The sequence below is a fragment of the Phascolarctos cinereus genome, unplaced genomic scaffold (assembly GCF_003287225.1).
Source record: "Phascolarctos cinereus isolate Bilbo 61053 unplaced genomic scaffold, phaCin_HiC Scaffold_726;HRSCAF=1367, whole genome shotgun sequence".
In the NCBI taxonomy this organism is placed as follows: domain Eukaryota; kingdom Metazoa; phylum Chordata; class Mammalia; order Diprotodontia; family Phascolarctidae; genus Phascolarctos; species Phascolarctos cinereus.
The window spans coordinates 380785111-380857199 of record NW_027556098.1 but is presented as its reverse complement, the minus strand read 5'-3'; the positions used below and the strand labels follow the sequence as shown (position 1 = coordinate 380857199).

The 72089-nt window shown below is 39.4% G+C and overlaps 2 protein-coding genes and 2 pseudogenes across 2 annotated transcripts; 2 read left to right on the top strand and 2 right to left on the bottom strand.

The window, feature by feature from the left end:
• Positions 1 to 23599: 23599 nt before the first annotated feature.
• On the bottom strand, positions 23600 to 27187 carry LOC110198736 (acidic phospholipase A2 PLA-1-like). The gene is made up of 4 exons (XM_078146221.1): positions 27166 to 27187; positions 24615 to 24759; positions 24010 to 24116; positions 23600 to 23742 (listed from the first exon to the last, which is right to left on the bottom strand). Exons 1-4 carry the CDS (start codon positions 27185 to 27187, stop codon positions 23600 to 23602), a joined length of 417 nt encoding a protein of 138 aa, XP_078002347.1.
• A 288-nt stretch (positions 27188 to 27475) lies between these two features.
• On the top strand, positions 27476 to 34383 carry LOC110198743 (26S proteasome regulatory subunit 4 pseudogene; annotated as a pseudogene).
• Positions 34384 to 38055: 3672 nt separating this feature from the next.
• LOC110198735 (acidic phospholipase A2 PLA-1-like) lies at positions 38056 to 39612 on the bottom strand. The gene is made up of 3 exons (XM_020973195.2): positions 39473 to 39612; positions 38868 to 38974; positions 38056 to 38600 (listed from the first exon to the last, which is right to left on the bottom strand). The coding sequence occupies exons 1-3, from the start codon at positions 39574 to 39576 to the stop codon at positions 38458 to 38460; spliced, it is 354 nt and encodes a 117-aa protein (XP_020828854.2). The 5' UTR covers positions 39577 to 39612; the 3' UTR covers positions 38056 to 38457.
• Positions 39613 to 42463: 2851 nt separating this feature from the next.
• On the top strand, positions 42464 to 46746 carry LOC110198742 (26S proteasome regulatory subunit 4 pseudogene; annotated as a pseudogene).
• The last annotated feature ends 25343 nt before the right edge of the window (positions 46747 to 72089 follow it).

Here is a 72089-nt window from a genome sequence, read left to right as displayed (position 1 = left end):
AAAATATTTATGGCAGCTATTTTTGTGACGGCAAAGAATTGGAAACTGAGGGGATGCCTATCAATTGGCAATGGCTAAACACATTATGGTATATAAATGTGACAGAATATTATCATGCTATAAGAAGTGATGAAGTAAAGTGAAGGAATTAGAATAGGCAAAGAAGAAACAAAGCTATCACTCTTTGTAGATGATATGATGGTATACTTAGAGAATCAAGTAAAAATTATTTGAAATAATAAACAAATTTATCAAAGTTGCAGGATATAAAACAAACCCACACAAATCAACAGCATTTCTATGTGTTACTAACAAAATCCAACAGCAAGAGATAGAAAGAGAAATTCCATTTAAAATTACTGTAGACATTATAAAATATTTGGGAGTCTACTTGTAAAAATGAAACCAGGAACTATAGGAACACAATTACAAAACACTTTTCACAAAAATAAAGTCAGATCAAAGTAATTGGAAAAATATCAGTTGCTCATGGGTAGGCTGAGCTAATATAGTAAAAATGACAATTCTATCTAAATTAATTGACTTATTTAGCACCATGCCAATCACACTACCAAAAAATTATTTTATAGAGCTAGAAAAAACAATAACAAAACTTATCTGAAAGAACAAAAGGTCAAGAATATCGAGGTAACTAATAAAAAGGAAATGCAAAGGAAATTGGCCTAGCTGTACCAGATCTTAAAGTGTATTATAAAGTAGCAATCATCAAAACTACTTGGTACTGACTAAGAAATAGAGTGGTGGATCAGTGGAATAACCTAGATATGCAAGACACAACAGTCAATGAGTATACTAATCTACTATTTCATAAATCCAAAGACTCCAGCTTCTGAGATAAGAAATCATTATTTAACAAGAACTGCTGGGAAAACTGGAAAGTAGTGTGGCAGAAATGAGGCATAGATCAACATCTTATACCCTATACCAAGATAAAGTAAAAATGGGTACTTGGTTTAGATATAAAGACTGATAATATAAGCAAACTAGGAGAGTAAGGAATAGTTTACTTATCAGATCTACGGAGAAGGGAAGAATTTATAACCAAACAAGTGATTAGAGAACATTCTGAAATGCAAAATGGATGACTTTAATTACATTAAATTGAAAAGTTTTTGCACAAATCCAATGCAACCAAGATTAGAAGGGAAGCAGAAAGCTGGGAAACAATTTTTACAACTAGTGTCTCTGATAAAGGCCTCATTTCTAACATATATGGAGAACTGAGTCAAAATTATAAGAATACAAGTCATTTCCCAATTGAGAAATGGTCAAAGGATGTGAACAGGAATTTTTCAGTGGACGAAATTAAACCTATCTATAATCATGTGAAAAAATGTTCTAAAGCACTATTGATCAGAGAAATGCAAATCAAAACAACTCTGAAGTACCATATCACACCTATCAGATTGGCTAACATGACAAAAAAGGGACAATGATAAATGTTGGAGAAGATGTGGGAAAATTTGAACACTAAGGCATTATCGTTGTGTACTAATCCAACCATTTTGGAGAGCAATTTGGAACTATCCCCAAAGGGCTATAAAATTGTGCATACCCTTTGATCCAGCAATACTACTTCTAGGTCTCTATCCCAAAGAGATCATTAAAAATGGGAAAAGACCCACATGTACAAAACTGTTTATAGAAGCCCTTATGTGGTGGCAAAGAACTGGAAATCGAGGAGATGCCCATCAGTTGGGGAATGGCTGAACAAGTTGTGGTATATGAATATAATGGAATACTATTGTGCTATAAGAAATGATGAGCAGGCTGACTTCAGAAAAAGCTGGAAAGACTTACATGAACTGATGTCAAGTGAAGTGAGCCAAACCAGGAGAACATTGTACACAGTAACAACCACACTGTGTGATGACTGACTTTGATAGACTTAACTCTTTTCAGCAATGCAAGGATCTAAGACAACTCCAAAAGACTCATGATGGAAAAAGCCATCCACATCCAGAGGAAGAACTATGGAGTCTGAATGCAGATTGAAGCACAATATTTGCTCTTTGTTTTCATCTATTTTGTTTCTTCTTTCTTGTGAGTCCTCATATTAGTTATAGTTCTTCCTTACAACATGACTAATGTAAAAATATGTTTAATAGGAATGTATATGTAGAGGCTATATCAAATTGCATGCTGTCTGGGGGAGGAAGGTGGGAAGGGAAGGGGAGAAAATTTGAAACTCAAAAGCTTATGGAAGTGAATGTTGAAAATTAAAATGAATAGATAAATTAAAAAATAAAATCAAAACAGATAAGCAAATAGCAAATTCAATTAAGATAAAGAAGAAAACCAAATTACCAGAATCAACAGTAAAAAAAGATGAATTCACAACCAATGAAGAAGAAATAAAAGCAGTTATTAGGAGCTATTTCACCCAACTATATTCTAATAAAAGGGATCATCTAAATGAAATGGATGAATATTTATAAAAAATATAAATTGCCCAGAGTAACAGAACAAAAAATTGAATACTTAACCCCATCTTTTAAGAAGAAATTGAACAAGCCATAAATGAACCACCAAAGGAGGGAAAAACACGGGACCAAATGTATTTAGAAGTGAATTCTACCAAATTTTTAAAGAACAAGTAAATCCAATAATACATGAACTGTTTGAAAAAATGAATAAAGAAAATATCCTACCAAATTCCTTCTAAGACACATCTATAGTCTTGACACCTAAACCAGGGAGAGTCAAAACAGAGTAGTATCTATCTAAAATCAAGAGCAAGTAAGATCAGAAGTGAAGCAAGATTGTACGTTATCACCATTATTAACTAATATTATGCTAGAAATAGAAATAATACCAAGTTAAGAAAAAGAAATGGGAAGATTAAGTATAGGCAAAGAGAAAACATAACTATCACTCTTTGCAGATAATATGCTAAAAAACTAAATAAAAAATGAACATCTTGAGCCAAGTTACAGGATAGAAAATAAACCCATAGAAATTATCAACATTTCTGTATGTTATCAACAAAACCCAACAGGAAGAGATAGAGAAATTCCATTTAAAATAACTATGGGAAGGCAGAATCCCAGCAGCTGGTTAATGATGACTTGCACTTGAGAACCAAGGAGTCCAAAAGGCCAAGAGAAGATTTATCTCTGGAGGGAATAGTCATAGAGGATGTGAAAATGGAGGATCTTTGCTACTCTTAATTTGGGAGATGCCAGAGAATGTGAGAGCCAGAGCCAGATGCAGGAGGGAAACCGGAAGAGATATTTGAGGGAAGTGGCTAATCTTCAAATAATTCTGACTGAAAAAAAAAAGCCTCTGGAATGTACTGAATGTGGGAAAGACTTTAGTTACCCCTCACATCTTAGTATACATCAGAGAGTTCACACTGGAGAGAAACCTTTCACATGCAATGACTGTAAGAAATCCTTCAATCACAAATTGAACTTCACAGCACACCTGAGGATTCATACTTGAGAGAAACCTTTCAGATGCAATGACTATGGGAAATCCTTCAGCCAGAGACCCTCCCTCCCCTTTCCTACCTCTTTTTGTGTGTTGTCTCTCCCTTTAGATTGTAAGCTCTTTGAGGGCAGAGACTATCTTCCTTTTTTTTTTTTAATTAATTGTATCCTCAGAGCTTAGCACAGTGCCTGCCACATAGTAGGTAGTTAATAAATGTATATTGGACCTCATGGGAAAGAGGCGGAGCCAAGATGGCGGAGTGAAAGCAGTGACTTGCTTGAGCTCTCCTCCAAACCCCTCCACATACTCATAAAAAATGGCTCTAAACAAATTCTGAAGCAGCAGAACCCACAAAAAGACACAGTGAAACAAATTTCCAGCCCAAGACAACCTGGATGATTGATCAGAAAGGTGTATCGCGCCAGGCTGGGAGCACAGCACGGTGCAGCGTGGGCGCGCAGGCCGCAGCAAACCTGGAGCAGGCCTCAGAGGACTGAATCTCGGGCAGCTGTGGAGGTTTCCAGACTCCTCAATCCATCAATGCCAAAGACAAATTAGAAGGTCAGTGGGAAAAGTCTGTTTCTGTGGGTGCCTGAGAAAGGAAAGCGGGGTTTCAGCTCCATTCCCCAAGAGCGTGGCCCTGTGGGGGGGCAGCTGCTTCCCAAGCTTCCGGCCCACAGACTGAGGGGGAATCCAGTGGCTGATCAGAGAGGGATTGGAGGGATCTCTTTGCCAGTGCTGAGGCAGGAATCTCTTGCTTTGCCCATGTTTGGATCTGGGCCACAGTTCTGGGCAGCGGTGCTGGGGTGAGGAGGAGCGCTGGCTTGGTGGAGCTTGCAGTGGCTGTGGAGAGAAACCCCTCCTCACAGTTACGGGACAGAAAGGAGTACTTGTGGTCACAGGCCAGGAAAGGAGTGAACACCTCGCCCCTTATCATACCACCTTGGAAGAACTGAAAATTTACAGGTCCCTACAAGTATCTCTGAAAACAGCTGTACAAACCTCCAAAGCTTGGAACAGTACATTCTCCACATTAGAAGCAGATTCATACCTTAACAAAGAGTTTAAAACTCAAGTAATTGGCTGGGATCAGTGCAAAAAGAGTCAGACTGTATTATCTTACTTTGGTGAAAAAGAAGACCAAAATATACAACCAGAAGAAGACAACAAAGTCAAAGCCCCTACATCCAAAGCCTCCAAGAAAAATAGGAATTGGTCCCAGGCCATGGAAGAGCTCAAAAACGATTTTGAGAAGCAAGTTAGAGAAGCAGAGGAAAAACTGAGAGTGATGCTAATGGACTGCATGGGAAAGAGTAAAATGATCCAGATATACGAAAACATGTATGGCAACTATTTTTGTGATGGCCAAGAATTGGAAACTGAGGGGATGCCTATTGATTATGAATGGCTGAACACATCATGGTATATGAATGTGATGGAAAAAAATTATGCTATATGAAGTGATGAAGTAAATGACTTCAGAAAAACCTGGGAAGACTTGTATGAACTGATGAAAACTGAGGCAGGGAGAACAATTCATACAATAACAGCACTATTGTAAAGACATTGTGATTTGAAAGGCTTAGTAACTGATGAACACAATGGCCAACCCCAATTCTAAAGGACTCATGATGAAATATGCTGTCTGCCTCCAGCTAGAGAACTGATGGAGTCATAATACAAACTGACCCATAGCTTCTTCTTTTTATTTCTTTTTCTTCATATTTTTAAAGACATAGCTAGCTAATGAGGAAATTTTTAAAAGTGACTATACTTTGTTTTTCATGCCTTTCCAATGGGTGGGGGAGAAGGTGATGAGGGAAATAAGTGAACATTGAAAATGAATTGAAGTAAATGTAATGAATAAATTAAATGGCCCAGAATGATTATATGATTGTGATAGCTGAGGTAGGGTGGAGGTGAAATCATGGAGACTGAGGAGTCCTTGTGTATGAGATATTGATTTTTACTGAGGTGTGATTTGAAGGAATTCAGGGATTCTAAGAGGTTGAGGTGGGGAGGCATAAAAAAGGCTCCAGCAGAAGAACTTGGCCTTTTTTTCTCTGGATGATTTTTGAGTGAGGAAGAGGAGGAACTGCCGTGGCCTCTGGATGGGGAGGGGCCTCAGGCTTTTTCTCCCACCTGGTTGCCTGCTAGGTTGTAAAAACTTGGTGCTGGTGTTTTTCTCGTTGTGCTTAATTGTTCATTATTCATAGGTGAATGAATAGTGGAAGCAGAATGGGATAGATTATGACCTTGTAAGATTTGCAAGGTCAGAAGTGCGTAGGTCCAGGAAGTGGGGTCCTTAGTAGAGTTTGCTGGCAGCCAAGCCAAGTGAGGTACCAACCCTGAGGAGCTGTCCAGCAAGGAATTGTTCTGGCTTCCAAGACACTGTGCCCAGCAAGGAAGGAAGCAATTCATCCACTGGCTGCTCCTGAAAAAGGCTGTCTACAAATATGCCTCCACTTTTCTCCTATCATTCTCTTCTTAACCTTTTACAGTCAGGCCTCCAACCTTATCATTCCAGCAAAACCACTCTCTTCAACATCACAACAGCCTTTTTTCAATCTTCATTCTCCCTGCAGCATTTGACTTTGCTGGTCACTCTCTCTTTGATCCTCTCTTCTCTCTAGTTTTTTTGGATGCTATGTTCTCCTGGTTCTCCTCCTACTTATGTGACTACTCCTTCTCAGTCTACTTTGCTGGATCCTCCTCCAGATCATGCCGTCTAACCATTGGTGCCCATCAAGATTCTGTCCTGGACCCTCTTCTCTTTTTCCTCAATACTACTTTACTTGCTGATCTCATTAGCTCCCATAGATTTACTTACTATCTCTATGCTGATGATTCTCAAACTTACCTTTCCTGTCCCATTTTCTCCACTGACCTCCAATCTCAACTCTCCAACTGCCTTACAGGCATTTCAAAATGAATGTCCAGTAGATATCTTAAAGTCAACATGCCCAAAATTGTATTCATTATCTTTCCCTCTAAACCTTCTCCCACTTCCTTCCTTCACTATCATTGTAGCAGACAACATCATCCTTCTACACTCTCAGGCTCACAAACTAGTAGTCATCCTGGACATATTTATATCTATATCTACATCTATATCTATATCTATATCTATACCTATATCTATATCTATATCTATATCTATATCTATATCTATATCTATATCTATATCTATATCTATATCTATCTATATCTATCTGTCTGTCTATCTGTCTATCTATGATTTCACCTTTTCAACATCTCTTGAATGTGCCCTATTCTCTCCTCTGACATTGCCACTACTTTAGTGTTAGCCCTTATTTCCTCACACCTTAATTACTGCTATAGTCTGCTGAGGAGTTTGCCTGCCTCAAGTCTTTTCCCACTCCAGTCCATCCTCCATTCAGCCACTAATGTGATTTTCCTAAAACACACATCTGATCATGTTGCCCTTCTACTCATTAAACTCTGGTGGCTTCCTATGGCCTCCAAGAACAAATGGAAAATGCTCTGTTTGGCATTCAAATCCCTTCATAACCCAACTCCCTCCTACCTTTCTAATCTTCTTACACCTTACTCTCTGACACATACTTTTTGATCCAATGACACTGGCCTTCTGGCTGTTCTGTGAACTAGACACCCTGTCTCTTGTCTCCTGGCATTTATTCTGGCTTTCCTCCATGCCTAACATGCTCTCCCTCCTCCACTCTAGCTCCTGACCTCCATGGTTTCCTTTAAGTGCCAACTAAAATCCCAACTTCTACAGGAAGCTTTCTTTAACTTCTGTTAGTTCCAGTGCCTTCCCTATGTTAATGATTTGCTATTTCTCCCATATATAGCTTGCTTTATATAGATTTGTTCACCTGTTGTCTTCCTCATTAAATTGTAAGCTCCCTGAGGGCAGAGACTTTTTTTTCACCTCTTTTGTGTCCCTAGCGCTTAGCACAATGCCTGGCACATAGCAGATAGTTAATAAATATTTATTGATTGATTTTTGATTGAACTTGTGAGGTGAATGGTTTGTAGCAAGCTGAGGAGCTGTCCAGCAGTGAATGGAGCTGCTGCCAAGACCCCGTGGCCTACAAGCAGAGGAATAATCTCTTTCCTGGCTGTGATCTTGGTGGGAAGAATATTTTATAGCAACCACTTTAAGTTTGAGCTCACTCTCCCCTGGGGGCCAGTTAGAGAGGGGAAAGCTTGTTCAGGTTCAGAGAGATGTTGTATTTCGATTCTTGCTATATATTTTGAGTAAATACACATTTATAAAAAAGCAAAGAAGCTCAAGGTAAGAAGGTGAGAAGTCAGGTTAAAACAGGTTGAGAAGCAAAAGCTTAGAAGAACTACTATAGATGCCCCTTTCTTGGAGTTTTGCCATGAAAAGGAGAAGAAATAAAAGATGATAGCTTGAGAGGATAGCATGGTCAAGTGAAGGTTTCTCAGAGTTTGAATCTTCAATGTTTGCTCTGAAACTCCATTTCACCATTTCTTATGGCATAACAATATTCTATTCTATTAATATATCATAACTTCATTAGTGTTTCCCTAATAAGTGGGCACTCTTTCTGTTTCTAGTTTTTTTCTAATAGGAAAAGAACCACTACAACTATTTTTGGATATATGGGTTCTTTTCCTCTTTTTCTGATCTCTTTGGGATATATGCTTAGTAGTGGTATTGCTGGGACAAAGCGTATGCAGAATTTGGGACAACAGCTATTTTTGTAGATTACGGGGAAGAAGCCAGTAGATAAAAAGAGAATGATCATGAGAAAAAGAGGGGCTGATTGGGGAGACTAGCTCTGAGAAGAGATGAGAGGGAGAACAATTAAGAACATAGATAGAAAGGCTGACTTTGGCAATGAAAAGGGCCACCTTTTCCTCAGAGACTGGAGTATATGTGAGTTCTGTTTTGGATACATTTACACAAAGTTTGTTGTCAAGGTCATTTAAGCCCTAAATAAGCACCAAAGCCTTTAAGGATGAAACAAGTATTAGTACATGGTTCTAAGCAGAAGTTGATCAGGTGACCTCCAGTACCTGGCAACTCACATATGCCTACTTTCCTATCTTTCCAAAACCTTGATAAGATAATTTACACCTGTAATGTGGGTTTCCTTGATGAAAATATGAGAAGTGAATATAGTCAAGTTTTCACAAGTGATAGTCTATTCTTGGCCAAAGCACCACCTGCTGGTTACATATGTAATCCTATTTCAACTGAGTTCTCAGTGTTTCATCCTCTGCACAGTGACTGTAGCAAACCTCTTGTCACCCACTTCTCCCCTCTTCTCAGCAGAGGATTTGAACTCTTATTTTAGTGGTAAAATAGAAGTGCTTTTCCCCCTCTCCTTTTATATACATTGAATGCCCTCTGCATTACCTGTCCTTTCCTTTGCTTCGGAATGAGGAGGTTTTTGACACTGTAACAGTGATTACACAGGTTTCTAGTGCCTGAAGGCCAAACGTATTATGTTTTACTTCTTCCCAGGGTCCCCTTGTACTCTTAAGAGGGTTAGTGGCATCTCTTAGTGGCACCCCCTTTCTATTCCCTCAGTTTTAGGGATCCCCTGGACTCCAATTCCATTTAAGTTCTTATCAGTCAAATTAACTCTTACAGAGGAATATTAACTTCAAAGCTGGAGCAAAACCAAACATACTGACACAGCTTATTTCTGTTCCTACATATCAGAGTGTCATCAAGTTCTGAGTCCACAGTCTCCCTGGGTTTGAATCCTAGTACCCTGGCTTCTCAGGGATTTTCTGCTGGGCTGACAGCAGCATCTGGCCTGGAATCTTGCCTGAAAGGTTGCTATGGTTCAGGTTCCCAGGTCCAAGGACTCAATTGCTTGTGCTTAGAACTGAAAAGGACAAATGAAATAGACCAAAACCCCAACTCTGATTATTTGGGCCCCAGGACCTAAAAGGGAGAGGGGAAAAGTAGCTCTTCCCCCCAACCTAGCTCAGTTCATAGCCACCTTAGCTGTGGGTGAACAGGACCTTCAACCCTCTGGACAAAGCCGGAAAAAGAGCACAATCTCCCCAGTCTTATAGTTTTTAAAGACATTCCTTATTCTGATTATGTAGTCAATGGAAAAGGCTGCTCTCACTTTCATGCAATGGATACCCAGAATGTGTTTTCTCAGAAGCATGTCCCTGACACTTCCCACATAGTTACCTCCATGTTAGGTTATCTGGACATGCATCAAAGCCCTATTGCTTCACTAAGGCAAACCCCTCTACCTTTATCTTTGATCCTCTCCTTTCCTGTCTCCTCTAATAGCTTGTTCCTTTGATCATCCTCTCCCTATATGTAATCTTAAATCTCCTCTATCTGTTGGCTCCTTTCCTGATGGTGACAGACATGCTCACAGCTTCCCTATTCTTTTTTTGTTTCCATGATAGATTTGATTTTTCTCTCTCCCATTCTCTTCTGCTTTGAACAACAAAAAGGACACTTATAGCAAATTTTGTTGTTTAGTCATTTTCAATTATGTCTGACTCTTTGTGACCCCCATTTGGGGTTTTCTCAGCAAAGATATTTATCTTTGGTTGATTTTGATTCCAATATTTGGACTTATATTTTGTCTTTCCATTGATCAGAGTTCTAAAGTGTTTAAAATTTTTTAAGTAAGTTTTGCCATTGTATAAATTATTTTCCTGCTTCTACTCTCTTCACTATGTTTTAGTTCATTTAGGTCTTCAATGTTTGCTCTGAAACTGTCCATTTCACCATTTCTTATGACATAATAATATCCTATTCTATTAGTATGTCAGACTAAAGGTCTTTGCCCAATAGGTGGACACTCTTTCTGTTTCCAGTTTTGTTTTTTTTTGCTAATATGAAAAGAACCACTACTAATGTTTTTGGACATATGGGTTCTTTTCCTCTTTCTCTGATCTCTTTGTGATATATGCTTAGTAGTGGTATTGCTGGGACAAAGTGTATGCACAATTTGGAACCCCAGGTGTGCACAATTTAGTGACATTTTGAACATAGTTCCAAACTGCTTTCCAGAATGGCTGAATCAATTCATAGCTCCATTGCTGTTACTGTTGTTGTTTGTCCTTTGTCCTTGAAGAGGACCAAAATGGTGTCATTATGTTGAGTCAACATGCAGCTGTTGCTTATCATATCAACATGAACTCTGAAGACTTTCATTTTAAATTAAAATAGGTAATGGTTTATCTGTTTTGTTGTTGTTATTTTTTAAAGTAGTTCTGCATTTTATTTATTCAGTTTTTTTGCTTTCAATTTTGTTCATCTCTCTTTGAGTTTTCAGAATTTGTATTTTAGTATTTAATTGAAAGCTTTTAATTTGTTAGTTTTCTATTCTTTTTGGTTACATGACCAAGTTATTGATGGACTTTTTCTCTTTTATTAATAGAAGTGTTTAAAAATATAAATTTTCTCCTAAGTAGTACTTTAACTGCATCCCAAAATTTTGATATGCCTTTAATAAAAAAATTAATAGTTTCTATAATATGCTTTCAACCCACCCATTCTTTTTTTTTTTTTTGCGAGGCAATGGAGGTTCAGTGATATGTCCAGGGTCACACAGCTAGTAAGTGTCAAGTGTCTACTCTGAGACTGGATTTGAACTCAGCTCTTCCTGACTCCAGGGCCAGTGCTCTATCCACTGTGCTACCTATCTACCTCAAGACCCACCCATTCTTTAGAATTAAATTGATTGCTCTCCAATTAATTTTTAATCTTTGTTTCAAAGTACATTTGTTGAATAACTTTTTTGTATTATGGTCCATAAAATACATTTGATATTTATGTTTTTCTGCATTTGTTTGTGGAGTTTTATACCCTAACAATTTATTAATATCTGTGAAGATGTTATCCACAGATAAGAAATGTACATGCTTCTTTATATTTCCATTCAATAGTCACCAGAGGATTTTTATATCTAACTTATCTGAAATTCTGTTCAGTTCTTTCTTTTCTGTTTTTTGTTTTGTTGTATGTTTATTCTTCGAATTTATCTAAATCTGAGAAGGACAAATGAAGATCCCCATATTATAGTTTTATTGTTTATTTCTCCCTGTAATTCATTTAAATTTTCCTTTAGGAATTTGAATCTCCTACCATTTGGTGCATACATTTTAGTATTGGTATTAATTCATTTTCTATGGTAATTTTCAGCAAAATATAATTTTTCTGTTTATCTCTTTTAATTAAGTCTGTTTTTGTTGTTGTTTTGTCAGAGATAATGATTTCTACCCCTGACTTTTTCCACTTTGGATGAAGCATAATAGATTTTATTCCAGTGTATATCTTTCTATTTCAAGTGTGTTTCTTTAATTTATTTCTTTAATTATTTTTACTTTTCAGCATTCACTTTTATAAATTTTGAGCTCTAAATTTCCCCCCTTCCTTCCCTCTCCCCTCCCCAACATGGCATGTAATCTGATATAGGCTACTCATGTACCATCATATTAAACATATTTCCACATTAGTCATGTTATGAAAGAAGAATCAGGACAAAAGGGGAAAACCATGAGAAACAAAAGAAACAGAGAGAAAATAGTATCCTTCAATCTGTATTCAGACTCCATAGTTTTTACTCTGGATGTGTATAGCATTTTCCATCATGAATCTTTTGGAATTGTTTTAGATTATTCCATTGCTCAGAAGAACTAATTCTAAAGTTACATGATGTTGCTGTTATTGTGTACAATGTTCTCCTGGTTCTGCTCACTTCATTCAGCATCAATTAATGCAAGTCTTTCCAGGTTTTTCTGAAGTCTGCCTGTTCATCATTTCTTATGAAACAACAGTAGTCCATTACATTCATATACCACAACTTGTTCAGTCATTAAACTCAAGATGTAGAGAAAAAAATTTTCATAAAATGGAAACAAAGTTAAAATTCACAAAGAATTAAAATTCTTTAAGTACAGGTATATTAAATGCATGCACCAACAATTCAAGAAACTTCTTTAAAAGAAGTAAAATGAAGAATTATAATAGTATTTAAGCTTTCAAGCAGAAAAAAACCCTCAAATATAAAAAACCACAGAAATCACAGGATGAGATTCTCATTTGCAACCAGCAGATGTCACTGTGGAATGCAGTTTGACTGAAATGGGAGATGATTCCTCTTTATTCCTAGTGGACTCACTCTGGGGCTTGCCCTTCCTTTTGATCGCTGTTCTTACATTGCTTTCTTCCTGTTGAATGCTGCAGGTTTTGCCTAAGCCTTCTACCTTGCACAGCGAACTACGTGCTCAAGGTTTTTGCCTAGGGCTTTTGTTTTGGGGTCCTTTTAGTCATGTCCAACTCTTCCTGACCCCATTTGGTATTTTCTTGATAAAGGTACTGGAGTGGTTTGCCATTCCTCCTCCAGCTCATTTTACAGATGAGGAAACTGAGGTAAATATGGTTAAGTGACTTGCCCAGGATCACACAGCTACAAAGCATCTGAGACCATATGAGTGTTCCTGACTCCAGGCCTGGTGCTGTATGCACTATGGCGCCCCCTACTGGCTCAAGGTAGGGGCCTAGAACATATGCCTGTGGATCACCTCCTGCTAAGGCTGGATCCAGATTGCCTATGGTGGAATGAGTCTATGGACACTCACCCTGGAGAGAAACAGTTTTTAGCCTAGGGATTATGGCCCTTAGTTCTGTGGAGATTCCTTTCTTTGGGCTTTTCAGAGTTTAAGAATTGAGGTTTTAAATAATCCTCACCATAGCATCCTGTCCTATCCATGTAGCTCATCCAGCCCTCAGGGAAGTTCCTAACATTTGGCCAGGGAAGTATTTCTTTGACCATTTAAATTGTGCATATTCAGACTAGCCCCTCATGTCCCTCTCCATTTCTACTCACTAGGTGCAATTAAAGACATTCATGTCTCAAAAAATTAAGCTTGATCTTATGTTTAGTTTAGAAATAGACAGTTTTAAAGTACTGTTGAAGACAGCAAGTACCCAGCTGAAATAGCATGCATAGAATATTAAAAGAAGTTCTGATTTCTGACAAAGGCAGAAGGAGGAAAGAGAAGAGAGTTTCTTCACCACCAGCTATTGGAACAAAGTTTGCAGGTGATGTGGCCCCTCTGTTCAACGCTGTCCTGACCACCTCCAGGGCATGAATGTGCTCCCTGTGCTAGTGGAGCCTGGGCACACTCACCACCATTCTTTTCCATCTTTGCCCTCTTCCTTTGTGTGTCATGACAGCAATTCTAAGACTCCTGCTGTGGAGATACAGGGTGTGTTCAGGGAAGAGTAGTACCTATGGGGTGAGGGCTGCTTTCCACCTTTGGCGATCACTTGTTTCACCTAACTCTCAGCTGTGGTTCTAAGAAGCTGTAGCATGCACAACTTGTTCCAACAGCCATGAAAGCAGCTGAATCATCCACTGCATCTCGAGCTATCACTAGATATCTTGACCATGTCCTGCACCTGGACTGTGATGACTCTGGAAGAGGGAGTGAGGCCAACAACTTCATGAAATTCTGCCTCATTTAAATCCAACTTGTGCATGAATCAAAAGACATCACCCATGCCATTTTCCCATTTTTACTTACCTCAAAGTCCCATGGGGACAGGAAGGTGACCAAGGTGTGGCTAGACTGGGAGCTATACTCACAGCTCTGCACACAGGTGGCCCAGGCCATAGGGTTTTCTTCTCATTGGAAGCAGCAAGATATGGCAGAACTGTGGGTGTCTGAGCAGTCTTTTCAAGATTGCACTGCTCACCTCCTGGTATGAGGAAGGGGCTAGAAAAGGTGCCCTAAAAATTGTCTGCTTACACAACCCTGGCCTGATTATCATGGTAGGTTGGGATCCCACCCTGTGGTCAAAACAGAAAAAAATGTACAAAAGGTTCTGCAAAGATGATTCTACTCACCATCAGTACATGGAGTATGTGCATACTTATACACAACACAAAATCCAGTAGACCTGAAAGATGAACAGCTCTTATTGGGACAGAACTCAGCAGGTATCACATCCAAATACCAGCCCTGGGTGAAATAAGACTGGCAAATGAAGGCTGGCTCAAAAAAGTTGGAGCTGGGTACTTTTTTTCTGAAGTGGCCACAGTGAAGGGGAGCACCCTGAAACTGGTGAAGGTTTTGCAATCTAAACGAATCTAGTCAAGAAGCTTGTATGCTTACCAAAAGAAGTGAATGAGAGATCCATGACAATTCAATTGCCACTTGCAGGAAAGCACCACACCACCATCATCACTGCCAATGCTCCCACCGTGAAGAACCCTGATGAGGAGAAAGAAAAATTTTATGAACACCTGAAAACCCTTATCATCAATGTGCCAAAAGAGGACAAGCTTATAAATTTGGGTGACTTTAATGTTAAAATAGGCTCAGACTACCAGACTTGGCAGGGAGTCGTAGGGAGGAATGGAGTTGGAAACTGCAACAGCAATGGTCACTTACTGCTGAAGACTTGTCCATTGCATGACCTTCTCATCACCAACATGGTCTTCCATTTATCTAAACACAATGAAAATTCATGGATGTAGCCTTTCATCAAACATTGGTATTTAATATACTATGTGATTGTAAAAAGACGAGAGAGACAGGATGTGAGAGTAATGAAGGCAATGTATGGTACAGAGTGCTGGACTGATCATAGACTTATCCTGTCCAACCTAAATATTTGTATTCAACAAAAGCTGTGGTCCCAAGGCAAAAAAGACTACCAGAAGAATTAAGGTCAATAGATTAGAGCACTTCTCTGAGAGGGAACAATTTGTTGCTAACTTGGAGGGAAGATTGAGCCAATACAGAGTTGTCAACAGTGGAACAGAAAAGGAGGTGACAGCTTTCAGAGATTTGGTGTATAGCATTGCATTTGCTCATCTGGGTCAGAAGACTCGCAAACGTCATGATTGGTTTGATAAAAGTGATGGGGAAATTCAGAAGCTGGTAAATGAAAAATGAGAAATCCACAAGGTTTATCAGCAGTTCATCCATCTCTAAGAAGGCAGCATTCAATTCCATCAAAAGTAAAGTACAAGCAAACCTTAGAGAGATGCAAGATTTTTGGCTCAGTAGGAAGGCAGATGAAATTCAGTTTTATGCTGATTGTAACAGTCCAAAGCACTTTTATGTTGCCTGGAAGGCTATTTATGGGCCAAAGACCTATGGTTCATCTCAACTACTTAGTACTGATGGAGCCACATTGATTAGTGATAAGGACATGCTCCTAGAGAGATGGACTGAACACTTTCATAGTGTTCTCAGCAGACTGTCATCAATCAATGCTGAAGCCACTGACCATTTACCTCAGGTTGAAGTCAATCCCTCTGTGACTGAAGTTCCAACTGAAGAAGAGGTTTTGAGTGCCATTAGGCTCCTTTCATGTGGCAAAGCACCTGGTGCTGATTCAATTCTAGCTGAGATTTACAAAGTGGGGGTTTCATTGCTCATACAAATGCTGACTGAAATTTTTCATGTTATGTGGCAAGAATAGATTATCCTCCAGGAGTTCAAGGACGCCTCCACTGTCCATCTCTGTAAAGGTAAAGGAAAGAGATTGCCGTGTAACAATCACAGAGGGCTCTCTCTCTTAGTCATTGCTGGCAAGATTCTTGCCACAGTCCTCCTTAATAGGCTGATCCTTCACCTGGAAGATGGTCATTTACCTGAGAGGAAATGTGGTTTCAGAAAGGGGCAGGGAATGGTTGATATGGTGTTTGTTACCTGACAATTCCAGGAGAAATGCCAAGGTTAGAACAGAGTTCTATCCATAACATGTGTAGATCTGACCAAGGCCTTTGGTGCTGTCAGCAGTGAGGGCTTATGGAAAATGATGTCAAAATTTGGTTTCCTGGAGAAGTTTATCAGCATTGAATGTCAATTTCACTATGGCCTGCTTGTCCAGGTTCTGGATAATGGGTGATGCTCTCAAGAATTCCCAGTGACCAATGGAGTGAAGCAAGACTGTGTGCTTGCTCCCATGCTTTTTAGCATGATGTTTTCACCCATGATGTCAAATGCTTTTAATGAAGATGAACATGGCATAAAGATTAGCTACCTAACTAATGGTAAATTCTCCCACTTGAAAAGACTAGAAGCTGAGATAAAAGTGGAGGAAGTGTTGGCACATGAGTTTTTGTTTGGAGATAATTGTGCACTCAATGCAGCCTCTGAAACTGAGATGCGACAAAGTATGGATCAATTCTCTGCTGCTTGTGCTAATTTTGGCCTAACGATTAACATCAAGGAAACCCGGGTGCTCCATAAGCCAGCACCACACCATCCATATGTGGAATCATTAGTTACAGCAAATGGAGAATTTTTGAATGTTTTGGATAAGTTCACCTACCTTGGCTGTACACTTTCTAGGGATGTACACATTGATAATGAGATAAATGCATTCATTGCCAGAGCTAAGTCCATGTTTGGGAGTCTCCAAAACAGAGTATGGGGGAGAAGAGGTATTAGACTGACTACCACACTGAAGGTGTACAGAGCTGTTGTGCTGACTTCATTGTTGTATGCCTGTGAGACCTGGACAGTATGTATACCAGAGCCATGCCAAGAAACTGAGTCATTTCTATTTGAATTGTTTTTAGAAGATACTGAAGATCACCTGGCAGGATAAGGCACCAGATACTGAGGTCGTTTCTCGAACTAAACTGCCAAGCATTCAGACTCTACTGCAGAGAGCACAACTATGATGAGCTGGCATGTTGTTCAAATGAGAAATCTAAGGCTTACCAAAAAGACTATTTTATGGAGAATTCACACAGGGCAAGTGCTCACATTGTGGGCAGAAAAAGTGATACAAGGACATTCTAAAGGTCCCTCTTTTTAAAAATTTTATTAATTTATTTTGATTTATCAATAATCACTTCCATATGCTTTCGAGTTTAAAATTTTTCTCCCCCTTCCTCCCCACCACCCTCCCCAAGATGGCACACAATCTGATATTGGCTATACATTTCCATTCCTATTAAACATATTTTCACATTAGTGATGTTGTTAGTAAAAATTAAAACCAATAGGAGGAACCACCATAAAGAGGAAACAAAATTCAACAGAAGAGAAAAAAATAGTAATTCAACTTCCATAGTTCTTTCTTTGGATGTGGATAGCATTTTCCATCATGAGGCCTCTGGAGATGTCTTAGATCCTTGTATTGCTGGGAAGGGTCAAGTTTATCAATATTAGTCATCGCACAATGTGGCTGTTATTGTGTATAAAGTTCTCTTGGTTCTGCTCATTTCACTTAGCATTAGACCATACAAGTCTTTCCAGGTTTTTCTGAAGTCAGACTTTTCATAATTTCTTACAGCACAATAGTATTCCATTACATTCATATACCACAACTTGCTCAGCCATTCCCCACCTTGATGGGCATCCTCTCAATTTCCAATTCTTTGCCACCACAGAAAGAGCTGCTATGAATATTTTTGTACATGTGGGTCCTTTTCTCATTTGTATGATCTCTTTGGGATATAACCCTAGAACTGCTATTGCTGGGTCAAAGGGTATGCACATTTTTATAGCCCTTTGGACATAGTTCCAAATTATTCTCCAAAATGGTTGGATCATTTCACAACTCCACCAACAATGCATTACTGTTCCAATTTTCCCACATCTTCTCCAAAATTTATCATTTTCCTGTTTTGTCATGTTGGCCAATCTGATAGGTGTGATGTGGTACCTCAGAGTTGTTTCGATTTGATTTCTCTAATCAATAGTGATTTAGAGCATTTTATCATATGACCATAGATGGCTTTAATTTCTTCATCTGAGAATTGCCCGTTCATATCGTTTGACCATTTATCAATTGCAGAATGGCTTGTATTCTTATAAATTTGCCTTAATTCTCTATATATTTTAGAGATAAGGCCCTTATCAGAGAGACTGGTTGTGAAAATTCTTTCCCAATTTTCTACCTTCCTTCTAATCTTAGTTGCATTGGCTTTGTTTGTGCAAAAACTTTCCAATTAATGCAAAGTTATGTATTTTGCTTTTCGTAATGTTCTCTGTCTCTTGTTTGGTCATGAATTCTTCTGTTCTCCAGAGATCTTATAGGTAAACTATTCCTTGCTCTCCCAGTTTGCTTATAGTATTTAGCCTTTATATCAAAATCATGTACCCATTTTGACTTTATTTTGGTATATGGTGTGAAATTTTGATCTATGCCTAGTTTCTGCCATACTCTTTTCTAGTTTTCCCAGCAGAAAGTCTCTAGTAAGAACTTTGGAATTGGCTGGAGGTGGAGCCAAGATGGTGAAGTAAAGGCAGGAACTAGCCTGAGTTCTCCCCAAACCCCTCCAAATACCTTTAAAAATGACTCTTAAGAAATTCTAGATCAGGAGAACCCACAAAAAGATGGAGTGAAACAAATTTCCAGCCCAAGACAACTTGGAAGATTGGCAGGAAAGATACACCAGGGTGAGAGAGGAGCACAGTCAAGTGCAGGCTGTGCCAGTGCAGATCAGGCCCCAGAAAATCCAGAGCAGGCCTTGGGGTGACTGAATCACTGGTAGCAGTAATGGTTTCCAAACCTCTCAGCCCACAGACACCAAAGACAACTTAGAAGTTGTCTTTAGAAAACTTCTTGCTTGGAAGCAGGAAAGGTCTGTGGTACCTGGGTGAGAGTGGAGCACAGTCCAGTGCAGGCCACACCAGCCCAGCCCAGCCCAGCACCAAGAGCAGGACTTGGGAGTGACTGAATCATCAGTGGCAGCTGCAGCAGCTGCTTCCAGAGCTCTCAGCCTACAGATGGTAAGGGGATTGAACAACTGGTCAGAAGGTGATTACAGTGATCATTTTACTAGCATTCAGGCAGGACTCTGTTGCTTTGTTCATACTCGTATCCAGGTCACAGTCTTCAGTGGCAGTCCCACGGTGTGGATCAGAGCTTGTGGCAGCACTGAGAGGGAACTCTACGCTCCCCCCAGTTACAGAGCAGAAAAAAGTGCTTATGGTCACTCACAGACCACAGGACAGGCCAGGAGAGTAGCAAACACTTCTCTGTAGATCGTATCACCTTGGAAGAACTGAAAACTTACAGGTCTCTAGAAGTATCTCTGAAAACAGCTGCACAAACCCCCTGAAACTTGGGACAGTGTGACCTCCACCCTAGAAGCAGAGCCTTACTTTAACAAAGAGTTAAAAGTCAACTAACAGTCTTGGAAAATGAGAGGAAAAACTCTGACTACTGAAAATTACTATGGTGACGAGGAATATCAGAACATACACTCTGAAGAAGATGACAAAGTCAAAGCTCCTACATCCAAAGCCTCCAAGAAACATATGACTCGGTCTCAGGCCATGGAAGAGCTCAAAAAGGATTTTGAAAATCAGGTAAGAGAGATAGAGGAAAAATTAGGAAGAGAAATGAGAGTGATGTAAGAAAATAATGAAAAATGAGTCAACAGCTTAGCGAAGAAGACCCAAAAAAAGAAAGTAACACCTTAAAAAAGAAAGTAGGCCAAATGACAAAAAAGGTCCAAAAAGTCAATAAGGAGAAGAATGCCTTAAAAAGCAGTTGGCCAAGTGGAAAAGGAAGTCCAATAGTTCACTGAAGAAAATAATTCCTTAAAATTAGAATGCAGCAGATGGAAGCTAATGACTCTATGAGAAATCAAGAAACAATAAAAGAAAACCAAAAGAATGAAAAAATAGAAGACAGTATAAAATATCTCATTGGAAAAACTTGTGCCCTGGAAAATAGGTCTAGAAGAGATAATTTAAAAATTATTGGAGCTCCTGAAAGCCATGATCAAAAGAGCCTGGACATCATCTTTCAAGACGTTATCAAGAAATTATCAAGGAAAACTGCCCTGACATTCTAGAGCCAGAGGTAAAAGAGTAATTGAAAGAATCCACTGATCACCTCTTGAAAGAGATTCTAAAAGGAAAACTGCCAGGAATTTTATAGCCAAATTCCAGAGTTTCAAGGTCAAGCCAGAAAGAAACAATTCAAGTATGCTAGAGCCACAGTCTGGATAAAAAGATTTAGCAGCTTCTACATTAAAGGATGGTTGGCCTTGGAATATGATATTCCAGAGGGCAAGGGAGATAGGATTTCAACTCATCTGCCTAGATGGCTTTATTGGGCTGTGGCCATTGTACATGTTACAGCATTTTGGAGCTACAGGTGAGAGTTGGATGAAAGGTGGTCACCAAAGGTGGATGAGCAGCCCTGACAAGGGCTCAGCAGCCCTCACACCAGAGGTGCTAGTCCTTCCTTAACACTCCATACACCACTTTAGTAAGTACCTATTTATAAAAGCTAATGATATCTGGCTGGCTAATTCATATTAACTGATACTTGGGAAGCCCACTGGTAGGGGCTTGTGAAGTTACAGACATAGCTTCCACAACACCTCAAAATTATGTCTAGAACTCTGAGAGGAGGAATAGCCAGTCACTCCTTAGCTTCTCCACCTGGTCATACTAGTGGGAGCTAGAAGGTGTAAGAAGATTCTATGACTTGCCCATGATCACAAGGCAAGTTAGTGCCAGGGGTAGGATTTGAACCCGAGTTTTCTGGACTATAAGAGCAGCACAGTACATTTCATGGCCTGTCTCTCTTTTGTACCAGAGGTCCATTGCACTGGATGTCCCCTCTCCCCTCACCCCCACCCCCACCCCTACCCCTTCTAATTCCTCCTTTACCTGATGCCAGAATTATCTTCCTCCTTCCTTGATTTGCTCATGTTGCTCTTCTATTAAAAACCTCCAGGTTTTCTTAGTTCAGAAGTTTATCCCAGGCATTCAAGACCCTTGAATCCATCACTACCCTACTTTGCCAGTCTTGTCTCATTGTCTGATTTCTCTTCCTCCTCCTTCTCCTTCTACTACTGCTGCTGCTACTACTACTATTACTAATAGTACTACTGCTCCTACTACTACCACCACCATCACTATTACCATCCACTACCTTTTCTTCCTCCTCTTCCTCCTTTTCCTTCTCTTACAGTGACTAATACCACTACTAGTATCACCACTACTACTATTACCACCACCACCACTACCACCACCCACTAACTTCTCTTCCTCCTTTTACTACTGATATTACTACCACCACCACTACTATTACTACTACTACTACCACCACCACCACCACCATTACCACTACCCACAACCTCTTTTTCTTCTCCTCCTTCTACTACTGCTACTACTACCACTACCATTATTACTATTACTACCACCACCATCACCACCACCACCAACGCCAGTGCTACTCTTCTTCCTCCTACTCCCCCTGCTCCTACTACTCATTTGATCTTTACAACAACTCTAGGAGGGATAATGCTATCATTATCCCTATTCTATAGATGAGAAAACTGAGGTAAACAGATTAAGTGAATTGCCTAGGATAACACAATTGGTAAGTGTGTGAGGCAAGATTTGAACTCAGGTTTTCCTGACTCCAAGTCCTGCACTCTCTCCACTGCCCATATAGCTCCTACCTGTGTAACCTTAGTCAAATCATTTTCCCTCCTTAGCCCTCAGTTTCCTCACATGTAAAATGAATGAACACATAATTAGAGCTGGAGGGAACTTGCAAGTTATCAAGCCCAACACTCTCATGTTACAGATGAGAAGCCTGTGGTCCAGAGAGGACCAGTGATTCATCTTCACCCACAAAGAAAATTCAATATCAGAGATGAGATTTGAACCCAGGTCCTGAGCCTCCAGAGCCAAGGTTCTTTTCACTGCATCACACCACACTGTCTACATAGGAGATGAGACTAGATGGACTGTGTGTATGGTCTTTCCCTAGCTCTACATTTATGGTGGCATAATTTATGCTTTGTATCTTGTCCACCTCCAAATTAGATTGTAAGCTCCTTGAGGGCAAGTGTTCTTTTTCTTTTGGTATCCACAGTGCCTAGCACAGTGATTGGCACTGAGTAGGCACTTAATAAATGTTTATTGAACTGAATCAACTATGCAAAGGAAAGGAAGGTTTTCAAATAGCTTTGGATATGATAGTACTCAGTTGGTCATTTTGCATTTTTTAATAATGGATTTTTGTAATAATGGATTTTGTAACCTCCTGCCATAGTGGATAGAGCACTGGAGCTGGGGTCCTGGATTCAAATCTCCTCTTTGTCACCTGCTGAACATTTGACCTCCCTAAGTCTCTGGCAGTTTCTCCAATGCTAAATTCTAGATAGGATTGATGGTATAGTTTCCCTTAGCAATGATATCACTGTATTTGGAATGCACTGCACAAGTATTTGGCTGAAAAGGATTGGCCTTCCAAAACGTGTGCGATTCTGGTTGATACTGCACTGGTGTTCCCCCTTGTAGCAGGTAGCTTAGAGACATGTGGAGCCCAAGGTGCTCATGACAGCGGAGATTCTGGAAACAGCTCACAGGGAAGGTGAATCAGCCCAGCTGGAGGGAGAGGAGGGGGCTGAGGAAGGGTCTCTGGTCTGCTCACCCCTCCCCCATTCAACAACTGGGTTATTAGATTCATTAATTTGTCAAGCACTCATTCAACAGATACTGTGGGAAAGGCAGAAGTAGCTCTGAGATAGAAGCTTCTTCTCTAGGAAGGCTTGTACTATGTGGCTTCTAGTCAAACCCACTTTCAACTCAGAGATTCTGTGTTTTGAGCCTTTTAGAGGAATAGTGACAAGTTGGAAGAGCTGAGTCTGCAGATAAGAGAGGGCAAAACCATGTTTCTTTCCCCTGCATTCTTTTCCTCCCTCTCTTCCCCATCCTATGTGACCCATACAGAGCAAATTTCCTTCATGCCAACAATAGAGGACTGATGAAAATAAAAAACAAAACAAGACCCCAAACTCAACATTTTATTGTTAGGTTTCTTTTCATATCACTTCCTAACAACTACCCTTCTCCTCATAACAAGTAAGTAAGTGCAAAACAAATCAAACCAAATGTCCCAACAGCATCAGACTACAGGTACAGATTCCACATCCCTCCCTTTCCACCTCTCTCCTGAGAGAAGGGAGATGGATTTGATCATCAGCCCTCTGGAATTGAGGATGCTAACTACATTAGATGCTTGGCCCAGAGTAAGCAATTACTAAAGGTTTGTTGATTAATTTGAGTCCTGATGTCAAAGCAATAGTGTTCAGAAAAGGAGATGTGAAAGGCTGTGGATTGGGGGGTGATGGCTTTGGCATTGGAGTTTCAAGGCTCCTTCTTATCAGTTCTTCCTGAGGAAGGGGAAAAGAAACTCTCAGCATTTAGCTGTATCCTTTGAGCACCAGGAAGTTCTGAAGTAGCGATACTTGACATTGTAAGTCTTCAGGTTTTTCTTCATACAGGAGGCAACTATTCGATCACACACACAGATTTTCCTCTGACAGTAGTTCCCAGACCCTATGAGTTCAGAGAAATGAATGAGCCAGGAGCATTGGTAATTTTCTTTTCTATTGACACCTTTTAGGCTGCCCCACCAAGCTGAGCCCGTTTACTGAGTGCCTTTGTTGGAGACATAATCCCTTCCCCAGGGGAAGCCCCTTGTCTGAGGGGAGAGTGCAAGCTTTTGTTTTCAGGGAGTTCAGAGCACTGCCCTTCCAGACACCATTTAAGGGTTCAGCACATGTGGAGTACTCAGTGGTGCCTGACTGTAATGTGCTATCTCACCACAGGTGATGGATCCATCCTGGTACCCATATTTGTAGGTCTGTATTTTGGGGGTGCAGCCTTTCTTCCTCAGCTTTGAATAGCAGCAGTCATGGAACAAACAGCACCTAAAGAGAGGAGCCCTGCTGAGTGTGTCCCCCTCTCCTATTGGGGAGCAGGTGGTCAGCCAACAGGGCACTCAGAGAGGCCACCCAGTGAGGCAGTCTGCTGGGTGGAATGAGCCCTGCTGTGGTAGCCATGACACCTGAGTTATTAGAACCACAGTTTTCTCATCTGTAAATGAGGGGATTGGACTACATGGTCTCTAAGATAATTTTCAATGCCAAATCTAGTTCTGTTTAATGGAGAGTCTCTGATTCTGAAAACTTACCAGGTCCCAGTCCTTCCTGTTACGTCTTCTGAAGGCCTACAGGGCATCTATAGAAAGACTCCAAGAAGTGCTAGAGCAGAACACTCTTGTATAAATTTGCCCTTGAAATGCATTTCTTTGGTGCCCCTGTCTTGTACCCTACCCATTAATTTGCATCTTCTGTCAGTGCTGCTTGTAGTGATTCCCAAGGAAGCTAAGGTAACCACCCTGGCAGGGCTGGGGAACAGCAGCTTACCTGTCAGTAGCATCCATGGGGGTTCCTTTGCCTCCCCAGCCACAGTAGCAACCATAGGAGCCATAGTTAATCAATGCATTCCTCCCTGTGAGCTTCTCAATCATGTTTTTTAATTGTATCAAGTTCCCTTGTACCTCAGATAAGCCTGCAAAGGAGACCAGTGGTCCCCAGTCGGATGTGGCCACCCTTCTGTCTTCTCTCTCCACTACTGCTTTAGTCTGTCCTTCCCCCATTTTTCATCTGAGGGGAGAATCTTGTTTTCTCTATTTTCCTCCCTTCAGTCTCTAAGAAGCGACTGAAGAATTAATTGGGATTTGCAAGTTTGAAGGAATGGGGAGTGCTACGGAGCCCAAGAGATGCTGGGGAAGCATTTTTTATACAACCCAAGAATTGTCCCTCCTGGGGCTAATTCCTGGAAAGAGGTCAGTCATGTGGTCACTTCTTACCACAGGCCATTAGTGCAGCTAGCAGAAAGATGGTCTTCATTGTGAAGCCTCTGTAGGAGAAAGTGTAAACCTGATGTCCATCTCCTCAGGTGAGGTCCCCACACATTCCTGCTTTACCCCTGGGGCAGTCAGGCCAACCTGCCATCTGGGAGGGGAGAATAGGTCCTTACTTTTATTGGTAAGGACCACAGGAACCATATATTGCAACCTTTACCTGATCAGGAGATCCTTTTATGAAGTTTCTATTGGCACAGAAGCATATTACCCAGTCACCTCACCCCTCCCGTCAGCCCCCATCCCTGTATTGGTTACACAAATGCACAATTTATGTCCTCTAAACAAACACGTATTGTAATTCAGGTACAGAAACAAGCACTCAGACTACCTCAATTCACAGACATTAAATACTCGTGGCCACTGAAATGTAGAGACAAATCAATACATACAGAGTATTACTGGCATAGACAAATGTACTCAGAACCTCTAAAGAAGGAATTCTTAACCATCTTTTTTTTTTTTACATCCTCAACCCCTTTGGCAGTCTGGAGAAACCTATGCACCCATTCTCAGAATCATGTTTTTAGATGCATAAAATAAAATACATGGAATTATAAAGGAAATCATATTAAAACAGGCATCAAAATATTTAAAAAACTACAAGTGCAAAGACACCAGGTCAAGACCCCCTTCATGCTCTAAGCATACCTTATAATATAGAATCACAGAAACACAGACACATACTTTCTGACTCTGATAAAGGTATTCTGGTCTTTGGGACTGCAGATGTCTTCAGCTGTTTCTTGGTTCAATCTGTCCACTGCAGGGCTCTTGAGCCTAATTGGTTCTCAAGGCTGAGAATCTCCACATAGAGATCCAGGAGGACTCTGAGGTGGCTGAGAGTTCCCACCCCTTCAGGTAGTAATTCCCCAGAAACCTGCCCAACACCAAGAGTCCACGTTGCAAGAAGAAGGGGTGGAGTCAGAATCTGCTCTGGGAGTCCACAAGGAGCTCCTCCAGGTCCCCCAGGAGCCATTCCTCCAGAGGGGAAGGCAGCCTCTTTTGATGGCATTATAGATGATAGGCTAAGTGCTGACACTCAATTGGGTTAGATTTAAGGATTTTGTGTAGTTGGAGGGGGGCAAAATTATATGTATGTATGTATGTATGGATAGATAGATAGATAGATAGATAGATAGATAGATAGATAGATAGATATAGGGCACAGGGTGAGTTGAAGATTGGGGGTCATATCTGGAGAATAAAATTAAGGGATGAGAGAGGATTATACTAGGAGAAGAAGAAAGGGAGCAGTAGAACGGGTAAATTATCTCACAAAAAAACAGAAAAGAAAAGGCTCTTACAGTGGAGGGGGAAATGGGGGAAAGTGAGAGGGAATGAGTGAATCTTATTCTCATAGGATTTGGCTTAAGGAGGGAATAACATACACATTCAATTGGATATGGGAATCTGTCTTATCCTATAGGAAAATAGGGAGGGAAGGAGACAAGAGAGATGGGGGATGACAGAGAGGAGGGCAGATTGGGAAAGGGAGTAATCAGAAGCAAATACTTCTGAGGAGGAACAGGGTCAAAAGAAAGAATAGAATAAATGCGGGGGCAGGATAGGATTAAGGGAAATAGAGTTAGTTTTTCACAACGTCTACTTTGGAAGTGTTTTGCATAACTGCACATATATAACCTATATTGAGTTGCTTTCCTTTTCAATAAGGGTGGGTGGGAAGGGAGGAAGGGAGAAAATTTGGAACCCAAAGTTTTAAAAACACATGTTTAAAAAAAATGTTTTCACATGCAGCTGGGAAATAAGAAATACAGGAAATGGGGTACAGAAGTCTATCCTTCCCTACAGGAAAATAGAAGGGGAAGGGGATAAGAGAAGAGGGGGAGAGATAGAAGAGAGGGGAGACTAGGGGAAGGGGTATTCAGAATGCATGCCATCTTGGGGTGGGGGGAGGGGCGAGATAGGATGAAAATTTGGAACTCAAAATCTTGTGGAAGTAAATGTTGACAACTAAAAATATATGAATTTATATTTAAAAAAAGATTTTGGGATTTTGTGTCTTAAGGATAGCTGGGGGACACACTCACCTTCCAACTCAGCACTCTCCATCCTGCCTCAGAGTTTGGACTGTGGCCGCTGACAACTCTGTAAACATTTACTAGACTACTTACTCATAGCAAAAACTCATTCACTCATTCAGCACCCCAGTCAAGTGCCCACTCTGTTCAGAGCCCTCTATGATGTGTTTTGGTTATAGTTGGGTGGGAGGCAGTGAGAGCAGCATAGAAAGATGCAGAAGGATAAGGCAAAAAATAGAGGTTAGAAATGGATGAGAAAAATATCCTACATATTTGAGTCAAAAGGGAGTCACTAGAATTTATTGAATAGGGAAGTAATATGGTTAGACCTGCACATCGGGAACATCACTTTGTGATTTTCATGGAGGACAGATTAGACAGGTGAGACATGAGGCAGGGTGATGAATCAGGAGGCTACTGTAATTGTCTAGTTGAGAGATGAGGATGGTTTCAGTTAGGTGGTGGCTATGAGAGTGGACAGAAGGAGACATATAGGAAAAGCAGTTGTAGAGATAGAATGATTTGGTAACATTGGATGAGTGGGACTAAGGATAATGAGAAACCCAAGATAGTAACAGTGATGACAACCTGGGGACTAGAAAAATATTCACATGCTCAGGGGAAATTGAGAAGTTCAGAGGTGGTAAATATGGTGAGTTTTATTTTGGATGTGTTGTGTTTCAGATGGCTTTGGGACATCTGGTTATAAATAGGCAAGTCTTGACTTCGTGTGTGTGTGTCTGTGTGTGTGTATGTGAGAGAGAGAGACATAGAGACAGAGACACAGAGAGACAGAGACAGAGACAGCAAGAGACAGAGGTAGACAGAGAAAGATAGAGAGACTGAGACAGAGATAGATGTGAGAACTGTATATACAGAACTGTGAGCTATCTTCATGGAGAAGAGAATTAAAGCCATGGGAGGTGATAAAGGCACCAAATAAGAGAGTATTCAGATCAAAGAGGGCTCAGGACAGGACCAGGGAAATACCCACACATACAAGCAATGATGTGGAAGAAGATCCAGCAAAGGAGACTTAGGAGTGGTGAGATGGGTAGGAGGACAACCAAGAGAAAGTAATGTCATCCCAACTCAGAGAGGAGATTGTACGTATCCAGGAGGAGAGGTCAACAGTATCAGATGCTGCACAGAAGTCAAGAAAGATTAAGACTGAGAAAAGAGCAACAGACTTGTCAATTAAGAGATTTTGGTTTTTGAAGAGGCCAGTTTTAATTGAGTTATGATTCAAGGATAAGGAGGAGGCTGAGCTAATGGGAGACTAGAAGGATGCTGTTTCCTTCCATGGAAACAGGCAAATTTGGAAGAGATGGGTTATGGGAGGGGCTGATGGGGAAAGAAAATCAGTTGAAATTGATCTTCTCATCCTATGCTGCTCACACTTTTCCTATTGAAATTGAAAAATGTGTGTGGGGCAGGGAAAAGATCAAGTAAGAGGGTTTCCATGCTGAATAGAGCCTACTGCTGTGATGAAAGAGATAGGTTGTGAGGATGTTGGAGGGAAATGGTTGGTGTGGAAATTTGCCAGTGAGCATCTACAGGTTTCTGTGTTGTTTGCTTACAGAAGCCTTGAGGGACTGGAACTCAGTATAGCCGCTGAAAGCCGGCTGTGGGGGCTGTTGAAGATGGTTTTGTTAGAGATGAACCCACAGTAGTCTGGGGTCATCACTGAAACCTTGGGAACATACTCCATGATCCACTACAGTGTCCTGGCCCCATTTTAGGAGACCACTGTTGTATAAAGAGACATTTTTCTATGGAGAAAGATTGACTGGTCCTTCTCTCTTCCTTCCTTTCCTGGGTGGGTTAGAGGGAGAGGTCATGAGACTCTGGGGTGGTCACTATACGCATACCATCTAGGGATAATTCCTGATTTCATGTTTTCTAATGCGCTCTTGTCTAACAGCGCCTAAGCAGACATTCCAGCTGGCCAAGATGGCTCTCATCCCTTATAAACCATCTAATCACTTCCGGCTTTCCACAGTCTTCTTCACCTTGAAGGCTAGAATCCTGCCTTACTCATGTCTCTATCCCCCAGTGTGTTGGCAGAGAACTTTGCACACAGGACATGCTCAATAAATACTTTCAAATGATTTGAGTTCAATAAACATTTATAAAACCCCTGTTACCTGCAAGGTCTTGTGCTGTGCATTGGGGATACTGAGATGGAAAACAGCATGGTTTTTGTTCTTAAGGGGCTTACTTAATTGGAGTGGTAGAGACCACACAAAGAAATAGAGGATAAGGAAGAAAACTGATAGTGATAAAGGCACAATGTAGATTGAACAGAAAAACAATTCTGGGAATACTTTCATTCATTCATCCATTCATCTGTTTATGTATTTAGCTATCAAATAATTATTCATTTTTTTGTTTCTTACATGGTTATGGTATTCCTCCTCTACCCCCTTCCAAGTAGATATACCAAATATATTTTTTTAAAAACAACCTACCTCCAACTGATACCTTGAAAAAAATCCCCCCCCAAAAAAACCTCCCAACAAAAAACAAAAAAAACATGTGCAATGTATAATACCCTGAGATGTTCCACCTCCATGAAGGAGTAGTTGGGGAGGGTTGTGGTCCTCTCATATCTCTTCATTTGAGTCCTGCTTGATCTTTACAATTTTGTTACATACACTTTTTTAGTGTGCTTCCCCTCCCCCCATTTATACTGTTGTAGTTGTGTTTATTGTTCTCTTAGTACTGCTTAATTCACTCTGTATCAGTCATGAAGCTCTTTCCATGCTTCTTTGTATTTGTCACAAACAGTTCCTTCCCTTCCCTTCCCTTTTTTTGGAAGTATTGAACTTTCCCTTTCTGACAACATGAAATATTTGTTTTCTGGTCTAGAAACTACTGTTGGCTAATAATTTTTTTGGAGTTTTCATTATGGGGATTCTTTCAGGGGGCAAACTATGGATATTTAATGTTTTTATTTTATTCTTTGGTTCTAATAAGTTTGGTTAATTTCTATCCATGATTTTTTAAAATAAAGATAATATGTTATTTATTTATTTTCCCAATTACATGTAAGAACAATTTTAACATTCATTTTAAAAAATCTTGAGTTCCATATTCTTTAGAAAGATATTCATATGCTCAGGGGAAATTGGGAAATTCAGAGGGGAGAAACAATGAGTTTTGTTTTGGACATGTTGAATTTGATAAGACTTTAGGACATCTAGTCAGAAATTGGCAAGTCTTGGGGTGTGCGTGTGTGTGTGCGTGTGTGTGTGTGTGTGTGTGTGTGTGTGTGTGTGTGTGAGAGAGAGAGAGAGAGAGAGAGAGAGAGAGAGAGAGAGAGAGAGTAAGAACTATATATACAGAACTGTATATACAGACTCCCCTGATATGGTAAGTAATTTGATACAGGTTATACATGTGCAATCATGCAAAACCATTCCATCTTAGTCATGCTGTGAAAGAAGACACAAATCAAACACACACACACACACACACACACACACACAAATAAAGGGAACAATGGTATACTTTGATCCATCTTTGATCCACACTTTTTTCTGACTCTGTCAGTTCTTTCTCTGGAGGTGGATAACATTTTTCATCATGAGTCCTTTAGAATTTTCTTGGAACATTGTGTTGCTAAGAATAGCTAAATCATTCAGAGTTGAACATCATACAATATTGCTGTTATTGTGTACAATTTTTTTATGGTTCTGCTCACTTCAATCTGCATTTGTTCATCTAAGTCTTTCCAGGTTTTTCTGAAATTATCCTGCTCATTGTTTCTTATAGCACAATAGTATTCCATCACAATCATATACTGCAACTTGGTCAGCCATTTCCCAACTGATGGACGCGCACAATTCCTTCCTTCCTTTCTTTTTTTGTGAGGCAGTCAGGGTTAAGTGACTTGCTCAGGGTCACATAGCTAATGAGTATCATATGTCTGAGGCTGGATTTGAGCTCAAGACATCCTGACGTCAGGGCTGGTGCTTTATCCACTGTGCCACCTAGCTGCCCCTTTTCTTATTTTTTTCATGCATAATTTCTTTTATTAATTTTTTTAGTTTTAGTTTTCAACATTCACTTCCGCAAGATTTTGAGTTCCAAATTTCCTCCCATCTTGTCCCTCCCCCCACCCCAAGATGACATGCATTCTGAATACCCCTTCCCCTAATCTGCCCTCCCTTCTATTCCTACCCCCTTCTCTTATCCCCTTTCCCTTCTATTTTCCTGTAGGGCAGGATAGATTTCTATACCCCAACTATGCATTATTTCTTACATCACAATGATATTCCATTACATTCACATACCACAATTTGTTTAGATATCCCCCAACTGATGAGTATCTACATCCATTTCTTTGCTATCACGAAAAGTGCTGCTATAAATATTTTGGTATAAATGCTTACTTTCTTCTTATTCATGGCTTCCTTGGGGTATAAGCCTAGTAATGGAGTTTCTGGTTCAAAGGGTGTGCACATTTCAGTCAGGTTTTACAAAATGTTTATACCATTTCACAGCTCTATGAACAATGTGTTGGTTTAGCTATCATTCTACAGCCCCTCCCACATTGACTATTGCCATTTTTGGTCATCTTTGCCAATTTCCAGACTGTAAAGTGAAACTTCAGGGCTGTTTTGATTTGTTTTTTTTTCTTATTATTAGTGATTTGTAGAATTCTTTAATGTGGTTGTGAATACTCTGCTGTTCTTTTTAAAAAATTTATTTATTTTTATTTTTTTATTTTTTTATTAATTTATTTTGATTTATCAGTAATCGCTTCCATATGCTTTTGAGTTTAAAATTTTTATCCCCCTTCCTCCCCACCACCCTCCCCAAGATGGCACACAATCTGATATTGGCTATACATTTCCATTGCTATTGAACATATTTTCACATTAGTGATGTTGTAAGTAAAAATTAAAACCAATAGGAGGAACCATCAGAAAGAGGAAATAAAACTCAACAGAAGAGAAAAAAATAGCAATTCAACTTCCATAGTTCTTTCTTTGGATGTGGATAGCATTTTCCATCACGAGGCCTCTGGAGATGTCTTAGATCCTTGTATTGCTGGGAAGTCTGCTGTTCTTCTTTTGAGGAGTATTTGTTGGGGCAGCTAGGTGGCACAGTGGATAGAGCACCAGTCCTGAAGTCAGGACAACCTGAGTTCAAATCCGACCTCAGACCAAACACTTGACACTTACTAGCTATGTGACCCTGGGCAAATCACTTAATCCCAATTGCCTAAAGAAAAAAAAAGAAGAGAAGTGTTTGTTCAAATTCATTGACTGAACTTATCTATTGGGGAATGACTATTTGTCTTATATATGTATTAATTTTGTTGTGTCTTGGATACCAAATTCTTATTTGATAGAATTTTTTCCCATTTGACCACTTCCCTTCTTATCCTAGATGCATTAATTTTGTGTGTGCAAAAGCTTTTCATTTTCATATACTTAAAGTTATGTATTTTATCTCTTGTAATTGCCTCTATTTCCTGTTTGGTCAAAAATATATCTACCCCTTTTTACAACCAGTCTTTCTGATAAAGGCCTCATTTCTAAAATATATAGAGAATTAAGACAAATTTATAAGAACACAAGCCATTCCTCAATTGATAAATGGTCAAAGGATATGAACAGACAGTTCTCAGATGAAGAAATTAAAGCCATCTATAGTCATACGAAAAAATGCTCTAAATCATTATTGATTAGAGAAATGCAAATCAAAACAACTCTGAGGTACCACATCACACCTATCAGATTGGCCAACATGACAAAACAGGAAAATGATAAATGTTGGAGAGGATGTGGGAAAATTGGAACACTAATACATTGTTGGTGGAGTTGTGAAATGATCCAACCATTTTGGAGAACAATTTGGAACTATGCCCAAAGGGCTACAAAAATGTGCATACCCTTTGATCCAGCAATAGCACTTCTAGGGCTATATCCCAAAGAGATCAAACAAATGGGAAAAGGACCCACATGTACAAAAATATACATAGCAACTCTTTTTGTGGTGGCAAAGAATTGGAATTTGAGAGGATTCCCATCAATTGGGGAATGGCTGAGCAAGTTGTGGTATATGAATGTAATGGAATACTATTGTGCTATAAGAAATGATGAACAGGCTGACTTCAGAAAAACCTGGAAAGACTTATATGGTCTGATGCTGAGTGAAGTGAGCAGAACCAAGAGGACTTTGTACACAATAACAGCCACGTTATGCAATGACTAAGATTGTTAAACTGAACCTTTCTCAGCATTATGAGGATCTAAGACATTTCCAGAGGCCTCGGGATGGATAATGCTGTTCACATTCAAAGAAAGAACTATGAAAGTCGAATTGCTATCACTTATTTTTACCTTCTGTTGAGTTTTGTTTCATCTTTCTGATGGTTCCTCCTATTGGTTTTAATTTTTACTTACAACTTCACTAATGTGAAAATATGTTTAATGGGTATGTAAATGTAAAGCCTATATCAGATTGTGCACTGTCTTGGGGAGGGTGGGGGGGGAAGGGAGAAAAATTTTCAACTCAAAAGCATAGGGGAAAAAATAAAAAAAATTTAAATAAAAAAAAAGAAAAAATATATCTATCTTGTTGGCAAACTAGACTTCAGGGACCTCCCTCAGAGTTGCTGGTTCTGAGCTTATACAGAAGGATTTAAGAGATGGGCTCAAACTCGTTTGAAAATTGTTCTGAGTAGCTGAGGATCATGCTGTATTGATTGTCTTCATTGAATGAAATTGATACCATTGATACCATTCTTTTGGATATTATTCTTTTGTATATGATTCAAATTCAGAGGGAGAAAGAGAAATTCAGTGAATGATGTTGGAATTGTTGAACCAGTTAGATGGGTTTGACTTGTAGGAGAGATGTGAAAGTGATTATGGTCACAAACTGAATATAAACTTTGGACCAAGCACTAATCAGACTAGGATGTATTAACCAGAAGATCAAGTTCCCTCTGCCAGACAAAAAGACAAAGGTGCATATCTTTCAGATTCATACAAGCAGAATGACTTTGGCAGATGATGTGACTTTAGAGGATTTGATCATAGCTAAAGAAGATTTGCCTGGAGCAGATATCAAGGCAATTTGTACAGAAGCTGGTTTCTTAGCCCTAAGAGAACGTAAAATAAAAATTACAGGTGAAGACTTTAAAAAAAATCTAAAGAAAATGTACTTTATAAGCAACAAGAAGGCAGCCCAGAGGGACTCTATCTCTAAATGAACTATGCTGCTTTCATGACAGTTGTTGGGAACTTACCAGACCTCTTGAAATAATGACACTGGGAGAACTGAAGGGGCATACATGCTCCGGTAGGCCTGTATGAGCAAAGTTTTTAAAAAAATGTATATTTCTCAGCTATAATTTGTGGAGTACCCATTGAATTGTGCTAGTCTTTTGTTCACTCTGCTACACTGTATGCCACAATAAAACATTTTCTTTCAGAAGGCAAAAAAAAAAAAATACATTTACTCATGACTGAGGGAAATCTGCTTCTCTTTTAGTTTTTCAGTAGTCTGATCTTTAATATTAAAGTCATGTATCCATTTAGGATATAGTGGCACATGCTGTAAGCTGTTGGTCTAAGCCCAATTTCTACCATATTGCTTTCTAATTTTCCAAGCAGTTTTTTTAATCAAATAAGAAGGTTTTTTTTTTCCCCATGGGCAATCTATGTTTTGTACTCTATCAAACACTGGGTTATTGAGTTCATCTTTTTATTTTTCTGATTTTCCCTTTGTCTAGTCTCTTCCATTGAACTTTTTCTTTTTTAACCAATACCAAATGTTTTTGGTGATTGCTGTTTTATAACGTAATTTGAACTCCAGAAGTGCTATTTACTTTTCCTGCCTATTTATTTTCAACATACCCCTTGGTATTCAATATCTTTTGTTTTTCCAAATGAATACTGTTATATTTTTACCAAGTACTATAAAACATTTCCTGGGTAATTTGATTAACATTTCATTAAAAATATAAATTAACTTTGGTAGTATTATTTTTCTGACCACTGCCTTCTTCAAGCTGCCCTTCCTTCTATCAGTCCCTTCCTTCTCTTTCCCCTTTCCTGTACTACTTTTTTACTCCTTTCTCTCCATCCCTCCCTATTTTCCCCTTTCTCCTCCTACCTTCCTATAAGGTAAAGTAAATTTCTATACCCAACTCAGTGTATATGTTATTTCCTCTTTGAGCCAAATCCGATGAGAGCAAGGTTCAAATGCAGCTCCCTCCCTCCCTTTTTACTTTATTTGATCTAATTTACCCTCTTTTGCCTTCCCTTTCCTTTTCTTCCAGTACAATCCTTTTTTTCACCCTTTATTTTTTATATCATCACATCAAAGTCAACTTATTCTCACACCCTCTATGTATATGCCCCTTCTAACTGTCCTAATAAAGATATAATGCTCAAGAGTTACAAGTGTCATCTTCCTATGTAGGGATGTAAACAGTTCAAGCTATTGAATAACATGGTTTTTTTTTCTTTCTTTACTTATTTATGCTTCTCTTGAGTCTTATATTTGAAGATCAAATTTTCTGTTCAGCTCTGGTTTTTTCATCAGGAATGATTGAAAGTCTCCTATTTCATAGAATATCCATCTTCTCCCCTGAAAGATTGCACTCAATTTTGTTGGGTAGTTCATTCTTGGTTGTAATGCAGGCTTGTTTGTGTTCTGGAATATCATATTCCAAGCCCCCAGATTCTTTAATATAGAAGCTGCTAAATTCTGTGTAATCCTGAATGTGGCTCAATGATACTTGAATTGTTTCTTTCTGGCTGCTTACAGTATTTTCTCCTTGATCTGATAATTCTGGAATTTGGCTACAATATTCCTTGGATTGGGATCTTTTTTGGGAGGTGATCAGTGGATTCTTTCAATTACTATTTTGCTCTCTGATTCTAGGATATCAGGGCAGTTTTCCTTGATAATTTTTTCAAAGATGCTGTCTAGGCTCTTTTTTGATCACGGCTTTCAGGTAGCCCAATAATTCTTAAATTATCTCTTCTGGATTTATTTTCCAGGTCAATTGTTTTTCCAATGGGGTAGTTTGCATTTTCTTCTATTTTTCATTCTTTTGATTTTGTTTGACTGATTCTTGGTGTCTCATAGAGTCATTACTTTCCACTTGCCCAATTCTAATTTTTAAGGAATTATTTTCTTCAGTTGGCTTTTGTATCTCCTTTTCCATTTGGCCAATTCTACTTTTTAAGGAGTTGTTTTCTTCAGTGGATTTTTTCCCATTTGGCAAATTGTATTTTTTAAGGAATTGTTTTCTTCAGTTAATTTTTGTCCTTCCTTTTACAAGTTGTTGTGTCTCTCTTGCATACCTCTCATTTCTTTTCCCAATTTTTCCTCTACATCTCTTATTTGACTTTTAAAATCCTTTTAGAGCTCTTCCAAGAAGAGCTTGGGGTTGAGACCAATTCATATTCTCCTTTGATGTTTTGCATGTAGGCATTATGACATTGTTGTCCTCTTCTGAGTTTGTGTTTTGGCACTCCCTGTCACCGTAGTAGCTCTCTCTATGGTCAATGTTCATTCTAGCTTCTTGGTCATCTTTTTTGCCTATTTCCTAGCTTTTAAAGTTGAGCCCTCCTACTGGAGCACAGGGGACACTGTCCAAAGCTTCTTGTGCCGGAGGCCAGGTGCCTGGTCACTGGCTTTATATGGTGTGGCCTTAGGTGCTGGGGGGATGATCACTGTGCTGGGGTGACCCAACCTTGTTCCACCTGTGGTTACCTAGGTTGTGGGACTGGCAATTTGCCTTTTGCTCTGAGGCTGGAGGCCTTATAGGTGGCCTATATAGAAGTCTGCCTCCTTAGGGAGTCATACTAGATGGACTATGTGTGAGGTCTTTTCCAGCTCTACATTTATGGTGGTATAAACTATGCTTTATGTCTTGTCTTCCACCATTAGACTGTAAGCTCCTTGAGGGCAAGGGTTCTTTTCCTTTTTTGCATCCACAGTGCCTAGCACAGTGATTGGCACAGAATAGGCCCTTAATAAATGTTTATTGAACTGAATTAACTATGCAAAGGAAAGAAAGGAATTGAAATAGACTTGGGTATGGGTAGTCCACAGCTGCTCATTTTGGATTTTGTAAAATCTTGCCATAGTGCCTAGAGCACTGGCGCTCCAGGATAGGTGTCCAGGTATCCAGAGACACCTGCATTTAAATATTGCCTTTGACGCCTGCTGAACATTTGACCTCCCTAAGTCTCTGGCAGTTTCTCCAATGCTAAGTTCTAGATAGGATTGATGGTATAGTTTCCCTCAGCAATGATATCACTGCATTTGGAATGCACTGCACAAGTATTTGGCTGAAAAGGCTTGGCCTTCTAAAATGTGTGTGACTCTGGCTGATACTGCACTGGTGTTCCCCCTTGTAGCAGGTAGCTTAGAGACATGTGGAGCCCAAGGTGTTCATGACAGCGGGGGTCCTGGAGACAGCCCACAGGGAAGGTGAGTCAGCCCAGCTGGAAGCAGGGGGAGGGGGTTTGGGAAGGGCCTCTGGTCTGCTCTCTCCCTTCCCCAGTCAGCAATTGGGTTATTAGATTCAGTGATTTATCAAGCATTCATTCAACACCTACTGTGACGAAGGCAGAAGTAGCTCTGAGATAGAAGCTTCTTCTCTAGGAAGGCTTATACTATATGGCTTCTAGTCGAACTCACTTTCAGCTCAGAGATCATGTTTATGAGCCTTTCAGAGGAATAGTGACAAGTTGGAAGAGCTGAGTCTGCAGATAAGAGAGGGCAAAACCATGTTTCTTTCCCCTGCATTCTTTTCCTCCCTCTCTTCCCCATCCTATGTGACCCATACAGAGCAAATTTCCTTCATGCCAACAATAGAGGACTGATGAAAAAAAAAACAAAACAAAACAAGACCCGAAACTCAACATTTTATTGATAGGTTTTTTTTTTATATCACTTCCTAACAACTACCCTTCTCCTCATAACAAGTAAGTAAGTGCAAAACAAATCAAACCAAATGTCCCAACAGCATCAGACTACAGGTACAGATTCCACATCCCTCCCTTTCCACCTCTCTCCTGAGAGAAGGGAGATGGATTTGATCATCAGCCCTCTGGAATTGAGGATGCTAACTACATTAGATGCTTGGCCCGGAGTAAGCAATTACTAAAGGTTTGTTGATTAATTTGAGTCCTGATGTCAAAGCAATAGTGTTCAGAAAAGGAGATGTGAAAGGCTGTGGATTGGGGGGTGATGGCTTTGGCATTGGAGTTTCAAGGCTCCTTCTTATCAGTTCTTCCTGAGGAAGGGGAAAAGAAACTCTCAGCATTCAGGTGTATCCTCTGAGCACCGGGAAGTTCTGAAGTAGCGATACTTGACATTGTAAGTCTTCAGGTTTTTCTTCATACAGGAGGCAACTATTCGATCACACTCACAGATTTTCTTCTGACAGTAGTTCCCAGACCCTATGAGTTCAGAGAAATGAATGAGCCAGAAGTGTTGGTAATTTTCTTTTCTATTGACACCTTTTAGGCTGCCCCACCAAGCTGAGCCCGTTTACTGAGTGCCTTTGTTGGAGACATAATCCCTTCCCCAGGGGAAGCCCCTTGTCTGAGGGGAGAGTGCAAGCCTTTGTTTTCAGGGAGTTCAGAGTACTGCCCTTCCAGACACCATTTAAGGGTTCAGCACATGTGGAGTACTCAGTGGTGCCTGACTGTAATGTGCTATCTCACCACAGGTGATGGATCCATCCTGGTACTCATATTTGTAGGTCTGTATTTTGGGGATGCAGCCTTTCTTCCTCAGCTTTGAATAGCAGCAGTCATGGAACAAACAGCACCTAAAGAGAGGAGCCCTGCTGAGTGTGTCCCCCTCTCCTATTGGGGAGCAGGTGGTCAGCCAACAGGGCACTCAGAGAGACCACCCAGTGAGGCAGTCTGCTGGGTGGAATGAGCCCTGCTGTGGTAGCCATAACATCTGAGTTATTAGAACCACAGTTTTCTCATCTGTAAATGAGGGGATTGGACTACATGGTCTCTAAGATAATTTGCAATGCCAAATCTAGTTCTGTTTAATAGAGAGTCTCTGATTCTGAAAACTTACCTGGTCCCACTCCTCTGTATTATCTCTTCTAATGGTCTACAGGGCATCTATAGAAAGAATCCAAGAAGTGCTAGAGGAGAACACTCTTGTATAATTTTGCCCTTGAAATGCATTTCTTTGGTACCCCTGTCTTGTGCCCTACCCATTAATTTGCGTCTTCTGTCAGTGCTGCTTGTAGTGATTCCCAAGGAAGCTAAGGTAACCACCCTGGCAGGGCTGGGGAACAGCAACTTACCTGTCAGTAGCATCCATGGGGGTTCCTTTGCCTCCCCAGCCACAGTGGCAACCGTAAAAGCCATAGTTAATCAATGCATTCTTCCCTGTGAGCTTCCCAATCATATTTTTGAATTGTATCAAGTTCCCTTGTACCTCAGATAAGCCTGCAAAGGAGACCAGTGGTCCCCAGTCAGATGTGGCCACCCTTCTGTCTTCTCTCTCCACTACTGCTTTAGTCTGTCCTTCCCCCATTTTTCATCTGAGGGGAGAATCTTGTTTTCTCTATTTTCCTCCCTTCAGTCTCTAAGAAGCGACTGAAGAATTAAATTGGGATTTGCAAGGTTCAAGGAATGGGGAGTGCTAGGGAGTCTAAAAGATGCTGGGGAGGCACTTTTTATACAACCCGAGATTTGTCCTTCCTGGGGCTGGTTCCTGGGAAGAGGTCAGTCATGTGGTCACTTCTTACCACAGGTCATTAGGACAGCTAGTAGAAAGATAGTCTTCATTTTGAAGCCCCTGTAGGAGAAAGTATAAACCTGATGTCCATCTCCTCAGGTGAGGTCCCCACATTCCTGCTTTACCCCTGGGGCTGCCAGCCCAACCTGCCATCTGGGAGGGGAGAATAGGTCCTTACTCTCATTGGTAGGGACCACAGGATCCATCTACTGCAACCTCTACCTGATCAAGAAATCCTTGTATGAAATTTCTATTGGCAAAGAAACATATTACCCAGTCACCACACCCTCCCATCAGCCCCCAACTCTGTGTTAGTAACATGAGTACACAATTTGTATCCTCTAGACAAACATATATTGTAATTCAGGTACAGAAATAAACACTCAGACCAAATCCATCCACACAATCATTATAATACTCAGGGTCACAGAAATACAGAGATAAATCAATACATGCAGAGTATTACTGGCATAGACAAACATACTCAGAGCCTCTAAACCAGAGATTCTTAAACTTTTTCATGTCCTGGATACTTTTGGCAGTCTGGAGAAACCTATGGACCCATTTTCAGAATCATGTTTTTAGATGCATAAAATAAAATACATGGATTATAAAGGAAATCATATTAAAACAGGTATCAAAATAATTCAAAACTACAAATTCACAGACACCAGGTCAAGAACCCCTTCATGCTCTAAACATACCTCATAATATGGAATCACAGAAACACAGACACATACTCTCTGACTTTGATAAATGTATTCTGGTCTTTGGGACTGCAGATGTCTTCAGCTGTTTCTTGGTTCAATCTGTCCACTGCAGGGCTCTTGAGCCTAATTAGTTCTCAAGGCTGAGAATCTCCACATAGAGATCCAGGAGGACTCTGAGGTGGCTGAGAGTTCCCACCCCTTCAGGTAGTAATTCCCAGAAACCTGCACAACACCAAGAGTCCATATTGGAAGAAAAAGGGGTGGGGCCACAGTTTGCTCTGGGAGTCTACAAGGAGCTCCTCCAGGTCCCCCAGGAGCCATTCCCCCAGAATGGAAGGCAGCCTCTTTTGATGGCATTATAGGTGATAGGCTAAGTGCTGACACTCAATTTGGTTAGATTTAGGGATTTTTTGTCTTGAGGATAGTTGGGGGACACACTCACCTTCCAACTCAGCACTTTCCATCTTGCCTCAGAGTTTGGACTGTGGCTACTGACAACTCTGTAAACATTTGCCAGACTGCTTAGCAGAGACCCATTCACTCATTCAGCACTCCAGCCAAGTGTCCACTCTGTTCAGAGCCCTCAATGAGGCATTTTGGTTATAGTTGCGTGGTGACAGACAGAGCAGCAGAGAAAGAGGCAGAAGGATAAGGCAAAAAAAATTGAGGTTAGAAAAAGGAAGAGGTAAAGATCCTACACATTTGAATTAATAGGGAGTCATTAGAATTTATTGAGTAGGGAAGTAATGTGCTTAGACCCGCTCATCAGGGACAACATCATGGAGGAAAGATTAGACAGGGGAGAGATGAGGCAGGGTGATGGATTAGGAGGCTACTGCAATTGTCTAGTTGAGAGATGAGGATGGTTTCAATTAGGGTGGTAGCTATGAGAGTGCACAGAAGGAGACAGATAGGAAAAATGTTGTAGAGATAGAATGATTTGTAACATTGGATGTGTCGGGCCAGGGATAGTGAGGAACCCAAGATAATAACAAGAATGAGAGCCTGGGGACTGGAAAGATATTCACGCGCTCAGGGGAAATTGGGAAGTTCAGAGGTGGTGAAGGTAGTGAGTTTTGTTTTGGACATGTGGTGTTTGAGGTGGCTTTGGGACATCTGGTTAGAAATAGGTAATCTCTTGATGAGAGAGAGGGGGGAGAGGGGAGGGAGGTAGAGAGGGAGAGAAAGAATGTGAGAACTGTATATACAGAACTGTGAGCCACCTTCATGGAGAAGAGAATTAAAGCCATGAGAGGTGATAAAGGCACCAAATAAGAGAGTGTTCATATCGAAGAGGGCTCAGGACAGGACCAGGGAACACCCACATGTAGGGGCAATGATATAGAAGAAGATCCAGCAAAGGAGACTTAGGAGTGGTGAGATGGGTAGGAGGACAACCAAGAGAAAGTAATGTCATCCCAACTCAGAGAGGAGATTGTACGTATCCAAGAGGAGAGAGAGGTCAACAGTATCAGATGCTGCACAGAAGTCAAGAAAGATTAAGACTGAGAAAAGATCAACAGACTTGTCAATTAAGACATTTTGATCTTTGAAGAGGCCAGTTTTATTTGAGTTATGATTCAAAGATAAAGAGGAGGCTGAGATAATGGGAGACTGGAAGGATGGTATTTCCTTCAATGGAAATGGGCAAAATTGGAAAAGAGGCAGGTTGTAAGCAGGGCTTGTGAGGAAAGAAAACCAGTAGAAATTGATCTTCTTATCATGTGCTGCTCACACTTTTTCTATTGAAATTGCAAAGTGTGTTGGGTAAGGGAAAGATTAAGTAAAGAAACTTCCCTGGTGAACAGGGCCTACTGTTGTGATGCAAGAGATAGGTTGTAAGGATGTTGGAGGGAAATGGTTGGTGTGGAAATTTGCCAGTGAGCATCTACAGGTTTCTGTATTGTTTGCTTACAGAAGCCTTAAGGGGCTGGAACTCAGTAAGCCACTGAAAGCCGGCTGTGGGAGCTGTTGAAGATGGTTTTGTTGGAGATGAGCCCATAGTAGTCTGGGATCAAGTCACTGAAACCTTGTGAACATATTCCATGGCCCATTACGGGGACCTGGCCCCATTTTAGGAGACCACTGTTATATAAAGAGACATTTTTCTATGGAGAAAGATTGACTGGTCCTTCCCTGTTCCTTTCTTGTTCTCTCGGGCAGGTTAGAGAGGGCATGTGATTCTGAGACACTCAGTATACTCATACCATCTGGGGAAAATTCCTGATTTCATCTTTTCTAATGTGCATTTTTTTCCTGATGTGATATACAAGTCTACCAGCTTCTAAGCTGATCTTATAGCCTGGCTAAGTTGGCTCTCACCCCACATAAACAATCTATTCACTTCCAGCTTTCCACAGTCTTCTTCACCTTGAAGGCTAGAATCCTGCCTTGCGCATGTCTGTATCCCCCAGTGTGCTGGCAGAGAGCTTTGCACACAGGACATGCTCAATAAATATTTTCAAATGATTTGAGTTCAATAAACATTTATAAAACCCCTGTTGCCTGCAAGGTCTTGTGCTGTGCGTTGGGGATACTGAGGTGGAAAACAGCATGGTTTTTGTTCTTAAGGAGCTTACACTGTAATTGGAGTGGGAGAGACCATACAGAGAAATAGAGGATAAGGAAGGGAACTGATGGTGATAATGGCTCATTGTAGATCAAATAGAAGGAAAAATCCAGGAATACTTTCATTCATTCATCCATTCATTTATTTATGTATTCATGTATCAAGTGACTATTTATTGAAGTCTTTTGTTTCTTACAAAATATGAAATATCCAAAGTTTGTCCGCTGAAAGAATCCATCTCCATAATGAAGACCCCAAATAAATTAGTAGCCAATATTAGTTTCTAAACCAAAAACCAAATACTTCAAATTACCAGAAAGGGGAAATTCAATACCTCCAAAGTAAAGAAAGGAAAGGAAAACTGACATTATTATGGTATTCCTCCTCTTTCCCCTTCCAAGAAACTGTACCAAAAATAAATTTTAAAAAGGACCCCCCCCCAAACTGATAGATGCATTGAAAAAATCTGAAAGAAACATGTGCAATATATAACACTCTGAGACCTTCCACCTCCATGAAGGAGGGGTCCTCCCATAACTCTATTTTTGAATCCTGCTTGATCTTTACAATTTTGTTACATTCACTTTTTTAGTGTGTTCTTTCCATTTACACTGTTGTAGTTGTGTTTATTGTTCTCTTGGTACTGCTTCATTTACTCTGTATCAGTTTGTGAAGATCTTTCTATGCTTTTTTATATTTTTCACAAATACTTGTTTGCCTTCCCTCCCCTCCCTTTCCCTTCCTTCCCCTTTCCTTCCCTCCCCTTCCCTTTCCTTTCCTTTCCTTTGGGGGTACTGAACTTCCCCTTTCTGGGAAGTTGAAGAATTTGGTTTTTGGTCTAGAAGCTAAAATTGGCTACTAACTTGTTAGAACTTTTCATTATGAGAATTCTTTCCGGAGGCAAATTATGAATATTTCATATTTTCATTTTATCCTTTGGTTCTAATAGGTTTGGTTAGTTGCTAGCCATGATTAAAAAAGAGATAATATTTCATTTATTTTCCCAATTACATGTAAGAACAATTTTAACATTCATTTTTAAAAATCTTGAGTTCCATAGTCTCTAGAAAGATATATTCATGTGCTCAGGGGAAATTGGGAAATTTAGAGGAGAGAAGTATTGAGTTGTATTTTGGATATGGTTAGTTTAATATGGCTTTGGGACATCTACTTAGAAATACGCAAGTCTTGATGTGTGTGTGTGTGTGTGTGTGTGTGTGAGAGAGAAAGAGAGAGAGGGAGAGAGAGAGAGAGAGGAAAGAGAGAGGGAGAGAGAGAGAGGGAGAGGGAAAGGGGGGGAGAGAGAGAGAGAGAGAGAGAGAGAGAGAGAGAGAGAGAGAGAGAGAGAGAGAGAGAGAGATATTGGAGAACTATATATACAGAAATGTGAGAACTGATTATACAGAATGTCTTCCCTGAGATGGTAAGTAATTTGATACAGGTTATACATGTGCAATCATGCAAAACCTTTCCATGTTAATCATGTTGTGAAAGAAGACACAGATAAAAAACACACCCACACATAAAGTGAACAATATTATGCTTTGATCCATACTTTGTTTATACTCCATCTGTTCTTTCTCTGGAGGTGGATAGCATTTTTCATCATGAGTCCTTTGGAATTGTCTTGGAACATTGTAATGCTGGGAATAACTACATCATTCAGAGTTGATTATCATACAATATTGTTGTTACTATGTACAATGTTCTAGTTTTGCTCACTTCACTCTGAATCCATTCATCTAAGTCTTTCCAGGTTTTTCTGAAATCATCCTGCCCATCATTTCTTATAGCACAATAGTAATCCATCGCAATCATATACCACAACTTGTTCTGCCATTCCCCAACTGATGGACATGCATCATTTCTTACTGCACAATAATATTACATTACATTCATGGATACAATTCAGTTAGATGTTCCCTACCTGCTAAGTATCTACTTCCATTTCTTTGCTATCACAAAAAGTGTTGCTATAAATATTTTGGTGTATATGGGCACTTTCTTCCTATTGATGGCTTCCTTGGAGTATAAGCCCAGTAGTGGAGTTTCTGGTTCAAAGAATATACACATTTCAGTCACTTTATTTGTGTTATTCCAGATGGTTTTACAAAATGTTTGCAAAATGTTAATACCATTTCACAGCTCATCAGCAATGTATTAGTTTAGCTATCATTCTACACCTCCTCCAACATTGACTATTGCCATTTTTTGTCATCTTTGCCAATTTCAGAGTGTGAAGTGAAACTTCAGGGCTGTTTTGATTTGCTTTTTGCTGTTATGGAGAACATTTTTTATGATTTGGAGAATTCTTTAATGTGGCTATGAATACTCTGCTGTTCTTTTGAGAAGCGTTTGTTCAAATGCACTGACTAAACTTTATCTATCTATTTATCTATCTATCTATCTATCTATCTATCTATCTATCTATCTATCTATCTATCTATCTATGTAACTTGGATACCAAACACTTATTTGATACAATTTTTTTGCACTTGACTACTTCCTTTCTTATCCTATATGTATTAATTTTGAGTGTGAAGAAGCTTTCCATTTTCAAGTAATCAAAGTCACATATTTTCTCTCATAATTGCCTCTATCTCTTGTTCGGTCAAGAATACATCTACCTTGTTAACTAAAACTGTAGCAAATCAGAGCTCAGGGACCTTCCTGAGAGTTGTTGGTTCTGAGCTTATACAGAAGTACTTAAGAAATGGGCTCAAACTCCTTCAAGAATTGTTCCAAGTAGCTGAGGAACATGCTCTGTTGATTGTCTTCATTGATGAGATTGATACCATTGGAACCAAAAGGTATGATACAAATTCAATGAGAGAAAGAGAAATTCAATGAATGATATTGAAATTGTTGAACCAGTTGGATGTATTTCACTGTAGGAGAGATATGAAAGTGATTGTGGCTACAAAATGGATAGAAACTTGGGATCCAGCACTGATCAGACTGGGGTGTATTAACCAGAAGATTGAGTTCCCTCTGCCTAATGAAAAGACCAAGGTGCACATCTTTCAGATTCATACAAGCAGAATGACTTTGGCAGATGATGTAACTTTAGATGATTTGATCGTGGCTAATGATGACTTGTCTGGAGCAGATTTTATGGCAATTTGTACAGAAACGGGTCTTATAGCCCAAAGAGAACATAGAATGTAAGTAATAAATGAAGACTTCACAAAATCTAAAGAAAATGTACTTTATTTTTTAAGGTTTGTCTTTCTTTTTTATTATATATTTTATAAGAAAAGAAAAAGAAACATTATGAACTTAAATATAAAATAAAAAAAACCTAAAAAAGTGTTGTGTGCACAGCAGAACGTAGGAGAGGATTCAAAATATATAGCAATAACTTTTCATTTCAAGAAAGCCTATATATTAAATACTGTGCATTATGTTGAAAGCTGTCTATCTTTTCTCTGCTTCCTTGTAGGTTTTCTTTTGTTCTCTGTTGTACACTTTTTACTTTGTTCTTTTTTTCCCTGTCCCTCCCCAGAAAATGTGCTTTATAAAAGACAAGAAGGCAGCCCAGAGGGACTCTGTCTGTAAATGAACTGTACTGCCTCCATGACAGTTGTTGGGAACTTTCTAGACCACCTGAAATAATAACACGGGGAGGATTGAAGGGGCATAAGTGCTCCAGTGGGCCTGTATGAGCAATGTTTAAAAAAAATATATATATACATATATATAAATATATATATATATATATATATATATATATATATATATATATATATATATATATATATATATATATATATATATATATATAACTCAGATATAATGTGTGGAGTACCCATTGAACTGTGCTAGTCTTTTGCTCACTGTGCTACACTGTATTACACAATAAAACATTCTTTTTCAGCAGGCAAAAAAAAAAAAAGAAAAAATACATCTACCCATAGCTGTCAAGATCTGCTTCTCTTCTAGTTTTTCATTAGTATGATCTTTAATATTAAGGTCATGTATCCATTTGGATTGTTTTTCTAATATTGAAACATTCTTGTTTTCCTGGTATCCCACTTGATTATGATGAATGATTTCTTAAATAAATTGCTGTAGTCTGTTTGATAGGATTTTGTTTAAAAAATCTGAGTAAATGTTCATTAAAGATATTGGCCTATAGTTTTCTTGCTGTATTTTACCCTTCCCAGGTTTGTGTAATAGGACTATATTTATTTCATGAATGTATTTGGGTATGGCTGTTTCTTTCTCAGTTTTTGAAAATAATTCGTGAAGCATGAATATTTAGAAATTTCATAGAATCCTCCTGTAATTGCCCTTCCTCCTTACCCTCTTTGGTAGTTCCTTTACAGCTCAAACTTTTTCCCTTTCTGAGATTGAGTTATTTATATAAGCTATCTGGTCTTCTGTTAGTTTAGATATTTTATATTTTTGAAGATATTTACCTATTTCTTTTGTGTTCTCACTTTTCTTAACATGTAACTATGTGTAATATGTTCAGATTATTCTTTTTATTTCTCTTGGATTTGCTGTGATTTTATTTTGTTTATTTGGGATTTTATTTAATTGGATTTTTCTGCTTTCTTATTTTTAATTAGATTTGCTAAAGGTTTACCAATCTTATTAGTCTCTTAAAAAAATAACTTTTAGTTTAACATTTCTATTTTTTGTTTGCAATTATCTATTTCCTTTCTAATTTTTAACATTCCTTCTTTTGTGATTTTTTAGGCTTGTTTAGTTTCTAATTTAAAAAATACACAATTAGTCCATTAATCCCTTCTTTTTACAATTTCTTAATGTGTGATTATAAAAATATGATTTTCCCTCTGAGAACTGCTTTAGTTGAATCCTAGAAATTTTGGTATATTGTTTCATAATTATAATTTTCTTCTTGGTAATTCTTGTTTCTCATTTATTTGAGGCAGCTAGGTGGAACAGTAGATAGAGTGTTGGGCCTGAAGTAGGAAGATGCCTCTTCCTGAATTGAAATCTGACCTCAGACATTTACTAACTGTATGTCCCTGGGCAAGTCACTTAACCCTATTTGCCTCAGTTTCCTCATCTGTACAATGAGCTAGACAAAGAAATGGCAAATCACTCCAGTATCCATGCCCAGAATATCCAAATGGAGTCATGAAGAGTTGGACATGGATGAAAAATGGCCAAGCAACAATAATTTGTTCTTTGATTCACTCATTTAATATTTCATTGTTAAGTATCCTTTTGGGTCTGTATCTTTTGTTTGTAGTATTTGAAACAATTTATATTCTGATTGCATTATCATGTATAAAGTAAGTATTGACAATTTCTACCTTTTTACACTGATTTGCAACATTTCTGTGCCCTAGTACATGGTCAATTTTTGTAAAAGTTCCATGTGGTACAGAGAAATAAGTTTTATTTTGCAGTTCTATTTAGAAGACACTATAAGTCTTTTTAGCTCTAGTTTCTCCAGAAATTTCAATTCAGTTCTGTAGTTTCCCTAAAAAAAAAGGACTTTCTGTTAGACTTATATAGCTCTTTAAGGTTTGTAAAGTGCTTTACATATGTTAGCTCAATTGATCCTCAAGACTTTGGAAGGTAGGTGCTATTATTATTGCTGTTTTACATATGAGAAAACTGAGGCACAGAGTTTAAGTGACTTGTACATAGCTAGTATCTGATGTAGGATTTGAACTCAGCTTTCTGACTCCCAAGTCCATTGCTCTGTCTACTAATGTACCTAGCTGCTTGAGCCACACTCATCCATTGCCTTGTATTTTAGAGTCCCTAAGGGTAGAGAGCCTGCAGACACTCACAATAAGTAAATCTCTTGACTGAGACAAAAACTAAAAGAATCTTATGACTTAGAACTCTGATTAGAATGATGATAAAAACAAGTAGTGTGATGACTGAATTTATTGTCAAGATCTTCAACAAAGGGATAGGTTCACTTGGTGTTCATAGGAAACCCAAATTTGCAAATTGATGGAATGGTACTTAATACTTAGTTGTAGAAAGCCAACAAAGTAGTCCCGAATGTTAGAGAGGGTCCTGCAAAGACAATGGATTGTAACAACCTCAAGGCAGGGAAAACTAAATCAGACCCTATAATTCCTGTTTCTTATTATGATCTCCTGCCTTCCCTTCTCTCTTCCTTTGCCTCATTCCTCCTAAATGTCTTGTATGTCTTCTTCTTGACTTCAATGTGCTGGCCACATTTGCCTCTCTTCATAGTCTTTACTTCTTAGTTCATCATTTCAACTTATGTTACTGTGCTTGTAAAGAGTTTTATTATTGGCTTGTGAAAAACCCACATCTGGTTATGACTATATTTACCCTCTGTGTGGTAGGCATGTAATGCATGCCTTATACTTTGCTTTTCTAATAAGGTTTTTATTCTTTAGGAAAGTCTCCTTTAACTCCTACTCCAACCCCTTCTGAGTTAAGTCAGAGTTATATAACTTCCTCCAGTTCCTGTCTTATAACCCTCTTTAGAGATGTTACAAGTTTTTTTTTTTTTTCAGGAGGAGCAAACCATGTAGTCAGGCTGGGGAGAAATCTCTTGGCACCCTTGCTTAACTAGCATCAAGAAGTTTAATGAGTTTCTGTTTTGAGTGATGGATATGTGATAGACACTATTGCTTCCTTTCTGAGATAAAAATTCATCCTCTTAATTAGAAATATCAATTATTTATTTATTTATTCCATATCTGGCTATCCAGGACCAAGGTGGGAGACTCTTTCCACCAAACTACCACATTATTTATTATGTAGGAGTTGCCAAAAAAGTAAAATTCATTTTATGGCACAAAAGATCAAGAATATCAAGGGAATAAAAAAAAATGGGATGGAAAGGGAACTAGCAGTTCCAGATCTCAAACTATACTGTAAAGCTATATCATCTAAATGATTTGGCACTAGGTAAGAAATAGATTAATCAGTGGAATAGATTATTCACCCAAAATGCTGAAGCAAATGAGCACAATAACCTAGTATTTGATAAACCCAAGTATTCCACCTATTGTGGCAAGAGCTCATTATTCAACAAAAGCTGTTGGGAAAACTGGAAAGTTGTCTGGCAGAAACTAGGTATAAACCAATATCTCACATTGTATGAGAAGATAACCTCAAAATGATTTAGATATAAAGAGTGACATCATAAGCAAATTAGTGGAGCATGGAAAACATTGCATGCCTGGTCTATGGGTAGAGGAAGAATTCTATGACTAAACAAGAGATAGTGAACTTCACAGGAGGTAAAATGTAGAATTTTACTTACATAAAATTAAAAGGTTTTTGCACAGACAAAACCAATGCAGCTAAAATTAGAAAAAAGTAGGAGGTGGAAAAATTGCTACAGTAAATTTCTCTGATAAAGGTCTCATTTCTAAGATATATGGAGAACAAGAATAAGAGCCAATCCCTAAATAATAAATGGTGAAAGGATATTAATAGGCAATTTTCAAAGGAAGAAATCCAAACTCTCAATAGTCATATGAAAAAAATGCTCTAAATGAGTAATAATTAGAGAAATCTAATTAAAACAACTTTGAGGTAGAATATCACACCAATCAGTTTGAGTAAGATGACAAAAACGGAAAATGACAGCTCTTGCAGGGACTGTGGAAAAATATACACACTAATTCACTGTTGCTGGAGATATGAAGTCATCCAACCATTCTCAAAAACAGTTTGGAGTTATGCCCCCAAAGCTATTCAACTGTCCACTTTGACTTAGTGACACCCCTACTAAATTTATACCCCAAAGAGATAAAAGAAAGCTCATTACATTTTGCATCTGCTCCCCTGCCTGTTTTCACCTCTATGGAACATAATTCCCCTCCCAGGATAGATTCAGTGATACCACTACTAGGTCTATACTTCAAAGAGATCAAAGAAAGCTCATTGCATTTTGTATCTGCTGCCCTGCCTAGTTTCAGCTCTATGGAATATGATGCCCCTCTCAGGAAAAGCTCAGCACTTCTAAACTCACCATGCTGCTAACTCAAGCCCTAATTGACACCACCTCCCCCAGTCTCCTCTCCCCTCTGACTGGACTACTGGAGGCTGGAGTACCAAACTTCTTCCAATGCCCTTCTTTATAGAGAGCAAAAATGGACTTTTTGGCTCATTCCACTCTGTATCTGCTGCTCTGCCTGATCTCAACTCCACAGAACACACCCTCCCTCATGTCCCATTCTACTCCCTTACCCTCCCTCCTCTTTCCTGCCTCTATTTGTGTGTTATCTCTTTTATATTGTAACTCAGCTCTTTGAGGGCATAGACCATCTTTCTATTTTGTTAATTGTATCCTCAGGGCTTATCACAGTGCCTGTCACGTAGTAGGTGTTTAATAAACTTGTGTTGCATTGGACAGGAAAGAGGAAAATGATCTATATGTACAAAAATATTTATGGCAGCTCTATTTGTAACGACAAAGAGTTGGAAACTGAGAGGATGCTTATCAATTGGCAATGGCTGAACACATTATGGTATATGAATGTGATGAAATACTATAATGCTATAAGAAGTGATGAAGTGAATAATTTCAGAAAAACCTGGGAAGACTTGTATAAACTGATGAAAACTGAAGTGAGGATAATTTTTTTTTACAATAACAGCTGTATTGTAAAGATGATGAAGTTTGACAGATTTAGTAACTCTGATCAATGTGATGAACAACCCCAATTCTGAAGGACTCATGATGAAATATACTATCCACCTCCAGATAGACAGCTGATGGAATCATAATGTAAATTGAAACATAATTTCATCTTTTTCTTTCTTTTTTTAAAGACATAAGTAATGAGGAAATTGAAAAAAATGACTATACTTTGTTTTTCTTCCTTTTTAGTGTGTGGGGGAGGAGATGGAGAGGGAAATAATTCAACATTGAAAATGAAATGAAGTAAATATAAATTGCCCAGAATGATTGTATGGTTGTGATAGTTGAGGTAGAGTGGGCATGAAATCATGGAGATGGAAGAGTCCTTGTGTATGAGATATTGATTTTTACTGAGGTGTGATTTGAAGGAAGTTAGGGATTCTAAGAGGTTGAGGTGAGGAGGCATACAAAAGGCTCCAAAAGAAGATCGTGGCCTTTTTTCTCTCGATGATTTTTGAGTGAGGAAGAGGAGGAACTGTTGTGGCCTCTGGATGGGGAGGGGTCTCAGGCTTTTTCTCCCGCCTGGTTGCCTGTTAGGTTGTAAAAGCTTGGTGCTGGTGTTTTTCTCGTTGTGCTTAATTGTTCACTATTCATAGGTGAATGAATAGTGGAAGCAGAATGGGATAGATTATGACCTTGTAGGATTTGCAAGGTCAGAAGGGCCCAGGTCCAGGAAGTGGGGTCCTTAGTAGAGTTTGCTGGCAGCCAAACCTAGTGAGGAACCAGGCCTGAGGAGCTGTCCAGCAAGGAATTGTCCTGGCTTCCAAGACACTGTACCCAGCAAGGAAGGAAGCAATTCATCCACTGGCTGCTCCTGGAAAAGGCTGTCTACAAAAATGCCCCCCCTTTTTCTCCTATCCGTCTCTTCTTAACCTCTTATAATCAGGCTTCCAACTTTAGCATTCCAGCAAAACTACTCTATTCAACATCACAACAGCCTTTTTCCAATCTTCATTCTCCTTGTCCTCTCAGCAGCATTTGACACTACTGGTCCCTCCATCCTCCTCCTTGATCCTGTCTTCTCTTTGGTTTTCTGAGACACCACACTCTCCTGGTTCTCCTCCTACTTATTTCATTGCTCCCTCTTAGTCTCCTTTGCTGGATCCTCCTCCAGATCATGCCCTGTAAGCATTGGTGCCCAGAAGGGTTCTGTCCTGGACCTTCTTCTCTTCTCCCTCAATACTACTTCACTTGCTGATCTCATTAGCTCCCATGGATTTAATTACTATCTCTATGTTGGCGATTCCCAAATTTACCTTTCCTGCCCCATTTTCTCTACTGACCTCCAATCTCAAATCTCCAACTGCCTTACAGGCATTCCAAACAGTAGATATCTAGTAGATATCTTAAAGTCAACATGTCCAAAATTGAATTCATTATCTTTCTCTCTAAACCTTCTCCCACTTCCTACTTTCCTTGTTATTGTAACAGGTAACACCATCCTTCCAGTCCCTCAGGCTCACAACCTAGGAATCATCCTGGACTCCTCATTCTCTTTCTCTACATATAAATGCACATATATAAATACACACACACACACACACACACACATATATATTCAAGTTTTCAAAGCCTGTTGATTTCACCTTTTCAATGTCTCTTGAATATGCTGTCTTCTCTCCTCTGAAGCTGCCACTACTTTAGTGTTGGCCTTTATTGCCTCACACCTTGATTATTCCTATAGTCTGCCTACCTCAAGTCTCTTCCCACTCCAATCCATCCTCCATTCAGTCACTAATGTGATTTTTCTAAAACACATGTCTGATCATGTTGCCCTTCTACTCATTAAACTCTGGTGGCTTCCTATGGCTTCCAAGAACAAATAGAAAATCCTCTGTTTGGCATTCAAATCCCTTCATAACCCAGCTCCTTCCTACCTTTATAATCTTACTCCTTACTTCCTGACACATACTTTTTGATCCAATCACACTGGCCTTCTGGCTGTTTTAAGAACAAGACACCCTGTCTCTTGGCTGCAGGCATTTATTCTGGCTTTCCTCCATACCTGAAATGCTCTCCCTCCTCCCCTCCAACTCCTGACTCCATGATTTCCTTTAAGTGTTATCTTCTAAAATCCCATCTTCTACAGGAAGCTTTACTCAACCCCTGTTATTTTCAGTGCTTTTCCTCTCTTAAAATTGTTAATATTTCTTCTGTGTATAGCTTGCTTTGTATAGATTTGTTTGCTTGTTGATTGTAAGCTTCTTGAGGGCAGGGACTGTTTTTGTGCCTCTATTCTATGCCTAGTGCTTAGCACAATGCCTGGCACATAGTAGGCACTTAATAAATATTTATTGATTGATTTATGATTGAACTTGGTGGGGTGAATGCTTTGTAGCAATTTGAGGAGCTGTCCAATAGCGAATGGAGCTGGCTGCCAAGACCCTGTGGCCTACAAGCAGGGGAACAATCTCTATCCTGGCTGTGATCTTGGTGGGAGGAATGTTTTGTAGCAACCACTTTAAGTTTGAGCTCACTCTCCCCTGGGGGCCAGTTAGAGAGGGGAAAGCTTGTTCAAGTTTAAAGAGATGTTGTTATATTTCAATTCCTGCTATAGGTTTTGAGCAAATATACATTTATAAAAAAGAAAAGAAGCTCAAGGTAAGGAGGTAAGAAGTCAGGTTAAAACAGATGGAGAAGCAGAAAGATAGAAAAACTACTATAGATGGCCCTTTCTTGGAATTTTTCTGTGAAAGGGAGAAGAAATAAAAGATGATAGCTTGAGAGAATAGCACGGTCAAGTGAAAGTTTCTCAGAATTTGAGTGAGGCAGCATTTTTTGTAGGTGCTGCGAAAGAAGCCAGCAGATAAAAAGAGAATGATCATGAGAGAAAGGGAATGATTGGAGAGGCTAGCTCTCAGAAGAGATAAGAGAGAAACAATCAAGAACATGAATAGAAAGGTTGACTTCGGCAACGAAAAGGGCCACCTTTTCCTCAGAGACTGGAGTATATGTGAGTTCTGTTTTGGATACATTTACACAAAGTTTGTTGTCAAGGTCATTTAAGCCCTAAATAAGCACCAAAGCCTTTAAGGATGAAACAAGTATTAGAACATGGTTCTAAGCAGAAGTTGATCAGGTGACCTCCAGTACCTGGCAACTCACATATGCCTACTTTCCTATCTTTCTAAAATCTTGATAAGATAATTTTCACTTATAATGTGGGTTTCCTTGGTGAAAATATGAGAAAATAGTTAAATTTTCACCAGTGATAATCTATGCTGGACCAAAGTGCCACCTGCTGGTTATATATATAAATCCTCTTTCAACTGAGCTCTCATTGTTTCATCCTCCGCACAGTGACTGTAGCAAACCTTTTCTTGTCACCCACTTCTACCCTCTTCTCAGCAGAGGATTAGGACTCTTATTTCAGTGGTAAAGCAGAAGTGCTTTTTAAATCTCCTTTGCTATACATTGAATCCATTCTGCATTACCTGTCCTTTGCTTCTCAAAGAGGAAGTCTTTGTCATTGTAGCAGTGATTACACAAGCTTGTACTGCCTGAAGTCCAGATGTATTACATTTCACCTCTCCTCCAGGGTTCCCTGGTAACTCTAACGGGGTTAGTGGTTTTTATTGTCTTTGCCAGTGACTCAAAGCCCTATCCCATTCTATCTACTCAATTTTAGAGGTCCCCTGTACTCCAGTTCCATTTAACTTCTTAAAACTCATTTTAGCTTTTTACAAAGAAATATTAACTTTAAAGCTAGAGCAAGACAAAAATACAGACATTCCCCTAACTCCACTCCCCCCCTACACACACCTGGGGCAGTATAATTCCCCCCTAACACCACCTCAGCATCTGTGAAGGAGAGAGGGATTGGGTTCACAGCTTCATTCTGTTTCTCTGTAGCAGGGTGCCATCAAGTTCTGAGTCCACAGTCTCCTTGGGCTTGAGTCCCAGTACCCTGGCTTCTTAAGACTTCTCTGCTGGACTGGCAGTGGCATCTGGTCTGGAATCTTGCCTACAGGGTTGCTATGGCTCGGATTCCCAGGTCCATGGACTCAATTGTGCCTAGAACTGTAAAGACAGTGAAATAGACCAAAACTCCAAGCCTGATTCTTTGGACCACAGGACCTAAAAGGGAGAGGGGGAAGGCGGCCCTTCCCCTAACCCAGCTCAGTTAATAGACAGTTAAGCTGTGGGTGAACAAGACCATCAACCCTCTGGACAAAGCTAGAAAAAGAGCACAATCTCCCCAGTCTGATAGTTTTAAAGACACTGCTTATTCTGATTACATAGTCAATGGAAAAGGCTGCTCTTACTCTCATGGTATAGGAACCCAGAACGTCTCTCCTCAGAAGCATGTCCCTGGCACCTCTCACATAGTTGCCTCCATATTAGGTGATCTGGACATGCATCAAAGCCCTATTGCTTCACTTAGGCAAGCCCCTCTACCTTTATCTTCTATCCTTTCCTCTCTTATCCTCTCTAATAGCTTGCTCCTTTGATCATCCTCTCCCTCTATGTAATCTTAAATCTCTCCTATCTACTGGCTCCCTCCCTGATGGTGACAGATATGCCCATGGCTTCCCTATTCTTTTTCTCCTTCATAGATAGGATTTTTCTCTCTCCCATTCCCTTCCTCATTGAACAACAAGAACAAAAAGGACCTTTTATAACAAATTTTGTTGTTTAGTCATTTTCAGTCATGTCTGACTCTTTGTGACTCTAATTTAAGGTTTTCTTGGCAAAGATACTGGAGTGGTTTGCCATTTCCTCCTCCATTCACTTTACAGATGAAGAAACTGAGTCAAACAGGCTTAAGTGAGTTGCCCAGGGTCACACAGTTAGTAAGTGTCTGAGGCTGGGTTTGAACTCATGAGTCCTTCTGACTCCAGGCCCAGCCCAAATATGCATAGTCAACCGAAGTAAATTACCTCATGGATTTTGTCCAAACTTTGATATTTTGGGTCTATCATCTCTTTGTCAGGATGTGAGTATGCTTTATCTTTGGTTAATTCTGATTCTGATTCTGATTATGAACTTATGGTTTATCATTCCATTGATCAGAATTCTAAAGCCTTTCAAAGTTTTTTTTTAAAATAATTTTGTCATTGTCTAAATTGTTCTTCTGGTTCTAATCTCTTTACTATATTTTAGCTTTAGTTCTTCCATATTTGCTATGAAACTGTCCATTTCACCATTTCTTATGGCATAATAATATTCTATTCTATTACTATATCATAACTTGGTTAATCTTTTCCCAATAGGTGAGCACTCTTTCTGTTACTAGCTTTTTTTTTTTTGCTAATATGAGAAGAAATGCTACAAATATTTTTGTACATATGTTTCCTTTTCCTCTTTCTTTTGTCTCTGGGATATATGCTTAGTAGTAGTATTGCTGGGACAAAGGGTATGCACAATTTATTGACATTTTGAACACAATTCTAAATTGCTTTCCAGAATGGCTGAATCATTTCATAGCTCCATTGCTATTGTTGTTTGTCCTTTTGAAGGACCTTGTTTGGTCTTCTGAAGAGGACCAAAGTGGCATCATGATGTTGGGTCAACATGCAACAAGAGCTCAGAAGGCTCTACCACAGGTCAGTCACAAATAGTCTATATGAACATTTTGGGAGAGAGATGTCTCTAAATTTGACATCTAACATTTATTTTAAGCTACTGCAATTCTGCTTTGCTCAAAGAGTACATCATCTTCTTTGAGGTGGGCATGCCATACTGGATAATCCTGTACCAATGTGTCCCATGTCTCACAATCAATACCAAAGTTCTGTAGAGAAACCCTGAGAGTGTCCTTGAATTGCTTATTCTGACCTCCATGTGAGCGGCTGCCTTCTGTGAGTTCTCTAAAATAAAATAGTCTTTTAGGCAAATGTATATTTGGCATTCAAAGAAGGTGGCCCTCCCATCAGAGTTGTGTTTACTGCAGTACAGTTTGAATCCTTGGCAGTTTAGCTTAAGGAAACAATGAGGTAGAAAAGAGTGTTTGAGGCAGATGGAGCAAGCAGGACCAGAGATAGGAGATAAGATGCAGGATGTGACCAGCCAGAAAAGTGATCAAAGAAGACTATGGGACAGCTAGGTGGCACAGTGGATAGAGCACTGGCCCTGAAGTCAGGAGGACCTGAGTTAAAATCTGGCCTCAGACCAAATACTTGACACTTACTAGCCGGGTGATCCTGGGCAAATCACTTAACCCCAATTGCCGAAGAAGAAGAAGAAGAAGAAGAAGAAGAAGAAGAAGAAGAAGAAGAAGAAGAAGAAGAAGAAGAAGAAGAAGAAGAAGAAGAAGACTATGCATGGAAGCCCCCACAATGGACTTATCTGTGTGCTTTCACAAAGCACCTTCAATTCCAGAACAATTCTTCCTCTCCCCTTCCCTGTTCTCTTTGCTCATCACCTCTGGACTACCTGATATCCCAGGAGTCATGCTTGCTAGTCTAATTGTCTTGTCCTCTTCTCCCATTCCCATGAAATTGTATTTAAACCATACCTTTGACCTAGCTAACTGCCTTTACTTCCTACGGGAAGCAGGGGCCACTCTGCTTTTTTAGGGGAGCAGGGCCTGTGGTCTATGCTCTGCCTTCCATGTGGAGTAGAGCCCATTAAGCTGCCTCACAGGGAGCAGGCTTTCTTGGGTACATCGCCCCAAAATATGCCTTTCTTTCACTTGGAGACTGTCTGAGTGAATTATTTCAGGACACTAGGACCCGCATGTCTATTCCTCATCCTTTCAGGTAGCACCTGGACATTCTTGGGGTCTACCCTGAACTGGTTACCAATGGCTACAGAGAAAGTCTAAGTGAATTCTTTCACACCCCTAACCACTTTCCCAAACCTGACTCAACATATAATGGTACCAAAACCTGAGATTTCCAAATATTAATTGGACTCCCCTGACCTTCTCCTAAGCCACTGGGATAAAGAGGTAAGCCCCTTTTTTTATTCTCTTCCCCAGACCTTTTCTGCTCTCATTGTCACCCTAGCTTCAAGATCCCTGGAGTGCCCAGAAACTGTCAGTGTCATCTGAAGTTCCACTGACTTCTGAGTGGTCAGACTGTTGACCCTTATATAAGGGGACACCTTTGTGCTGGGTCAGTCACGTTTTTTTTTTTTTCCTTTCTGTATGAGTGATGAGAGGCTGCTAGGAGACCATTAGGATGGGACAGAACCAGTCAATACCCTGTGATTTTCCACTAGGGTGTCTATTATGGCATTGCAACAAATTGGGGGGGGAGGAGATCTTAAAAAAAAGTGCCTAGTGTTTCATTGAGATACAGCCTGCCCTCGATATAATCTAGAAAAGTGATTTGTGAAGAAATTCAGTCTCCAAAACTTAAAGACCCTGTGTTGTTCCTTCCCCTCCCCTGTGGGATGTTGGGGGAGGCAGGGAGCTAGGCCTCTGTGCCTGGTTTTCTTTGGGGGTCCCTGTGCCCAAATTTTGAGGTCTCTATGCCCTGTGTTGTTAACTTAAAACTTTATATGCATTTCCTAGTACATGCAGTTCAAAATTCCAGGGGAACATAGGAATGGAGAGCTGGAATGCTTAGGGATGATAAGTCTCAAAGATAAAAGGGACCAGGAACTCCAGCTGAAGGAAGTAAAAGGTTATTTGGAACTGGGAGTTGTCACCAAGTGTCTTCAAAAAAATGTGAATCTTTTCTTTTAAAGTGCTAAGGGTATTGGGCCTTAGAAATTAAAATGTTACTACTAGTGAGTATGAATCCAGTTTGATTTGCTCATCCAACTAAATTAGGTCACCTGATTGGTAATTAATTGGTTCTGTTTCAAGTTTTAAATACAGGATAATTGTTTGTGGTATGGTTATATTTCTAAATGTTCTTATATTGTATAATTTGGTTAACAATTGTATCACCTGTGTTGTTCCTCTTATGATCTAGATGTTGTTAGATTAAGAACTGTACTGTCAGATTATGAGGTTGTTAACTAAGACAAGGATTTTTGGAATCATCTAGTTATAAATTCTTATCAACCCTGTGCAAATGTAATGGAATTCCTACTGAGTAAATTTTTAAAGGCCTGGTAAACTTCGTTATTGTTATAAGGCTAGTTTAATTGGGTATGTTCTTCCCTTAGAAAAAAAAAGGAACTGCTACCTCAAAGTAAACATCTTTTGGTACTTAGGTATTTGTGATTATTGAGAATTTTGTTTTTATGGCACTTTGGGGATTTATGATACTTAAAAGATATTTTACACAAACTTGGTTTTGATAAAATCTAATCTTTAAGGTTTCCAGCTACTTCATGAAAGTTTAGTGATTATTCCTTTTAACATTAGGATAAATTGTAAGTTTTTTTAAGAAAGGGAAATACTTTTTACAAACTCTTTTTGTGTGATTTTTAGAAGGCCAACTAAATTTCCATTTGCAAGCTAATTTGTTGCAATAATAATTTGATACTGATAACAATTATGTCCAAATCTACTGTGGCCTTTCTGAGTTTCATTCCTAGATTTGTTGTGTCCTTGGATCAGCCTTCAAAGGGTGCTTTCAGAGAAACAGAATCAATGATTCGTGCTGCAGGTACTGTAAGAAAAGGCACCAGTCTCCTGAATGTAGGCCTGAAAGGTTCAATGCCCCACTCTAAGTTTTTAAGGAGTAGATGTAGAAGTGAAAAAGTTTGAAAAGACCTCCTTACAATCTAGTCACTCCTTTCCACCACTCCCTTCCCTGGAGTTAAGAGAGTATCTCAGAGCAGGGATTACAAACAGCCCTAGATTTTTCTGTTAACCCATTTCTTACCAGATGAGATTAGGAAAAGAGTTTTACTCTTTCCCACACCTGCAAATTCACCTTCCCCAAAGTGATGAAAGAAGGAGGGGGAGGGGTGGCAGCTACATAGCTGCAGCCATGGGAAGAAACTGAAGGGGGATGGGTCAAGGTAAAGAAGCCAGCCAGTCAGCATCTGCATTTAGTAAGCTAGCCCATCCTTCTATCAATAATTTTTATGTGATCTGGAAATGCAACTGATGTCATCTAAAGTTTATCGTTTGTGTTATAGCTAAAACAATTTGATTATCACCTATGAAAATTGTAAGATTGTTGGTTATTGTTTTAATGCCAAAACCTAAAACTGGTAATTGATTACTGTGTTTCTTTGTGTGGAAAGGAGCAGTCCTCAGGGCTAGTCAAACAGTACAGCTCACAGCAGCTCTTAGCAGCTTGTTTGGGTTATGCAGTTCCTAAACAAGGAACTTGGCTTGCTGAGAATTTGCAAGCATTTAGAAATGATATCTAATGCATGATCTCTTTTGCATGAGAACAAGTTTAAAATTGAGTTGTGAGTACTGGTAAATTTTTGATTAGTGAAACTTGCAATTTGAGGTAAAAGCTCTTGGGACTATAACTGATTTTGAGTTGTCTGATGGATCATAAAAATCCATCAATAATCAAGTTAATAATCCACTATCTGAGAGAAATGCCACAAGCTACTCAGAGAGAATGTGACAGTTATAGGTGGAGGTCTGCATCTGGAAAAGCTGAGAGGACAATCTTAGGCTTAATCTAAGACAGAATCCTCCTGGCTCAGTTTCCTCATTGTGTTCCTTTGGAAAGGAATGTTTCCCACCTGGCTATTCCTGAGTCTGGCTATGAGGTGGAATTGATACTGTGTGGTTGGAAAACTGTAATGTTCTTGCTTTTCCTTTTTATGCCAAATTTTTGTAATCAAAGCAAATAGGCAGTGAAAGATATAAGTGCAATGCAAGTATGTGAGATATTGCTGTTTTGACCCGAATATATAGTCATTCAATACTCCCAAACAACTGAAACTGAATCAGAAACTTCTTCAGTTTGGGAAAAAGAATTTCAGTGCAATCAAATTTCTTAGAGGGAGGTAACTTACAGAATATTTTTGAAAAGTTTATTACTATTGTGGAAATAATACCTGTTTATATTGTGTGTCCTATGGTACAAACATGTTTTATTATAAACAAATTATTGATATGTACTGTTTTGGAATTAATTACTTGTGGATCCTCTGAAGTTTTATGACAACTAGAGTAGAAGTCAGCTCTTATAAGCAAGTTCATTTGTATAACTATTGAACTCAAGGGTGGAAAGCTTCTACCTGCAAAAGTGTTGTTACTTGGGGCAGTTCCATGGTGCAATGGATAAAGCTCTGGCCTTGGAGTCAGGAGAACCTGAGTTCAAATCCAGCCTCAGACACTTGACACTTACTAGCTGTGTGACCCTGGGCAAGTCACTTAACCCTGATTGCCTCACCCAAAAAAACAAACAAAAAAAAAGTGTTGTTACTTATATTTACATGTATAGAGTTGGATCCTCAATGGCATCTGATCCTCCTAAAGGAATTGGAATCAGAATGGAAACTTTAGAGAAAATAACAAGATCAGATAATCCTGTATGTTAAAAGCAAATAATAGCATCATGGGACTCTTGGTTTTGTTCTTCATTTTTCTCTATTAGTGCTCATTCTATTTTGGGCCCTACATATATCAGCTGTCCACCTGGAGATGGTCATGCAACAAGTATACATGTTCCACACTCTCCTCATCCCCTGGATGATGCTTCAGCCTCATTTTACTCCCCTCCCAACCCCCACTCAGGCAGGGACAGCTCTATGCTCCCAGGAAGTAGCTCCAGAGGAAGAAACCTTCATCCCTCTCCCCAAAGCATTTGGGTGGGTATTTCTTTTGTTTAAAATTTTATTAATTTATTTTGATTTATCAACAATCACTTCCATAAGCTTTTGAGTTTTAAATTTTTCTCCCCCTCCCTCCCAACCTTCCTCCTTCCTCAAGACGGTGTGGAATCTGATATAGGCTATACATATACATTCCTATTAAATATATTTTCACATTAGTGAAGTTGTAAGTAAAAATTAAAACCAATAGGAGGAACCATCAGAAAGAGGAAACAAAACTCAACAGAAGAGAAAAAAAATGATAGCGATTCAACTTCCATAGTTCTTCCTTTGGATGTGGATAGTATTTTCCATCATGAGGCCTCTGGAGATGTCTTAGATCCTTGTAATGCTGAGAAGGGTTGTCTATCAATATTAGTCATCGCACAATGTGGCTGATTGTGTACAAAGTTCTCCTGGTTCTGCTCACTTCACTCAGCATCAGACCATACAAGTCTTTTCAGGTTTTTCTGAAGTCAGCCTGTTCATCATTTCTTATAGCACAATAGTATTCCATTACATTGGTATACCACAACTTGGTCAGCCATTCCCCAATTATGGGCATCCTCTCAATTTCCAATTGTTTGCCACAACAAAAAGAGCTGCTATGAATATTTTTGTACATGTGGGTCCTTTTCCCATTTGTATGATCTCTTTGGGATATAACCCTAGAACTGCTATTGCTGGGTCAAAGCGTGTGCACATTTTTATAGCCCTTTGGGCATAGTTCCAAATTGTTCTCCAAAATGGTTGGATTGTTTCACAACTTGGGTGGATATTTCTTGAGGGAGGAATGATGATGTAGAAAAGAGTTCTTGAGGTAGATGAAGCAAGCAGGACCAGCGATAGGAGATAAGATGCAGGATATGACCAGCCAGAAAGGTGATCAAAAAAGACTATGGGTTGAAGTCCCGCAGACTTATCTGTGTGCTTTCACAAGCTACCCTCAATTCCAGAACAACTCATCCCCTCTCCTTTCCTGTTCTCTTTGCTTAGCACCTCTGGACTACCTGATATTCCAGGCATTTTGGAGTCATGCTTGCTAGTCCAATTCTCTTGTCCTCTTCCCCCATTCCATAAAATTGTATTTAAACCATACCTTTGACCTAGCTAACTGCCTTTGCCTCCTATAGGAAGCAGGGGTCACTCTGCTTTTTCAGGGGAGCAGAGCCTGTGGTCTATGCTCTGCTTCCATGTGGAGTAGAGCCCATTAAGGTTCTGCCTTGCAGAGAGCAGGCCCACTTGGGTACATCACCCCAATAAATGCCTTTCTTTAACTTGGAGACTGTCTGAGTGAATTATTTCAGGACACTAGGACCTGCATGTCTATTCCTCATCATTTCAGGTAACACCCCAACATCCTTAGGGTCTACCCTGAACTGATTACCAATGGCTACAGAGAAGGTCTAAGTGAATTCTTTCACATCGAATTGCTTTCTCAAACCTGACCTCAACAGAAGGACCTCAGTGTCTGGTACTTTATCTTACCAGGTGATCTTCAGAATCTTCCAAAAAAAATTCACATCAAAGTGGTTCAATTTTTCTGGCATGATGCTTGTAGACTGTCCAAGTTTCACAAGTATACAACAATGAAATCAGCACAATGGCTCTGTAAACCTTTAGTTTGGTTGGCAGAATAATATTTCTTCTCTCCCACATATTCTTTTGGAGCCTCCCAAACAGTAAGCTAGCTCTGGCAATGCATGCATTAACCCCATCATCTACACGTACATCCCTGGAAAGTATACTGCCAAGGTAAGCAAACTTATCCACAGCACTCCAAATTTTTCTATTTGCTGTAACTGATGGTTCCACATATGATGGTGTGGTGTTGGCAGGTGGAGAACCTCTGTTTTCTTGGTGTTAATTGTTAGGCCAAAATTAGCACAAGTGTCAGAGAATTGATCCATATTTTGTTGTATCTCAGCCTCAAAGGCTACATTGAGTACACAAACGTCTGCAAACAAAAAGTCACACAACAGCTCTCCACTTTAGTCTTGGCTTGTACAGGAAAACATTAGTCAACAGGGAAACTGAAGGGAAAGGGGAGAATGGAAAGCAGAAGAATGAGGATGGTAGACTAAAGGGGGGATTCATTTTCAGCAAAATAAACTCTTAAAAAGGGAGTTGAAAACAAAGATCAGAAAAATTATGAGAAGAAAGAGGAAAATATACAATTAAAAATTATAATTGTGAACATGAATGGAAAGAATTCACTCACAAAATGGGAAAGGATAACAGAATGGATTAGTAAGGAGAATCCACCAATATGTTGTTTACAAGAAACATACTTGAAATAGAAAGATATACACAAGGTTAAAATAAAAGGCTGGAATAAACTCTATTATGTTTCATCTGAAGTGAAAAAAGCAGGGGTAGAAATAATCTCTGACAAAACAACAACAAAAAATAGACTTAGTTAAAAGAGATAAACAGAGAAACTATATTTTGCTTATAAGTACCATAGAAAATGAATTAATATCAATGCTAAAATATATGCAAAAATGATGTAAGATTCAAATTCTTAAAGAAAAAGTTAAATGAGTTACAGAAATAAACAATAAAACTATAATAATGGGGGATCTTAATTTGCCCTTCTCGGATTTAGATAAATTTAATAAAGAATAAACAACCAACAAAAGAAATCAAAGAAAAGAAGGATCTGAATAGAATTTCAGATAAGTTAGATGTGAAAAACCTCTGGTGACTATTGAATGGGAATATAAAGGAACGTAAGTATTTCTCATCTGTGCATGGCACCTTCACAGATATTAATCAATTGTTTGTGTATGAAAACTCCACAAACAAATGCAGGACTCTTGTTCTTATCCATTCACATAAGTTCCTTATATATCTTAGCTTATCAGACCCTTTTCAGAGAAACTTATAGAAATTTTCCAGTTAACTAGTTTTCTTCTGTTTTAACTTAATTGATTTTGTATAAAAGCATTTCAATTTTATGTAATCAACATTGCCCAGTTTATCTCCTGTGGCTCTCTTTGTACCTTGTTTGGTCAAGAAATATCCTTCTATCCATACTTGTGAAATGTGTCTCCTTTCATGCTCTTCTAATATACAATTGACTGTTCACATGTAGGTCATGTATCCATGTGGAGCTTACTGTGTGAGATGTATAGAGTGTGAGATGCTGGGCTAAACCTAATTTCTTCCAGATTGCTTTCTTGTTTTCCACTTTACCTGTTCTTCACAGTCTTTCAAAGATCACTGACATTGGCTTAGCAATCACATTTACAAGCTCTGTTAGTTCCCTGGGATATAGTTCATCCAGGCTTGGTGATAAACTCATTTGAGGGTATTTAGATGCTCCTCACTATCTCATCTTGGGTTTCAACTCTTTTTTAAACAATCTTTGTTATGGCCTTCCCAGTAAAAAAAAAATACACTGCATGTCAAGAAAAGAGGAGTAAAAGTTGAGTAGATGTTTCTGTATTGTTTATTTTCATCCTGTAAATCCCAACTAATAGTTCTACACCTTTTTTGATCTTCCTCTTGCCTCCAACATTTTTTAAAAGCTCTTTTTGTTTTCTTTAGCATTGAAGGATATGTAGTCAATCTTAGGTCCTTGCTCCTCCAGGCTGACCTCTTCCAGAAGTCATTCCAGACTAAGCCAATCCAACTCTTCTCATACGTCTCTGTCCCTCCTTCTAGCATCCATGTACTCAAAACTGTTTAGCTTCAGACAGTATATGTGTTGCTAAAAAGTATACATTTAAAATTTTGGTTAATCAAATAATACTTTCCATGCAAAGTGGAGTTCTTTCTGCACAGAACTATTTGTAAAATTAAGACTCACTTTGTCAAAAAGATTTTTTAATCTGTTTTGTAATTTCTAGCTTTTAAAACTAGTACTTTTTCTTAAAGGGGAGCCCACATGCATAAAAGGCCCTCTTCACTTGTGATGTGTTATATGCTTTGAGTGTTGAATTTTAAAATTATTTTTCTTTGTACGTACATTTCATGTGTGGAATATATCTTCCCCATCAAACTGAGGAATTCCTGAAGGTAGGGGCAGTGTTGGCCCTCCTTCTTTAGCTATTCCACATAAATCTAATAATTTATCTTCTGTGGTCAGTGCTCACACCTGGTTGCAATGCTGTGTGACTCACTTGACAGAGGCTCTAAAAAATGGAAACTTGTCAACTTGTCAATTGAAAGTTTTAGGTCATTGTGCATTCCAATCCAATCCAATAAACATTTATTAAGTGCCTACTGTGTACCACTGGAGATACAATTAATAAACACAAAGACAGCCCCTGCCCTGAAGAGTCTAATAGAACAGTTCTAACTCCCTTCCCCATCAGTCTTTGGAAAGTGGTGGGTGCCCCAGAGAGGCCTTGGAATATTCACTCAAACTGGTACAATCTGTCTGGGCAAATAATTGACAGGGAACAGTCAATTGATGATTGACAGTTACTCCCTTTTTTTCCTCCCACTGTAAGGATCTATTAATAGGCACCATGACAGTTCAATCCTAAGAAGCATTGGCTGCCCAGAAGACAATCCAGGGTTTGCTCTCTGTGGTGATGCTATTAACCAACAGTTTAATGAGATGGTCTTTGAATTCATCCATCAACAGATGAAGGGATTTTTCTAGAAATAGATGCTACAATTCTGCAGGAGAAAAATGGAGATTCCATATTAAGAATTGGAGAAATTGAAAGAAAAATTCCAGTACAATAAAAATTAAAATTAAGAAGAAAATTCAGTGTCTAGCAATTTTCCTCAAATATAGCCAATGTTGGGTTAAATTTAACTTTAAACTCAAGATGTAGAAAAAAATGAATTTACATGAAATGGAAACAAAATTAAAATTCACAAAGAATTAAAATTCTTAGAGAACAAGTATATTAACTGCATGCATCAGCAATGCAACAAACTGCTTTAAAAGAAGTAAAATGAAGAATTAGTAGTATTTAAGCTTTCAAGCAGGAAAATATAAACTCAAATATTAAAAAAAACCATATAAAACCCTGGCATGAGTTTGCAACCAGTAGGTATCACTGGGGAGTGCAGTTTGACTGAAATGGGAGCTGATCCTCTCAGAACATGCCTCTTTCTTCCTGGTGGACTCACTCTGGGGTTTGCCCTTCATTTTGATCACTCCCTCTTGCACTGCTTCCTTCTATTCAGTGCTGGAGATTTTGCCTGAGCCTCCCACCTCGCACAATAAACTAGGAGCTCAAGGTTTTTTGCCTAAGGCTTTTGTTGTTGGGTTTTTTTAGTCATGTCCAACTCTTCCTGACCCTATTTGGGGTTTTCTTGACAAAGGTACTGGAGTGATTTGCCATTTCCTTTTCCAGCTCATTTTACAGATAAGGAAACTGAGGCAAACAGGGTTAAGTAACTTGCCCAGGGTCACACAGCTCTTAAACATGTGAGACCATATTTGAACTCAGTCTTCCTGACTCTAGGCCTGGTGCTCCATGCACTATGGCGCCCCCTAGAGGCTCAAGGCAGGGGTCTAGAATAAATGCCTGTGGATCACCCCCTCCTAAGGCTGGATCCAGACTGCCTATGGTGCAATGAATCTATGGACAGTCACCTTGGATAGCAACAGTTTTTAGTCTAGGGACCATGGCCCTTAGTTCCATGGGGATCCCTTTCTTTGGGCTTTTCCGAGTTTAAGAATTCAGGTTTTAAATAATCCTCACCATAGCATGCTCTCTCATCCACCTAGCTCATTTAGTCCTCAGGGAAGTTCCTAACATTTGGCCAGGGAAGCAGATCTTTGGCAGTTTAAATTGTGCATATTCAAACTAGCCCCTCGTGTCCCTCTCTGTTTGTCCTCACTGTGTGCAATTAAAGACATTTGTGACTCAAAAAATTAAGATCGATCTTATTTTTAACCTAGAAAATAGCTGGTTTTTAAAGTACTATTGAAGACAGCAAATGCCCAGCTGAAACAGCAAGCATATAATATTAAAACAAGCTCTGCTTTCTGATAAAGGCAGAAGGAGGAAAGAGGGGAGAGTTTCTTGACCACCAGCTACTGGAAGAAAGTTTGCAGATAGACGATGTGGCCCTTCTGTTCAACACTGTCCTGATCACCCCCAGGGCATGGAAGTGCTCCCTGTGCTAGTGGAGCCTGGGCACACTCACCACCATTCTTTTCCACCTTTGCCCTCCTCCCTTGTGTGTTGTGACAGCAATTCTAAAACTCCTGCTGTGAGGACACTGTACCCTCCAGTCCAAAATCTGGGGTAACTCCCCTGTTTCCTAGGACTATAGATAATAGGCCCCTAATGATGTTTTGGAAACCATTTCCTCCACCTATAGAGGAATTAGTCTTATCTTTTCAAATATCCTATTATGTCAGATAAAATAATGTGATACATATCACATATATGTGTGATATATATATATATGTATATACATACATAGGTTTGTGTGTGTATGTACACACACACACACACACACACACACACACACACACACACACATTCACTCAACTATTTTTGCTTTAGGTGAAAATCTTCCTAGTTATGGCATGATTAATTGTATGGCGCTTATGGGACAAGCTTGTATATTGCCCAAGTAGAATGATATGATTCTCAACTTACAACCAGAACTAGATAGGACCTGAGAAATCATCTGGTCCAGGGTGTCAAACTCACAGCCTGCTAGTGGCAGACAAAACTCAAGGTGAGGCCAGAACCAGATTCCAATGTAATTGAAAAATGTTTAACAAAATAAATTAAAATACAATGCATATAATGTTCCTTTTTGGTTTTCAATGTGCTGCTGTAGGGATCCCTTTCTCTTTGTTTGACAACACTGATCTTGTCCAATGTACCCATTTTATAGATGAGAAAAGCTAGAGAAGGTAAGTGACTTTCCCAATGTCACACAGCTAGTTAATAGAACTGGGATAGAATAGAATATATAGTATTGATATAGATATGATACATAACATAAATGGTAATATATAGTAATATATTAATCAGATGTATATTATATATCTATACGTATGCATGTGTATGTATATATTTTATATAAATATGTCTACCTATAGCTACATCTATATCTTTATCAAGAGACAGAGAAAGACATAGAGATAGAGAGAGAGACAGAGAGAGAAAGGGAAGAGGTAGTTGGTGGCATAGTAGATAGAACACTGGGCCTGGAGTCAGAAAGACACCTCTCCCTGAGTTCAAATCTGGCCTCAAATAGTTACTAGCAATGTGACTCTGGGTAAGTCACTTGACCCTGTTTGTCTTGGTTTCCTCATCTGTAAAATGAGCTGGAGAAGGAAATGGCAAACCACATCAATAGCTTTGCCAAGAAAACCCCAAATGGGGTCATAAAGAGTTGGACATGACTGAAATGACTGAACAGCAAGAACTCTTTCCATGTGTGTCCCCATATATGCATGTATATGTGTATATATAATTTGTATCTTACTTGGTTCTAGGCAAAGCGTTGGATACATTCTCTTGAGGTTCCCTTTGCCTGTAAAGTCTTTGGTCTCAGGTGCAAACATAGCATAATCTAGAGGAGAAATCACTTGCCTTTGAGTCAAGAAAGACTGGGTTTGAATCTAGTTTCCGCCACTTACTCGTTGTGTAACCATAAACAAAGCGCTCAACCTCTCTGAGCCTCAGTTTCCTTTTCTACAAAATGAGGATAATCATTCTTGAATTATCTACTCCACAGTCTTATTGTGGAGTCCTTATGATTGCAGACCTTAAAGAGGGCTGTAAATGTGTATTATTCTTGTTATTAAATGAGATTAGTCCAGGGTGTGATTTCTGAAAGGCGTATTTCAGGGATTAGAAAAGCAAAGTCTGTAAGTAACACATACATTTTGATTTGATTGGCATCGATGTGTTCACTGGTCTTCAATATGTCAGAGATCTAGGATTCCTCTAGGGAAGGTCCTTTCTTTATCCACACAGTTCCCAAGTTAGATGATTTCATGACTTGCTGTGGCCCGAACAGTTCATCACCTGTTGACTAGTCCTGCTGGTGATGATCCTGTCAGTCAGTAAAAATATATTAAGTACCTACTATGTGCCAGGCACTGTGCTAAGTGCTAGGGATCTAAAGAGAGGCAAAGGGCAGTCCCTGCTGTTGGGGGTTTAGTAGCCTAACAGGGGAGGCAATGTGCAAACCATCATGTACAAATAAGCTATATTCAGGATCAATTGGAATTAACCGACAGAGGGAAGGCGTTAGCAATATCTAGAAAGACTTCTTGTAGAAGAAAGTGTTCAGACAAGTAGAAGGTGAACCAGGAGGGAGTAGGGTCAAGAAAACCTATAGAGAAGACATTAGCAAGTAGAGGTGGGTGAACAGGAGTTGAAGGGAGACAAGACATAGAGATGAACAGGGAGAGAATTCCAGTCTTGGGGAACAGCCAGTGAAGATGCCTGGAGTCAGGAGATGGAATGTCTTGTGTGAGGGACAGCCAGGAGGCCAGTGACATTGGATTGGAGGGTATGTCAGGGTGAATAAGGTATAAGAAGACTGGAAGTTGGGGGAAGGGTAGGTGATAAAGGGCTTTGGATGCCCGAGGGTTTTGTTTGATCCATGAGGTGATAAGGAATCACTGGAGTTTATTGAGCAGGGCATAGGGGGTTAGGGTAGTATTGTCAGACCTATGCTGGGTCAAAGATCACTTTGACAGCTGAGTAAAAGAAGGACTAGAGTGGGAAGATACTTGGGGCAGGTGGACCTACCAGCAGACTATTGGAAAAAGTAGTCCGGACTTGAGGTAATGAAGGCTTGCACCAGGAGGGTGGCAAAGTCAGAGGGGAGAAGCGGGCATCTAGGAAAGTTACTACTAGAATCCACAGCACTTGGCTACCACTGGACAGTATTTAGGAGGAGAGGACCATTAAGAGTGTTAAAAGCAGCAGAGAGGTCAAGAAAGATGAAGAATAAGAAGAGGCCATTGGATTTGACAACTAAAAGATCGTTGGTAATTTTGGAGAGAGTGGTTTTGATTAAATCATAAGGTCAGAAGCTGGATTGTAGAAAGTCCAAAAGAGAGTGAGAGGAAAGGAGCGGAAGCACCTATTGTGGCCTCTTCAAGGAGTTTAACCACAAAAGGAAGGAGAGAGATGAGATAGTAGTTACTGGGGATAGATGGATGAAGTGAGGGTGTTTTGAAGATGGGGGACACAGGGACCTCTCTCCTTAATTAGGCTAATCTTCAGATAAAACACATACTAGCCATAGGTGGTGTGGGCTTGAAGCCATTGCTCCCTGGTAGGGCCCGCCACACCTTGTCCTCCATTGGCATGGCCGTCAAATGCCCAGACCCACCTCTGCACCGCATCAAGGAATCAGAGGGAGATTTTAGTGGAGGATGTCCTGGATTTTCTAGGATAGTCTCAATTTCATGAACAGAGAGAGCACACTTTTAAAAAAGTTTTTCAAAAAGAATAGGCTTCATCAACTTTAGTTTGTTATTCAGAAAGTATTTAACAAGAGAACCTGCCCTTTCCTCCAATCTATGTACAGTGTCCACCCTTCTTATCATCTACCACCTTCACTAACAAGAGAAATGGAATTTTTAGACCAAGTATGTTATCAGTTACAAAAGGTGATTGTTGTTCGTCCTTCATTTTTGAAGAGGGCCAGTTAGGTCACGGGGTGATGTCTTGACTTACATGTGAGTTGGATT

Excerpts from the sequence above, each read along its gene's own strand:
- LOC110198735 (XM_020973195.2), bottom strand. The coding sequence starts at position 39,576 with ATGATTGGGAAGCTCACAGGGAAGAATGCATTGATTAACTATGGCTTT. Across the intron at positions 38,975-39,472 it reads CCCATGGATGCTACTGACAG|GTGCTGTTTGTTCCATGACT; the intron begins GTAAGTTGCTGT and ends TCCTCTCTTTAG. Across the intron at positions 38,601-38,867 it reads GGATGGATCCATCACCTGTG|GGTCTGGGAACTACTGTCAG; the intron begins GTGAGATAGCAC and ends CTGAACTCATAG.
- LOC110198736 (XM_078146221.1), bottom strand. The coding sequence starts at position 27,187 with ATGGAGAGTGCTGAGTTGGAAG. Across the intron at positions 24,760-27,165 it reads GGAGAGTGCTGAGTTGGAAG|GCTTATCTGAGGTACAAGGG; the intron begins GTGAGTGTGTCC and ends TCTCCTTTGCAG. Across the intron at positions 24,117-24,614 it reads CCCATGGATGCTACTGACAG|GTGCTGTTTGTTCCATGACT; the intron begins GTAAGCTGCTGT and ends TCCTCTCTTTAG.